This window comes from Bufo gargarizans, unplaced genomic scaffold, assembly GCF_014858855.1.
Source record: "Bufo gargarizans isolate SCDJY-AF-19 unplaced genomic scaffold, ASM1485885v1 fragScaff_scaffold_483_pilon, whole genome shotgun sequence".
In the NCBI taxonomy this organism is placed as follows: domain Eukaryota; kingdom Metazoa; phylum Chordata; class Amphibia; order Anura; family Bufonidae; genus Bufo; species Bufo gargarizans.
The window spans coordinates 478-72,566 of record NW_025334124.1 but is presented as its reverse complement, the minus strand read 5'-3'; the positions used below and the strand labels follow the sequence as shown (position 1 = coordinate 72,566).

At 50.1% G+C, this 72,089-nt stretch overlaps 1 protein-coding gene across 3 annotated transcripts; it reads right to left on the bottom strand.

Annotated features, from left to right (window-relative positions):
* Positions 1-28,996: 28,996 nt before the first annotated feature.
* Positions 28,997-63,475, bottom strand: LOC122922566. 3 transcript variants are annotated; one of them, XR_006387140.1, is made up of 10 exons: positions 63,359-63,475; positions 56,458-56,535; positions 45,982-46,014; positions 39,708-39,791; positions 39,435-39,532; positions 39,206-39,321; positions 32,872-32,940; positions 32,620-32,772; positions 29,319-29,701; positions 28,997-29,232 (listed from the first exon to the last, which is right to left on the bottom strand). XR_006387140.1 is itself a non-coding variant. In XM_044273221.1 (10 exons), exons 1-10 carry the CDS (start codon positions 63,461-63,463, stop codon positions 29,201-29,203), a joined length of 849 nt encoding a protein of 282 aa, XP_044129156.1. In that variant the 5' UTR covers positions 63,464-63,475; the 3' UTR covers positions 29,011-29,200. The 3 variants fall into 3 exon arrangements, 1 of the variants encoding a protein (XP_044129156.1); XM_044273221.1 differs by having other exon boundaries at positions 29,011-29,232; positions 29,319-29,399; XR_006387141.1 differs by lacking the exon at positions 56,458-56,535.
* Positions 63,476-72,089: the final 8,614 nt, after the last annotated feature.

Genomic DNA, 72,089 nt, shown 5'->3' with positions numbered 1-72,089 from the left:
GTAGCGGAGCTGTGTGTGTACAGGGTGCATGCAGCAGTGTAGCATGTAGCAGAGCTGTGTGTACAGGGTGCATGCAGCAGTGTAGCATGTAGCAGAGCTGTGTGTGTACTGTACAGGGTGCATGCAGCAGTGTAGCATGTAGCGGAGCTGTGTGTGTACAGGGTGCATGCAGCAGTGTAGCATGTAGCAGAGCTGTGTGTGTACAGGGTGCATGCAGCATGTAGCAGAGCTGTGTGTGTAACAGGGTGCAGGCAGCAGTGTAGCATGTAGCAGAGCTGTGTGTGTACAGGGTGCATGCAGCAGTGTAGCATGTAGCGGAGCTGTGTGTGTACAGGGTGCATGCAGCAGTGTAGCATGTAGCAGAGCTGTGTGTACAGGGTGCATGCAGCAGTGTAGCATGTAGCAGAGCTGTGTGTGTACAGGGTTCATGCAGCAGTGTAGCATGTAGCAGAGCTGTGTGTACAGGCTGCATGCAGCAGTGTAGCATGTAGCAGAGCTGTGTGTACAGGGTGCATGCAGCAGTGTAGCATGTAGCGGAGCTGTGTGTGTACAGGGTGCATGCAGCAGTGTAGCATGTAGCGGAGCTGTGTGTGTACAAGGTGCATGCAGCAGTGTAGCATGTAGCGGAGCTGTGTGTGTACAGGGTGCATGCAGCAGTGTAGCATGTAGCGGAGCTGTGTGTGTACAGGGTGCATGCAGCAGTGTAGCATGTAGCAGAGCTGTGTGTGTACAGGGTAAATGCAGCAGTGTAGCATGTAGCAGAGCTGTGTGTGTACAGGGTGCAGGCAGCAGTGTAGCATGTAGCGGAGCTGTGTGTGTACAGGGTGCAGGCAGCAGTGTAGCATGTAGCGGAGCTATGTGTACAGGGTGCATGCAGCAGTGTAGCATGTAGCGGAGCTGTGTGTACAGGGTGCATGCAGCAGTGTAGCATGTAGCAGAGCTGTGTGTGTACAGGGTGCATGCAGCAGTGTAGCATGTAGCGGAGCTGTGTGTACAGGGTGCATGCAGCAGTGTAAAATGTAGCGGAGCTGTGTGTGTACAGGGTGCATGCAGCAGTGTAGCATGTAGCGGAGCTGTGTGTGTACAGGGTGCATGCAGCAGTGTAAAATGTAGCGGAGCTGTGTGTACAGGGTGCAGGCAGCAGTGTAGCATGTAGCGGAGCTGTGTGTGTACAGGGTGCAGGCAGCAGTGTAGCATGTAGCGGAGCTGTGTGTGTACAGGGTGCAGGCAGCAGTGTAGCATGTAGCAGAGCTGTGTGTACAGGGTGCATGCAGCAGTGTAGCATGTAGCAGAGCTGTGTGTGTACAGGGTGCATGCAGCAGTGTAGCATGTAGCGGAGCTGTGTGTGTACAAGGTGCAGGCAGCAGTGTAGCATGTAGCAGTGCTGTTTGTGTGTACAGGGTGCATGCAGCAGTGTAGCATGTAGTAGAGCTGTGTGTGTACAGGGTGCATGCAGCAGTGTGTATACATGGTGCAGGCAGCAGTATAGCGGAGCTGTGTGTGTACAGGATGCAGGCAGCAGTGTAGCATGTAGCAGATCTGTGTGTGTGTACAGGGTGCATGCAGCAGTGTAGCATGTAGCGGAGCTGTGTGTGTACAAGGTGCAGGCAGCAGTGTAGCATGTAGCGGAGCTGTGTGTGTACAGGGTGCATGCAGCAGTGTAGCATGTAGCGGAGCTGTGTGTGTACAGGGTGCATGCAGCAGTGTAAAATGTAGCGGAGCTGTGTGTACAGGGTGCAGGCAGCAGTGTAGCATGTAGCGGAGCTGTGTGTGTACAGGGTGCAGGCAGCAGTGTAGCATGTAGCGGAGCTGTGTGTGTACAGGGTGCAGGCAGCAGTGTAGCATGTAGCAGAGCTGTGTGTACAGGGTGCATGCAGCAGTGTAGCATGTAGCAGAGCTGTGTGTGTACAGGGTGTAGGCAGCAATGTACCATGTAGCAGAGCTGTATGTGTACAGGGTGCATGCAGCAGTGTAGCATGTAGCAGAGCTGTGTGTGTACAGGGTGCAGGCAGCAGTGTAGCATGTAGCAGAGCTGTGTGTACAGGGTGCAGGCAGCAGTGTGTATACATGGTGCAGGCAGCAGTATAGCGGAGCTATGTGTGTACAGGGTGCAGGCAGCAATGTACCATGTAGCAGAGCTGTGTGTGTACAGGGTGCAGGCAGCAGTGTAGCATGTAGCGGAGCTGTGTGTGTACAGGGTGCAGGCAGCAGTGTAGCATGTAGCGAAGCTGTGTGTGTACAGGGTGCAGGCAGCAGTGTAGCATGTAGCAGAGCTGTGTGTACAGGGTGCATGCAGCAGTGTACCATGTAGCAGAGCTGTGTGTGTACAGGGTGCATGCAGCAGTGTAGCATGTAGCGGAGCTGTGTGTGTACAGGGTGCATGCAGCAGTGTAGCATGTAGCGGAGTTGTGTGTACAGGGTGCATGCAGCAGTGTAGCAGAGCTGTGTGTGTACAGGGTGCAGGCAGCAGTGTAGCATGTAGCAGAACTGTGTGTACAGGGTGCATGCAGCAGTGTAGCATGTAGCGGAGCTGTGTGAGTACAGGGTGCATGCAGCAGTGTAGCATGTAGCAGTGCTGTGTGTGTACAGGATGCATGCAGCAGTGTAGCATGTAGCGGTGCTGTGTGTGTACAGGGTGCATGCAGCAGTGTACCATGTAGCGGAGCTGTATGTGTACAGGGTGCATGCAGCAGTGTTGCATGTAGCGGAGCTGTGTGTACAGGGGCATGCAGCAGTGTAGCATGTAGCATAGCTTTGTGTGTACAGGGTGCATGCAGCAGTGTAGCATGTAGCAGAGCTGTGTGTGTACAGGGTGCATGCAGCATGTAGCAGAGCTGTGTGTGTACAGGGTGCAGGCAGCAGTGTAGCATGTAGCAGAGCTGTGTGTGTACAGGGTGCATGCAGCAGTGTAGCATGTAGCGGAGCTGTGTGTGTACAGGGTGCATGCAGCAGTGTAGCATGTAGCGGAGCTGTGTGTGTACAGGGTGCATGCAGCAGTGTAGCATGTAGCAGAGCTGTGTGTACAGGGTGCATGCAGCAGTGTAGCATGTAGCAGAGCTGTGTGTGTACAGGGTTCATGCAGCAGTGTAGCATGTAGCAGAGCTGTGTGTACAGGGTGCATGCAGCAGTGTAGCATGTAGCGGAGCTGTGTGTGTACAGGGTGCATGCAGCAGTGTAGCATGTAGCGGAGCTGTGTGTGTACAAGGTGCATGCAGCAGTGTAGCATGTAGCGGAGCTGTGTGTGTACAGGGTGCATGCAGCAGTGTAGCATGTAGCGGAGCTGTGTGTGTACAGGGTGCATGCAGCAGTGTAGCATGTAGCAGAGCTGTGTGTGTACAGGGTAAATGCAGCAGTGTAGCATGTAGCAGAGCTGTGTGTGTACAGGGTGCAGGCAGCAGTGTAGCATGTAGCGGAGCTGTGTGTGTACAGGGTGCAGGCAGCAGTGTAGCATGTAGCGGAGCTATGTGTACAGGGTGCATGCAGCAGTGTAGCATGTAGCGGAGCTGTGTGTACAGGGTGCATGCAGCAGTGTAGCATGTAGCAGAGCTGTGTGTGTACAGGGTGCATGCAGCAGTGTAGCATGTAGCGGAGCTGTGTGTACAGGGTGCATGCAGCAGTGTAAAATGTAGCGGAGCTGTGTGTGTACAGGGTGCATGCAGCAGTGTAGCATGTAGCGGAGCTGTGTGTGTACAGGGTGCATGCAGCAGTGTAAAATGTAGCGGAGCTGTGTGTACAGGGTGCAGGCAGCAGTGTAGCATGTAGCGGAGCTGTGTGTGTACAGGGTGCAGGCAGCAGTGTAGCATGTAGCGGAGCTGTGTGTGTACAGGGTGCAGGCAGCAGTGTAGCATGTAGCAGAGCTGTGTGTACAGGGTGCATGCAGCAGTGTAGCATGTAGCAGAGCTGTGTGTGTACAGGGTGTAGGCAGCAATGTACCATGTAGCAGAGCTAGTATGTGTACAGGGTGCATGCAGCAGTGTAGCATGTAGCAGAGCTGTGTGTGTACAGGGTGCAGGCAGCAGTGTAGCATGTAGCAGAGCTGTGTGTACAGGGTGCAGGCAGCAGTGTGTATACATGGTGCAGGCAGCAGTATAGCGGAGCTATGTGTGTACAGGGTGCAGGCAGCAATGTACCATGTAGCAGAGCTGTGTGTGTACAGGGTGCAGGCAGCAGTGTAGCATGTAGCGGAGCTGTGTGTGTACAGGGTGCAGGCAGCAGTGTAGCATGTAGCGAAGCTGTGTGTGTACAGGGTGCAGGCAGCAGTGTAGCATGTAGCAGAGCTGTGTGTACAGGGTGCATGCAGCAGTGTACCATGTAGCAGAGCTGTGTGTGTACAGGGTGCATGCAGCAGTGTAGCATGTAGCGGAGCTGTGTGTGTACAGGGTGCATGCAGCAGTGTAGCATGTAGCGGAGTTGTGTGTGTACAGGGTGCATGCAGCAGTGTAGCAGAGCTGTGTGTGTACAGGGTGCATGCAGCAGTGTAGCATGTAGCGGAGCTGTGTGTGTACAGGGTGCATGCAGCAGTGTAGCATGTAGCAGTGCTGTGTGTGTACAGGATGCATGCAGCAGTGTAGCATGTAGCGGTGCTGTGTGTGTACAGGGTGCATGCAGCAGTGTAGCATGTAGCATAGCTTTGTGTGTACAGGGTGCATGCAGCAGTGTAGCATGTAGCGGAGCTGTGTGTGTACAGGGTGCATGCAGCAGTGTAAAATGTAGCGGAGCTGTGTGTACAGGGTGCAGGCAGCAGTGTAGCATGTAGCGGAGCTGTGTGTGTACAGGGTGCAGGCAGCAGTGTAGCATGTAGCGGAGCTGTGTGTGTACACGGTGCAGGCAGCAGTGTAGCATGTAGCAGAGCTGTGTGTACAGGGTGCATGCAGCAGTGTAGCATGTAGCAGAGCTGTGTGTGTACAGGGTGTAGGCAGCAATGTACCATGTAGCAGAGCTGTATGTGTACAGGGTGCATGCAGCAGTGTAGCATGTAGCAGAGCTGTGTGTGTACAGGGTGCAGGCAGCAGTGTAGCATGTAGCAGAGCTGTGTGTACAGGGTGCAGGCAGCAGTATAGCGGAGCTATGTGTGTACAGGGGTGCAGGCAGCAATGTACCATGTAGCAGAGCTGTGTGTGTACAGGGTGCAGGCAGCAGTGTAGCATGTAGCGGAGCTGTGTGTGTACAGGGTGCAGGCAGCAGTGTAGCATGTAGCGAAGCTGTGTGTGTACAGGGTGCAGGCAGCAGTGTAGCATGTAGCGGAGCTGTGTGTGTACAGGGTGCATGCAGCAGTGTAGCATGTAGCGGAGTTGTGTGTGTACAGGGTGCATGCAGCAGTGTAGCAGAGCTGTGTGTGTACAGGGTGCAGGCAGCAGTGTAGCATGTAGCAGAACTGTGTGTACAGGGTGCATGCAGCAGTGTAGCATGTAGCGGAGCTGTGTGTGTACAGGGTGCATGCAGCAGTGTAGCATGTAGCATAGCTGTGTGTGTACAGGGTGCATGCAGCAGTGTAGCATGTAGCGGAGCTGTGTGTGTACAGGGTGCAGGCAGCAGTGTAGCATGTAGCAGAGCTGTGTGTGTACAGGGTGTAGGCAGCAATGTACCATGTAGCAGAGCTGTATGTGTACAGGGTGCATGCAGCAGTGTAGCATGTAGCAGAGCTGTGTGTGTACAGGGTGCATGCAGCAGTGTAGCATGTAGCAGAGCTGTGTGTACAGGGTGCATGCAGCAGTGTACCATGTAGCAGAGCTGTGTGTGTACAGGGTGCATGCAGCAGTGTAGCATGTAGCGGAGCTGTGTGTGTGTACAGGGTGCATGCAGCAGTGTAGCATGTAGCGGAGTTGTGTGTGTACAGGGTGCATGCAGCAGTGTAGCAGAGCTGTGTGTGTACAGGGTGCATGCAGCAGTGTAGCAGAACTGTGTGTACAGGTTGCATGCAGCAGTGTAGCATGTAGCGGAGCTGTGTGTGTACAGGGTGCATGCAGCAGTGTAGCATGTAGCAGTGCTGTGTGTGTACAGGATGCATGCAGCAGTGTAGCATGTAGCGGAGCTGTGTGTGTACAGGGTGCATGCAGCAGTGTAGCATGTAGCGGAGCTGTGTGTGTACAGGGTGCATGCAGCAGTGTAGCATGTAGCAGAACTGTGTGTACAGGTTGCATGCAGCAGTGTAGCATGTAGCGGAGCTGTGGTGTACAGGGTGCATCACAGTGTAGCTGTACAGGTGCAGCAGAGTGTAGCATGTAGCAGTGCTGTGTGTGTACAGGATGCATGCAGCAGTGTAGCATGTAGCATAGCTGTGTGTGTACAGGGTGCATGCAGCAGTGTAGCATGTAGCGGAGCTGTGTGTGTACAGGGTGCAGGCAGCAGTGTAGCATGTAGCAGAGCTGTGTGTGTACAGGGTGCATGCAGCAGTGTAGCATGTAGCGGAGCTGTGTGTGTACAGGGTGCATGCAGCAGTGTAGCATGTAGCAGAACTGTGTGTACAGGTTGCATGCAGCAGTGTAGCATGTAGCGGAGCTGTGTGTGTACAGGGTGCATGCAGCAGTGTAGCATGTAGCAGTGCTGTGTGTGTACAGGATGCATGCAGCAGTGTAGCATGTAGCATAGCTGTGTGTGTACAGGGTGCATGCAGCAGTGTAGCATGTAGCGGAGCTGTGTGTGTACAGGGTGCAGGCAGCAGTGTAGCATGTAGCGGAGCTGTGTGTGTACAGGGTGTAGGCAGCAGTGTAGCATGTAGCGGAGCTGTGTGTGTACAGGGTGCATGCAGCAGTGTAGCATGTAGCGGAGCTGTGTGTGTACAGGGTGCAGGCAGCAAAGTAGCATGTAGCAGAGCTGTGTGTGTACAGGGTGCATGCAGCAGTGTAGCGGAGCTGTGTGTACAGGGTGCATGCAGCAGTGTAGCATGTAGCAGAACTGTGTGTACAGGGTGCATGCAGCAGTGTAGCATGTAGCGGAGCTGTGTTTGTACAGGGTCCATGCAGCAGTGTAGCATGTAGCGGAGCTGTGTGTGTGTACAGGGTGCAGGCAGCAGTGTAGCATGTAGCAGAGCTGTGTGTGTACAGAGTGCATGCAGCAGTGTAGCATGTAGCGGAGCTGTGTGTGTACAAGGTGCAGGCAGCAGTGTAGCATGTAGCAGTGCTGTTTGTGTGTACAGGGTGCATGCAGCAGTGTAGCGGAACTGTGTGTGTACAGGGTGCATGCAGCAGTGTAGCATGTAGCAGAACTGTGTGTACAGGGTGCAGGCAGCAGTGTAGCATGTAGCAGTGCTGTGTGTGTGTGTACAGGGTGCATGCAGCAGTGTAGCATGTAGCGGAGCTGTGTGTGTACAAGGTGCAGGCAGCAGTGTAGCATGTAGCAGAGCTGTGTGTGTGTACAGGGTGCATGCAGCAGTGTAGCATGTAGCAGAGCTGTGTGTGTACAGGGTGCATGCAGCAGTGTAGCATGTAGCAGAGCTGTGTGTACAGGGTGCATGCAGCAGTGTAGCGGAGCTGTGTGTGTACAGGGTGCATGCAGCAGTGTAGCATGTAGCAGAGCTGTGTGTGTACAGGGTGCATGCAGCAGTGTAGCATGTAGCAGAGCTGTGTGTACAGGGTGCATGCAGCAGTGTAGCGGAGCTGTGTGTGTACAAGGTGCATGCAGCAGTGTACCATGTAGCGGAGCTGTGTGTGTACAGGGTGCATGCAGCAGTGTAGCATGTAGCGGGGCTGTGTGTGTACAGGGTGCATGCAGCAGTGTAGCATGTAGCGGAGCTGTGTGTGTACAGGGTGCATGCAGCAGTGTAGCATGTAGCAGAGCTGTGTGTGTACAGGGTGCATGCAGCAGTGTAGCATGTAGTGGAGCTGTGTGTGTACAGGGTGCAGGCAGCAGTGTAGCATGTAGCGGAGCTGTGTGTGTACAGGGTGCAGGCAGCAGTGTAGCATGTAGCGGAGCTGTGTGTGTACAGGGTGTAGGCAGCAGTGTAGCATGTAGCGGAGCTGTGTGTGTACAGGGTGCATGCAGCAGTGTAGCATGTAGCGGAGCTGTGTGTGTACAGGGTGCAGGCAGCAAAGTAGCATGTAGCAGAGCTGTGTGTGTACAGGGTGCATGCAGCAGTGTAGCATGTAGCGGAGCTGTGTGTGTACAGGGTGCAGGCAGCAGTGTAGCATGTAGCGGAGCTGTGTGTGTACAGGGTGCATGCAGCAGTGTAGCATGTAGCGGAGCTGTGTGTGTACAGGGTGCATGCAGCAGTGTAGCATGTTACGGAGCTGTGTTTGTACAGGGTGCATGCAGCAGTGTAGCATGTAGCGGAGCTGTGTTTGTACAGGGTCCATGCAGCAGTGTAGCATGTAGCGGAGCTGTGTGTGTACAGGGTGCAGGCAGCAGTGTAGCATGTAGCAGAGCTGTGTGTGTACAGAGTGCATGCAGCAGTGTAGCATGTAGCGGAGCTGTGTGTGTACAAGGTGCAGGCAGCAGTGTAGCATGTAGCAGTGCTGTTTGTGTGTACAGGGTGCATGCAGCAGTGTAGCGGAACTGTGTGTGTACAGGGTGCAGGCAGCAGTGTAGCATGTAGCAGAACTGTGTGTACAGGGTGCAGGCAGCAGTGTAGCATGTAGCAGTGCTGTGTGTGTGTACAGGGTGCATGCAGCAGTGTAGCATGTAGCGGAGCTGTGTGTGTACAAGGTGCAGGCAGCAGTGTAGCATGTAGCGGAGCTGTGTGTGTACAGGGTGCATGCAGCAGTGTAGCATGTAGCAGAGCTGTGTGTGTACAGGGTGCATGCAGCAGTGTAGCATGTAGCAGAGCTGTGTGTACAGGGTGCATGCAGCAGTGTAGCGGAGCTGTGTGTGTACAGGGTGCATGCAGCAGTGTACCATGTAGTGGAGCTGTGTGTGTACAAGGTGCATGCAGCAGTGTACCATGTAGCGGAGCTGTGTGTGTACAGGGTGCATGCAGCAGTGTAGCATGTAGCGGGGCTGTGTGTGTACAGGGTGCATGCAGCAGTGTAGCATGTAGCGGAGCTGTGTGTGTACAGGGTGCATGCAGCAGTGTAGCATGTAGCAGAGCTGTGTGTGTACAGGGTGCATGCAGCAGTGTAGCATGTAGCAGAGCTGTGTGTGTACAAGGTGCATGCACCAGTGTACCATGTAGCGGAGCTGTGTGTGTACAGGGTGCATGCAGCAGTGTAGCATGTAGCAGAGCTGTGTGTGTACAGGGTGCATGCAGCAGTGTAGCATGTAGCGGAGCTGTGTGTGTACAGGGTGCATGCAGCAGTGTAGCATGTAGCATAGCTGTGTGTGTACAGGGTGCATGCAGCAGTGTAGCATGTAGTGGAGCTGTGTGTCTACAGGGTGCATGCAGCAGTGTAGCATGTAGCAGAGCTGTGTGTGTACAGGGTGCAGGCAGCAGTGTAGCATGTAGCGGAGCTGTGTGTCTACAGGGTGCATGCAGCAGTGTACCATGTAGCGGAGCTGTGTGTGTACAGGGTGCATGCAGCAGTGTAGCATGTAGCGGAGCTATGTGTGTACAGGGTGCAGGCAGCAATGTACCATGTAGCAGAACTGTGTGTGTACAGGGTGCAGGCAGCAGTGTAGCGGAACTGTGTGTGTACAGGGTGCATGCAGCAGTGTACCATGTAGCGGAGCTGTGTGTGTACAGGGTGCATGCAGCAGTGTAGCATGTAGCGGAGCTATGTGTGTACAGGGTGCAGGCAGCAATGTACCATGTAGCAGAGCTGTGTGTGTACAAGGTGCATGCAGCAGTGTACCATGTAGCAGAGCTGTGTGTGTACAGGGTGCATGCAGCAGTGTAGCATGTAGCGGAGCTGTGTGTGTACAGGGTGCATGCAGCAGTGTAGCATGTAGCGGAGCTATGTGTGTACAGGGTGCAGGCAGCAATGTACCATGTAGCAGAGCTGTGTGTGTACAAGGTGCATGCAGCAGTGTACCATGTAGCAGAGCTGTGTGTACAGGGTGCATGCAGCAGTGTACCATCTAGCGGAGCTGTGTGTGTACAGGGTGCATGCAGCAGTGTAGCATGTAGCGGAGCTATGTGTGTACAGGGTGCAGGCAGCAATGTACCATGTAGCAGAGCTGTGTGTGTACAGGGTGCAGGCAGCAGTGTAGCGGAACTGTGTGTGTACAGGGTGCAGGCAGCAGTGTAGCATGTAGCAGTGCTGTTTGTGTGTACAGGGTGCATGCAGCAGTGTACCATGTAGCAGAGCTGTGTGTGTACAAGGTGCATGCAGCAGTGTACCATCTAGCGGAGCTGTGTGTGTACAGGGTGCATGCAGCAGTGTAGCATGTAGCGGAGCTATGTGTGTACAGGGTGCAGGCAGCAATGTACCATGTAGCAGAGCTGTGTGTGTACAGGGTGCAGGCAGCAGTGTAGCGGAACTGTGTGTGTACAGGGTGCAGGCAGCAGTGTAGCATGTAGCAGTGCTGTTTGTGTGTACAGGGTGAATGCAGCAATGTAGCAGAGCTGTGTGTGTACAGGGTGCAGGCAGCAGTGTAGCATGTAGCAGAACTGTGTGTACAGGGTGCAGGCAGCAATGTACCATGTAGCAGAGCTGTGTGTGTACAGGGTGCATGCAGCAGTGTAGCATGTAGCGGAGCTGTGTTTGTACAGGGTGCATGCAGCAGTGTAGCATGTAGCGGAGCTGTGTTTGTACAGGGTCCATGCAGCAGTGTAGCATGTAGCGGAGCTGTGTGTGTACAGGGTGCAGGCAGCAGTGTAGCATGTAGCAGAGCTGTGTGTGTACAGGGTGCATGCAGCAGTGTATCATGTAGCGGAGCTGTGTGTGTACAAGGTGCAGGCAGCAGTGTAGCATGTAGCAGTGCTGTTTGTGTGTACAGGGTGCATGCAGCAGTGTAGCATGTAGCAGAGCTGTGTGTGTACAGGGTGCATGCAGCAGTGTAGCATGTAGCAGATCTGTGTGTGTGTACAGGGTGCATGCAGCAGTGTAGCATGTAGCAGAGCTGTGTGTGTACAGGGTGCAGGCAGCAGTGTAGCATGTAGCAGAGCTGTGTGTGTACAGGGTGCATGCAGCAGTGTAGCATGTAGCGGAGCTGTGTGTGTACAGGGTGCATGCAGCAGTGTAGCATGTAGCGGAGCTGTGTGTGTACAAGGTGCAGGCAGCAGTGTAGCATGTAGCAGTGCTGTTTGTGTGTACAGGGTGCATGCAGCAGTGTAGCATGTAGTAGAGCTGTGTGTGTACAGGGTGCATGCAGCAGTGTGTATACATGGTGCAGGCAGCAGTATAGCGGAGCTGTGTGTGTACAGGATGCAGGCAGCAGTGTAGCATGTAGCAGATCTGTGTGTGTGTACAGGGTGCATGCAGCAGTGTAGCATGTAGCGGAGCTGTGTGTGTACAAGGTGCAGGCAGCAGTGTAGCATGTAGCGGAGCTGTGTGTGTACAGGGTGCATGCAGCAGTGTAGCATGTAGCAGAGCTGTGTGTGTGTACAGGGTGCATGCAGCAGTGTAGCATGTAGCAGAGCTGTGTGTACAGGGTGCATGCAGCAGTGTAGCGGAGCTGTGTGTGTACAGGGTGCATGCACCAGTGTACCATGTAGCGGAGCTGTGTGTGTACAGGGTGCATGCAGCAGTGTAGCATGTAGCAGAGCTGTGTGTGTACAGGGTGCAGGCAGCAGTGTAGCATGTAGTGGAGCTGTGTGTCTACAGGGTGCATGCAGCAGTGTAGCATGTAGCGGAGCTGTGTGTGTACAGGGTGCATGCAGCAGTGTAGCATGTAGCGGAGCTATGTGTGTACAGGGTGCAGGCAGCAATGTACCATGTAGCAGAGCTGTGTGTGTACAGGGTGCATGCAGCAGTGTACCATGTAGCGGAGCTGTGTGTGTACAGGGTGCATGCAGCAGTGTAGCATGTAGCGGAGCTATGTGTGTACAGGGTGCAGGCAGCAATGTACCATGTAGCAGAGCTGTGTGTGTACAGGGTGCAGGCAGCAGTGTAGCGGAACTGTGTGTGTACAGGGTGCATGCAGCAGTGTAGCATGTAGCGGAACTGTGTGTGTACAGGGTGCATGCAGCAGTGTAGCATGTAGCAGAACTGTGTGTACAGGGTGCATGCAGCAGTGTAGCATGTAGCAGAGCTGTGTGTACAGGGTGCATGCAGCAGTGTAGCATGTAGCAGAGCTGTGTGTGTACAGGGTGCATGCAGCAGTGTAGCATGTAGCGGAGCTGTGTGTGTACAGGGTGCATGCAGCAGTGTAGCATCTAGCAGTGCTGTTTGTGTGTACAGGGTGCATGCAGCAATGTAGCAGAGCTGTGTGTCTACAGGGTGCAGGCAGCAGTGTAGCATGTAGCAGAGCTGTGTGTGTACAGGGTGCATGCAGCATGTAGCAGAACTGTGTGTACAGGGTGCATGCAGCAGTGTAGCATGTAGCAGAACTGTGTGTACAGGGTGCATGCAGCAGTGTAGCATGTAGCAGAGCTGTGTGTACAGGGTGCATGCAGCAGTGTAGCATGTAGCAGAGCTGTGTGTGTACAGGGTGCATGCAGCAGTGTAGCATGTAGCGGAGCTGTGTGTGTACAGGGTGCATGCAGCAGTGTAGCATGTAGCGGAGCTGTGTGTGTACAGGGTGCATGCAGCAGTGTAGCATGTAGCGGAGCTGTGTGTACAGGGTGCATGCAGCAGTGTAGCATGTAGCGGAGCTGTGTGTGTACAAGGTGCATGCAGCAGTGTACCATGTAGCGGAGCTGTGTGTGTACAGGGTGCATGTAGCAGTGTAGCATGTAGCGGAGCTGTGTGTGTACAGGGTGCATGCAGCAGTGTAGCATGTAGCGGAGCTGTGTGTATACAGGGTGCATGTAGCAGTGTAGCATGTAGCGGAGCTGTGTGTGTACAGGGTGCATGTGTAGCATGTAGCGGAGCTGTGTGTGTACAGGGTGCAGGCAGCAGTGTAGCGGAGCTGTGTGTGTACAGGGTGCATGCAGCAGTGTAGCATGTAGCAGAGCTGTGTGTGTACAGGGTGTAGGCAGCAGTGTAGCATGTAGCAGAGCTGTGTGTACAGGGTGCAGGCAGCAGTGTAGCATGTAGCAGAGCTGTGTGTGTACAGGGTGCATGTGTAGCATGTAGCGGAGCTGTGTGTGTACAGGGTGCAGGCAGCAGTGTAGCGGAGCTGTGTGTGTACAGGGTGCAGGCAGCAGTGTAGCGGAGCTGTGTGTGTACAGGGTGCAGGCAACAGTGTAGCAGAGCTGTGTGTGTACTGTACAGGGTGCATGCAGCAGTGTAGCATGTAGCAGAGCTGTGTGTGTACAGGGTGCATGCAGCAGTGTAGCATGTAGCGGAGCTGTGTGTGTACAGGGTGCATGCAGCAGTGTAGCATAGCTGTGTGTGTACAGGGTGCATGCAGCAGTGTAGCATGTAGCAGAGCTGTGTGTGTACAGGATGCATGTGTAGCATGTAGTGGAGCTGTGTGTGTACAGGGTGCATGCAGCAGTGTAGCGGAGCTGTGTGTGTACAGGGTGCATGCAGCAGTGTAGCATGTAGCAGAACTGTGTGTGGACAGGGTGTAGGCAGCAGTGTAGCATGTAGCAGAGCTGTGTGTGTACAGGGTGCATGCAGCAGTGTAGCATGTAGCAGAGCTGTGTGTGTACAGGGTGCATGTGTAGCATGTAGCGGAGCTGTGTGTGTACAGGGTGCATGCAGCAGTGTAGCATGTAGCGGAGCTGTGTGTGTACAGGGTGCATGCAGCAGTGTAGCATGTAGCAGAGCTGTGTGTGTACAAGGTGCATGCAGCAGTGTACCATGTAGCAGAGCTGTGTGTGTACAGGGTGTAGGCAGCAGTGTAGCATGTAGCAGAGCTGTGAGTGTACAGGGTGCATGCAGCAGTGTAGCGGAGCTGTGTGTGTACAGGGTGCATGCAGCAGTGTAGCAGAGCTGTGTGTGTACAGGGTGTAGGCAGCAGTGTAGCATGTAGCAGAGCTGTGTGTGTACAGTGTGTAGGCAGCAGTGTAGCATGTAGCGGAGCTGTGTGTGTACAGGGTGTAGGCAGCAGTGTAGCATGTAGCAGAGCTGTGTGTGTACAGGGTGTAGGCAGCAGTGTAGCATGTAGCAGAGCTGTGTGTGTACAGGGTGTAGGCAGCAGTGTAGCATGTAGCAGAGCTGTGTGTGTACAGGGTGCAGGCAGCAGTGTAGCAGAGCTGTGTGTGTACAGGGTGCAGGCAGCAGTGTAGCATGTAGCAGAGCTGTGTGTGTACAGGGTGTAGGCAGCAGTGTAGCATGTAGCAGAGCTGTGAGTGTACAGAGTGCATGCAGCAGTGTAGCGGAGCTGTGTGTGTACAGGGTGCATGCAGCAGTGTAGCAGAGCTGTGTGTGTACAGGGTGTAGGCAGCAGTGTAGCATGTAGCAGAGCTGTGTGTGTACAGTGTGTAGGCAGCAGTGTAGCATGTAGCGGAGCTGTGTGTGTACAGGGTGTAGGCAGCAGTGTAGCATGTAGCAGAGCTGTGTGTGTACAGGGTGTAGGCAGCAGTGTAGCATGTAGCAGAGCTGTGTGTGTACAGGGTGCAGGCAGCAGTGTAGCGTGTAGCGGAGCAGGAAGTCTGGCAAGGACTCGGTGACACGATTCTATTAACTAATAAACTCTCAGACAATTCTCTGAGTCCCTGCAATAACTATACAGTGTAATTACATCCCAGTCTGCTCCACTACATTCACTGCAGCAGAGCTGTGTTTGCCAGGAGCGAGTCCCTCCTGACCTTCGGTTCACTTGAGAGCCGACTCAGCAAGTGAACCAAAGATTCCGATTCAAGAAAACAAACAGCCTGGTTTTGGGCAGACATCACTGGAGGGGGCCCCACTAAGTTCTGCTCCACCTGCACACCGCTAACCACTGGGGGCCCCACTTAGTTCTGCTCCACCTGCACACCGCTAACCACTGGGGGCCCCACTAAGTTCTGCTCCACCTGCAGACCGCTGACCACTGGGGACCCCACTAAGTTCTGCTCCACCTGCACACCGCTAACCACTGGGGGCCCCATTAAGTTCTGCTCCACCTGCACACCGCTAACCACAAGGGGCCCCACTAAGTTCTGCTCCACCTGCACACCGCTAAACACTGGGGGCCCCACTAAGTTCTGCTCCACCTGCACACCGCTAACCACTGGGGACCCCACTAAGTTCTGCTCCACCTGCAGACCGCTGACCACTGGGGCCCCCACTAAGTACTGCTCCACCTGCACACCGCTGACCACTGGGGACCCCACTAAGTTCTGCTCCACCTGCAGACCGCTGACCACTGGGGACCCCACTAAGTTCTGCTCCACCTGCAGACCGCTGACCACTGGGGACCCCACTAAGTTCTGCTCCACCTGCAGAACTCTGACCACTGGGGACCCCACTAAGTACTGCTCCACCTGCAGACCGCTAACCACTGGGGGCCCCATTAAGTTCTGCTCCACCTGCACACCGCTAACCACAAGGGGCCCCACTAAGTTCTGCTCCACCTGCACACCGCTAACCACTTGGGACCCCACTAAGTTCTGCTCCACCTGCAGACCGCTGACCACTGGGGACCCCACTAAGTTCTGCTCCACCTGCAGACCGCTGACCACTGGGGCCCCCACTAAGTACTGCTCCACCTGCAGACCGCTGACCACTGGGGACCCCACTAAGTTCTGCTCCACCTGCAGAACACTGACCACTGGGGACCCCACTAAGTACTGCTCCACCTGCAGACCGCTGACCACTGGGGACCACACTAAGTTCTGCTCCACCTGCACACCGCTGACCACTGGAGACCCCACTAAGTTCTTCTCCACCTGCAGACCGCTGACCACTGGTGACCCCACTAAGTTCTGCTCCACCTGCAGACCGCTGACCACTGGGGACCCCACTAAGTTCTGCTCCACCTGCACACCGCTGACCACTGGGGAACCCACTAAGTTCTGCTCCACCTGCACACCGCTGACCACTGGGGGCCCCCTAAGGTCTGCTCCACCTGCAGACCGCTGACCACTGGGGGCCCCACTAATTTCTGCTCCACCTGCAGACCGCTGACCACTGGGGACCCCACTAAGTTCTGCTCCACCTGCAGACCGCTGACCACTGGGGACCCTACTGAGTTCTGCTCCACCTGCAGACCGCTGACCACTGGTGACCCCACTAAGTTCTGCTCCACCTGCACACCGCTGACCACTGGGGACCCCACTAAGTTCTGCTCCACCTGCAGACCGCTGACCACTGGGGACCCCACTAAGTTCTGCTCCACCTGCAGACCGCTGACCACTGGGGACCCCACTAAGTTCTGCTCCACCTGCAGAACACTGACCACTGGGGACCCCACTAAGTACTGCTCCACCTGCAGACCGCTGACCACTGGGGACCCCACTAAGTTCTGCTCCACCTGCAGAACACTGACCACTGGGGACCCCACTAAGTACTGCTCCACCTGCAGACCGCTAACCACTGGGGGCCCCATTAAGTTCTGCTCCACCTGCACACCGCTAACCACAAGGGGCCCCACTAAGTTCTGCTCCACCTGCACACCGCTAACCACTTGGGACCCCACTAAGTTCTGCTCCACCTGCAGACCGCTGACCACTGGGGACCCCACTAAGTTCTGCTCCACCTGCAGACCGCTGACCACTGGGGCCCCCACTAAGTACTGCTCCACCTGCAGACCGCTGACCACTGGGGACCCCACTAAGTTCTGCTCCACCTGCAGAACACTGACCACTGGGGACCCCACTAAGTACTGCTCCACCTGCAGACCGCTGACCACTGGGGACCACACTAAGTTCTGCTCCACCTGCACACCGCTGACCACTGGAGACCCCACTAAGTTCTTCTCCACCTGCAGACCGCTGACCACTGGTGACCCCACTAAGTTCTGCTCCACCTGCAGACCGCTGACCACTGGGGACCCCACTAAGTTCTGCTCCACCTGCACACCGCTGACCACTGGGGAACCCACTAAGTTCTGCTCCACCTGCACACCGCTGACCACTGCAGGGGAACCCACTAAGTTCTGCTCCACCTGCACACCGCTGACCACTGGGGGCCCCCTAAGGTCTGCTCCACCTGCAGACCGCTGACCACTGGGGGCCCCACTAATTTCTGCTCCACCTGCAGACCGCTGACCACTGGGGACCCCACTAAGTTCTGCTCCACCTGCAGACCGCTGACCACTGGGGACCCTACTGAGTTCTGCTCCACCTGCAGACCGCTGACCACTGGTGACCCCACTAAGTTCTGCTCCACCTGCACACCGCTGACCACTGGGGGCCCCACTAAGTTCTGCTCCACCTGCAGAACACTGACCACTGGGGACCCCACTAAGTTCTGCTCCACCTGCAGAACACTGACCACTGGGGGCCCCACTAAGTTCTGCTCCACTTGCACACCGCTGACCACTGGGGGCCCCACTAAGTTCTGCTCCACCTGCAGACCGCTGACCACTGGGGACCCCACTAAGTTCTGCTCCACCTGCAGACCGCTGACCACTGGGGGCCCCACTAAGTTCTGCTCCACCTGCAGACCGCTGACCACTGGGGGCCCCACTAAGTTCTGCTCCACCTGCACACCGCTGACCACTGTGTAAATACATGGTGAAGGTACGTGAATTCACCCATCCAAGCTCTGGGGCCTTTTACCCCCTTACATTGTATCTGACCTGCGATCCGTGTCATCTATGTTTTATGGCGCCCGTGCCCCTGTCAGTTATTGTATGTGGGTGAGACCACATGCGATTTTAAATCACGCTTTAATCAGCATCGCTTCTCTATACGTAAAAAACGTAAGGATTTGCCAGTCTCACACCATTTTGCGGATATGGGCCATGGCGAAGGTGACCTCAAGTTCATGATCCTTGACCATGTTTCATTACCGCGAACGGGTGGTAACCGCATAAAAATGCTTAAAAAACGCGAGTCTGAATGGAGCCTTAAATTACAAACTGTTAAACCGGCCTGCTCCGATGATAGAGTATAAGCCAAGGCTATTCATCTGATCTCCCGCTGTTCTGTCCGTCGGCGCATGTGTGGAAAAATCTGTTCCTTTTTAATAAATATATTTGGATAATATATTTTTTTATTTTCACATATCGGACCCATGGACGGAGGGGCCTAGCTCATCAGGAGGTTGGATGCTTTTGTATTGCTTGAGAATGGTCCCCGCATGTGGACCAAAACGTCGCATGGGTGAATAAAGGATCCCACTTTCTTTTCACTATTGGACGTGCTGCGGTGTATTTATTTGTCCTGAATCGCACGCTTTGGTAAAGTGTTAACACCGCTGGCTCCCGACTACTTGTTACAAGGTGTGCTGCCCTGAACTCCTGTTACTACATATATATACTAAAATCTAACACTTCTCTCAACAGCTCCGAGCCATGGAATTTCCTGGGGCTTTTGTCCATCTCTCCTGGCTGACACTCCATTACATCCCTTTCTGACTGTTCTGAGGGAGAGAAAAATACCTGATCGTTGGGGATACCCTTTAGCCCTAGTGGTCTCTAAGAACGGCAGAACCAACACTTTGAGATCGTATGCGGATTTGTCCTCTTTTTCCTCTGCCTTGGACATTCCTCTCCCACCAGTGGAAGATTGGGAGATCCCTGACCCTCCATCTGCTCCTCCGCCGATTTGGAATACAGTACGACACAAAAGGCACCACTCCCCTCTTCAAGATGGATCATCGAGCCCTGAGATACGAGATGCGCCCACCTGAATTATCTACTTTGCGAAGACTCTCAATGGTCGGCTCCTGAAATGATTCGTTACTCTAGATGGCGGTGTTTGCCTTTTGTTGTATTTAGTTCCTCAGCTTCAGAGAGTTTCATTTCTCATCCAGTTTGCAACTGTTTTATTTTCTCTAGATGTCTGTGAAGGTTCTCATTTATCCAGGTCATGGTATATATCTGTAAAGAATAAATCAAGGCAACTGGACGTACTGTAGATTTCTTGAAAACGTTTCACTCGTTCTTCCAACGAGCTTTCTCAATTCTGAGTGATTGTACAAAAAATTCTGGGAATAAATATGTAACTGAATCCACATCTGGTAATTATACCCAGCATTGGGTCAAAGGTGTTGATCCCATTATCCTAATTGGAGTCAGTAGGTGATAAAGACTTCCCAGAAAAAGGTGTCAAGACAGCATTGTATGTGGCAGACAATAGATGTCTAACCCCCCCACCTCTATTCAAGCTTGGCTTCTCCAAATCAACAACTACATCAGCGTATGGCTCAGCATAGAAGAGCCAAAGCCTCTGGTCAAGATTCAGCCGTGTACTTACATCTAAAAGGAACAGGTCACACCTTTGAAGACAGTCAAGTACGTGTTTTGGATAAGGAGGCCGATTGGTACAAACGAGGCGTGAAGGAGGCCATCTACGTCAAAATGGAGAAGCCAAGCTTGAATAGGGGTTAGACATCTATTGTCTGCCACATACAATGCTGTCTTGACACCTTTTTCTGGGAAGTCTTTATCACCTACTGACTCCAATTAGGATAATGGAATCAACGCCTTTGACCCAATGCTGGGTATAATGACCAGATGTGGATTCAGTTACATATTTATTCCCAGAATTCTTGTACAGTCCCTCAGAATTGAGAAAGCTCGTTGGAAGAACGAGTGAAACGTTTTCAAGAAATCTACAGTATGTCCAGTTGCCTTGATTTATTCTTTACAGATATATTTTCTCTAGAGTTTGCAGAGTCTGGTTTATGGTTACTGTGCATATTACCCTTCCATACAAGTATCTGTATCTGCTCTCCCTTGCGGAGAATGTCCAGTCACGCTTCCACAATGGGGGCTCTCTCTCTCACCCTCTTCCTTATTCCCCTTGAGAAGACGGAGTTGACCCAGGGTTCGGTGAATACTGTTACTATTTTTAACCCCCACCTGGACACTGGTGTCCAAGGATTGGATTACTCCAACGCTCATTACTGGGTATTTGTGTCCCTCTTTTTTGCCTATAGATACTACAATGGTAAAAGCCTGTTCCTGCAGACCCTATGTCGGCTCTTCTGGTCCTGGCTTTTCTGGAGAAATATTTCACACACGTCCAACAGCAAGCATGGTGATACCTTCTCACATGTCATTGAATGTTAAAGGCCTAAATTCCAATGCTAAGCGGAGATTGGCCTTGGCAGAATGTCGCTCACAGAGAGCGGAAGTGGTTTTCTTACAGGAGACGCATTTTGATAGTCGTGGTACGTTTAAGTTTGCTGCCAGAACATTCCCTCGAGTATACTCTGCATCCTCTGGTAGGAAGGTGGCGGGGGTGGCTATTCTTTCAGCTGCTAATTGCCCGCTTCAGGTGGAATCCTGCATTTCTGACCACACGATCCGTCTGGTATCTGCACAGACGGATCCGCACCTATAATGCAAACAATGGTATCTGTTCAGTTCAGATCCGTCTGCATAACAGCTTTTTCACTGTCACTTACCAGTAGGAGCAGCGCCGGCCGGCCACAGACAGCGCAGGTAAGTATAAGCTAAGTAACCATGGCAGCCAGGACTGCAGTAGCGTCCTGGCTGCCATGGTAACCGATCGGAGCCCCAGCGATTAAACTGGGACTCCGATCGGAAATGCCACTCCGCTGCCACCAATGATGGGGGGAGGGGGGTTGTTAGCCTGTGGCCACTGCCACCAATGCTTTTAATACTGGGGAGGGAGGGGGGCCACACTGGCCACCAATGCTTTTAATACTGGGGAAGGAGGGGGGTCTGGCCCCTGCTGCCTGGCAGCACCCGATCAGGGGGCTGAGATCCGCACAATTAACCCCTCAGGTGCGGCACCTGAGGGATTAATTGTGCTGATCACGGCCCCCTGTAAGAGATCGGGTGCTGCCAGGCAGCAGTCATGTACACAGTTCTTAGTATATTCTAACTTGAAGCGTCCCCCATCACTATGGGAAAGCCTCTGTGTTAGAATATACTGTCGGATCTGAGTTTTCACAATCTAACTTAAATCCGATGGTATATTCTAACATAGAGGCGTTCCCATGGTGATGGTGACGCTTCAAGTTAAAATATACCATCGGATTGGAGAAAACTCTGATCCGATGGTATATTAATAGGGACTCCTGACTTTACATTGAAAGTGAATGGGCGATGGATCCGTTTACAATTGCACCAATATTGTGTCAATGTAAACGGATCCGTCCCCTTTGACTTCCATTGTAAGTCAGGACGGATCCGTTCGGCTCTGCACCGCCAGGCGGACTGGAGATGAAACGGAGCAAAACTGGTGCATTCTGAATGGATCCGCACCCATTCAGATTGCATTGGGGCTAAACTGATCCGTTTGGGGCCGCTTGTGAGAGCCTTGAAACGGATCTCACAGGCGGACCCTGAAACGCCAGTGTGAAAGTAGCCTTAGACTTAGGGTCCATTCACACGTCCGCAATTTCGTTCCGCATTTTGCGGAACAGAATTGCGGACCCATTCATTCCTATGGGGCAGCACGATGTGTCCGCAATTCCGTTCCCGAAAAAAATAGAACATGTCCTATTCTTGTCCGCAATTGCGGACAAGAATAGGCATATTCTATAGTGCCAGCGATGTGCGTCCGCAAAATGCGGAACGCACATTGCCGCTGTCCGTGTTTTGCGGCTCCGTGGATCCGCAAAACACGTTGCAGACGTGTGAATGGAGCCTTATACTTTTTATTCTCATCCCCATAGCACACATTCTCACATTGATTATTTTTTTGGCAATGTTCCCATCCTTCGGTTATTAGCAGAAGCAGATATAGGACCTATCACATGCACCGATCTCTATTTGTCTTAAAACCAATGGAACACATACTAAAGTCTGCCATTGGCGTATGAACAATACTCTCCTCACTAGACCCGTTCCCAGACAGGAACTCCATGACACTCTCTCCGAATACTTCACCATTAACCAACCCTCGGTTTCTTCTACATCCACATTATGGGAAGCACATAAAGCTGTTTTTGGGGGTAGCTGTATAGCACTCTGTTCCAAACTGAAGAAAAACCGTAACTTACAATGCGCTTCCATTGAGGGTCAGTTGAAGAACCTGGAGAGCCAATTAGAGACGCGCAGCTTGCGGGATTTATTACGGGCGCATTGTCATTCTTCGTGCTAAACTGCGAGATTTGGCATTTGCGAAGACTGATAAACTGCTCTTATATTCCCGCCAACGCTTCTACGCATGGGGCAACAAATCACATAATGTCTTGGCTCGCGACTCTACTGTTACTGGGCCGCTCTAAGGCAACCGGATTGTACTACAACGTACGACCCTAATGTTATCACAGGCCTTTTTCAAAAATACTATGAAGCCCTCTACTCCCTCCCGTAGCAAATACCCACTGATCCAATAGAACGTCAAAAGCTGTTCTCCTTTTTACGTCAGTGTAACCTACCCAAGTTGTCGAAAGATGCCCTAACTTCCCTCAATGCTCAGATCACTGTGGAAGAGATCCAAGAGGTGATAACAAGACTCCCCAATAATAAATCCCCTGGACCAGATGGTCTACCATATCTTTATTATAAGACATTTTCTGCTATCCTCCTCCTGCATATGGGTATGCTATTTAATTCCTTTTTACAGGGCTCACCAATACCTGCTTCGATGTTGCAATCTTACATTACCCTCATCCCAAAGCCTGGCAGAGACCATTGGAATGTTCCAATTATCGCCCTATAGTCCTCCTCAACTTGGATTTAAAAATATTTACAAGAATTCTTGAGAACCGACTTGGTCCACAAGGACCAAGTGGGCTTTGTGCTAAATAGACAGGGTGGGGACAACACGAGGAGGACTATAGATTTGATTGACATTATTAACAAAACAGGACAACAGGTTTTGTCGTTAAGTCTTGATGCAGAGAAGGCCTTTGACCGCTTAAGTTGGCCTTTCATGTTCTCTGCCTTGCAGAGTTTTGGCATCGAGGGTCCTTATGTAACTGCTCTCCATACACTCTATATTCAGCCTATGGCGGTTATTAGAACGACCCATGCTCACTCTGGAAAGATACATATTTATAACGGCACGAGACAGGGGTGTCCACTTCCCCCCCCTCCTTTTTATACTCTGTATTGAACCCCTAGCTGCAGCTATCCGATCGTGCCCGGATATCCAGGGAGTGACAGTTAACCAAGTAGACTTTAAATTGTCACTTTTCACGGATCCTCCTCACACTGACAAATAAGTCACCCTGCCGAACATATTTAAATTGCTGGAGATCTATGGCAAACTATCGGGTTACAAAGTTAATACAACAAAAACAGTCCCACCAGATAAGTTACCTAACCTACGAGATAACTTCTGTTTTAAGTGGAAGGACATGACTTTAAAATATTTGAGAGTGCACTTAAGTAAGTCCTCTGCTTGACTGTATACCCACAACCTCCCGCCCCTCTTTTTAGAGCTTAAAACCCTCATGAATAAATGGATGCCCTTTGCCTCTCTCTTCATTTGGCCGTATAGCAGTAATAAAAATGTCCATACTGCCTAAGCTATTATACATACTGGAAACTCTTACAGTCCCTATACCAGGGAAAGATCTGAGAGCGCTTCAATCCTCAATCCTTAGGTTCATCTGGAATGGCAAGAGACATAGGATATCGTGTAACGACCTCACGGCCCTTAAAACGCAAGGATGTCACCGCCAGACATCTGAGAAGCTCTGACAGACGTTCTTCAGAACCTCCTGCTTGAGGTTCTTTTGTTTTGCTTTCGTTTTGTCATCTTGTTAGCCTCTCTCAGCTGTCATGTAGTTGCACTGATTGCATCTTTCAATCCCTCTGAAAGACCATGGCAAAATTGACTTCGGAGTGCAGCATCATTCCAACCAGTATCAGCTGCCCATCTCCGAAATTCTGAGCAGTATATCTCTGCGGATTGTTTACCCTGGCATAAAAGACGTAGTCTAGACTCAGCCAGAGCAATACGATCTGGATCATCATATATCTGACCCAGGGCTAAAAAAATTCATCCACTGAACGGAGGGGCCGTGCCCCCTCCGGCAGCGAAAAGGCCCAAGACTGAGTGTTATCCCTGAGCAGCGAGATGATGATCCCCACCCTCCGTTCCTCATCACCAGAGGAATGGGGAAGTAGGCGAAAATGGAGTTTGCAAGCCTCTCTAAAACGAACAAAATTCTCACTACCTCCGGAGAACGTATCCGGGAGCGAGATCTTAGGCTCGGAACAAACTCCATGAACGCAAGCTGAACCGGTCACCTGAAACTGAGAAAGAGTCTTACGGAGATCTGCTACCTCCAATGAAAGACCCTGCATGTGTTCAGTCAAAAGTGAAACCGGATCCACGCTTGAGACAGTTTTGGCGGTTTATAATGTCACGGATGGTGTAACAGAAAACAAGGCTTGATCCGAAACTAAGGAACAAAAGGGTGACCCCTCTTTAACCACTTCAACCCCGCTAGCTAAAACCCCCTTAATGACCAGACCACTTTTTACACTTCTGCACTACACTACTTTCACCGTTTATTGCTCGGTCATACAACTTACCACCCAAATGAATTTTACCTCCTTTTCTTCTCACTAATAGAGCTTTCATTTGGTGGTATTTCATTGCTGCTGACATTTTAACTTTTTTTGTTATTAATCGAAATTTAACTTTCAGCTGTAAAATTTTGCAAAAAAAAACGACATCCATATATAAATTTTTCACTAAATTTATTGTTCTACATGTCTTTGATAAAAAAAAAATGTTTGGGCAAAACAAAATGGTTTGGGTAAAAGTTATAGCGTTTACAAACTATGGTACAAAAATGTGAATTTCCGCTTTTTGAAGCAGCTCTGACTTTCTGAGCACCTGTCATGTTTCCTGAGGTTCTACAATGCCCAGACAGTAGAAAAACCCCACAAATGACCCCATTTCGGAAAGTAGACACCCTAAGGTATTCGCTGATGGGCACTTTTTATTTTTTGTCACAAGTTAGCGGAAAATGATAATTTTTATTAAAAAAAATTTTTCTTACAAAGTCTCATATTCCACTAACTTGCGACCCCCCTGTAAGGCTCCATTCAGACGTCCGCATGTGTTTTGCGGATCCGATCCATGTATCCGTAAAAATCATACGGACGTCTGAATGGAGCCTTACAGGGGGGTGATCAATGACAGGGGGTGATCAGGGAGTGTATATGGGTGATCACCCCTCTGTCATTGATCACCCCCCTGTAAGGCTCCATTCAGACGTCCGTATGCGTTTTGCGGATCCAATCCATGTATCCGTGGATCCGTAAAAATCATACGGACGTCTGAATGGAGCCTTACAGGGGGGTGATCAATGACGGGAGTGATCAGGGAGTCTATATGGGGTGATCACCCCTCTGTCATTGATCACCCCCCTGTAAGGCTCCATTCAGACGTCCGCATGCGTTTTGCGGATCCGATCCATGTATCCGTAAAAATCATACGGACGTCTGAATGGAGCCTTACAGGGGGGTGATCAATGACAGGGGGTGATCAGGGAGTGTATATGGGTGATCACCCCTCTGTCATTGATCACCCCCCTGTAAGGCTCCATTCAGACGTCCGTATGCGTTTTGCGGATCCGATCCATGTATCCGTGGATCCGTAAAAATCATACGGACGTCTGAATGGAGCCTTACAGGGGGGTGATCAATGACAGGGGGGTGATCAGGGAGTCTATATGGGGCGATCAGGGGTGATCAGTGGGTCATAAAGGGTTAATAAGTGACAGGGGGGGTGTAGTGTAGTGTAGTGGTGTTTGGTGCTACTTTAGTGAGCTGCCTGAGTCCTCTGGTGGTCGATCCAAACAAAAGGGACCACCAGAGGACCAGGTAGCAGGTATATTAGACGCTGTTATCAAAACAGCGTCTAATATACCTGTTAGGGGTTAAAAAAATCACATCTCCAGCCTGCCAGCGAGCGATCGCCGCTGGCAGGCTGGAGATCCACTCGCTTACCTTCCGTTCCTGTGAGCGCGTGCGCCTGTGTGCGCGCGTTCACAGGAAATCTCTGCTCTCGCGGGAGGACGCGTATATGCATCCACCCAGAAGAGCAGGGCCACCGTCAGGACGCAATCCTGCGTACGGCGGTCCTGAGGCGGTTAAGCCCTGAAACTCTCCCTGTCTTCTCAGCCCATGCAAAGATCTCTATGATAGAAAATTGCATGTCCACGTACCTAGACTGAGTGACACCTGCAAACCCTATAATAGTGAGGGGACACGACCACCGGCTCCCTACACTAAATACGGAGGGAGTCAGGGTCACCCAGGATCAAGCAAACAGGAAAACACAAATCAATGAACAGACTTATCTGTAGAAGACTCAGTTGGAGCATCCAGCATGCACACACTCCAGGAAGTTGTATAAACCGCAAAGTGATGCAGTATGGGGAGGGATTTAAAGGGATGCAATCAGTGCAACTACATGACAGCTGAGAGAGGCTAACGAGATGAGAAAACGAAAGCAAAACAAAAGAACCTCAAGCAGGAGGTTCTGAAGGACGTCTGTCAGAGCTTCTCAGATGTCTGGTGGTGACAAAGGAGGGATTAGGGTACCTGATGTTACTAGATACTATTGGGCGACGCATTTAAGGCGTATTCCTGCCTGGACAAAACTCTTTGCCTATTCCAGATGGATGGAGATAGAAAAACTATGGCTTGCACCAGTACACCCAAATGCGTTACTATGGTATCAACTACCAACTAATCAAATACCGCAATTGCAGACAAATATTCCCCTTAGTCTCTGATAAGTCTTCCATGATGCCCTTTATATTTAATCCATTGTTGCCATCCTTTTTCAAGCTGTGGTTCTCCAATAAGCTGTTCCGGTTTGTAGACATCATAGACTATAGAACTTTTAGGATCATACGTTTTGACACCCTTAAAGCCACATACAATCTGTCAGAGCCCTCCAGATCTGCAAATACAGCACGTATTCACAACACTATTCAATGCCAATCAGGTATCTACGCCGACGATGTTCGAAAGATTATGTAAACTCTCGGACTCAACTAAGGGGCTTTTACATTATTGAGATTGACATTATTCTTTCTTCCCCTCCACAATACCTAGACACCCATACATGTCCTAGTGGGAGACGTGAATAGGGAGAATGGAAGCTAATATGGAAAAGGACAGCGCTGACTTCTACTTGTGCCGCACACAAGGAGAACGCCTATAAAATCCTAATGTTTTGGTACCACACTCCTCAACTGCTAAGACATTTCAACCCTACCAGACAGAAGTTGGAGGTGTAGGTCGGGGTTGGGATCTGTCATGTTTTTTGGGAGTGCTCCCTCATATTGCTGTTTTGGAAAGAAACGCAGGGACTTCTCTTACAGCCGACTGATATTAACCTTACCTCTATTTGTTGAATATGCCTCCTACAACCTTAAAGCATACCCTATTACTGACACTTCATATACTGACAGCGGCCAGACACCTTATAGCTACTTTTTGGAAGCGACAGGACCGACCTACTCGCTCTGACCTTACTGCCAGTATTATGGATGTTAGGCGAATGGAATATCTAACTGCCCTTATGACAAATCAATTTGGACGATTCGATAGTATTTGGCGGCCTTGGGATGTGTATATTGACACACTTACGTAGTATTTAACAGTTGCTTCTTTGGCATCTTTCCCCTTTTGTGTCTTGTCCTGTCTTAGTCCGCCCCCCTCTTTTTGGTATTTTATGCATATCTGCTGGTTGTTTTCACCACATTCGGTGGGTTGATGCTAGCCATAGACTAGACGTTGATTTGGTAAAGCTGTTATTCATCTACAATAGATTTATTGCATGTTCACTTGATCCCGTATCTATACTACTTTGGGGATCATCTGTGTTTGGGTGATTTACTGCTTTCTCTCATAGTACATATGTCTATAATGTTTGGATACTGTACAGAAATGGCATTACTCTTGTATGTTCCGTTTTTTTTTTACAAATACTTTAATAAACAGTCAATTATATTAAAAAAGAAATGCAGCAGAGGCCGCAAATGTATTATCTTGCCCAAAATGGGTATTTTTTTAATACCAGAATATAACAGCAATATTTAACGCTTGTATTGGACTGCCAGAAATGCAGCAAAGGCCGCAAATTTATCTTGCCCAAAATGTTCCCCCCTCTCTACACCTCAGTCCTCTGCAGCCCCCCTCTCTACACCTCAGTCCTCTGCAGCCCCCCCTCTCTACACCTCAGTCCTCTGCAGCCCCCTCTCTACACCTCAGTCCTCTGCAGCCCCCTCTCTACACCTCAGTCCTCTGCAGCCCCCTCTCTACACCTCAGTCCTCTGCAGCCCCCCTCTCTACACCTCAGTCCTCTGCAGCCCCCTCTCTACACCTCAGTCCTCTGCAGCCCCCTCTCTACACCTCAGTCCTCTGCAGCCCCCTCTCTACACCGCAGTCCTCTGCAGCCCCCTCTCTACACCGCAGTCCTCTGCAGCCCCCTCTCTACACCTCAGTCCTCTGCAGCCCCCTCTCTACACCTCAGTCCTCTGCAGCCCCCTCTCTACACCTCAGTCCTCTGCAGCCCCCCTCTCTACACCTCAGTCCTCTGCAGCCCCCTCTCTACACCTCAGTCCTCTGCAGCCCCCTCTCTACACCTCAGTCCTCTGCAGCCCCCTCTCTACACCGCAGTCCTCTGCAGCCCCCTCTCTACACCTCAGTCCTCTGCAGCCCCCTCTCTACACCTCAGTCCTCTGCAGCCCCCTCTCTACACCTCAGTCCTCTGCAGCCCCCTCTCTACACCTCAGTCCTCTGCAGCCCCCTCTCTACACCGCAGTCCTCTGCAGCCCCCTCTCTACACCGCAGTCCTCTGCAGCCCCCTCTCTACACCGCAGTCCTCTGCAGCCCCCTCTCTACACCTCAGTCCTCTGCAGCCCCCTCTCTACACCTCAGTCCTCTGCAGCCCCCTCTCTACACCTCAGTCCTCTGCAGCCCCCTCTCTACACCGCAGTCCTCTGCAGCCCCCCTCTCTACACCGCAGTCCTCTGCAGCCCCCCTCTCTACACCACAGTCCTCTACAGCCCCCTCTCTAAACCGCGCTCTGCACCCCCCTCTACACCGCAGTCCTCTGCAGCCCCCCTCCTCTTCACCGCAGTCCTCTGCACCCACACTTCTCTACACTGCAGTCCTCTGCAGACCCCCCTCCTCTACACCGCAGCCCCCCATATACCACAGTCCTCTGCTGCAGTCCTGCCCCTTCACATCTTCAGAGTTGACACCCCCGCCATGAAATCTGCACCCTATGTGCCTGGTGTGCAGGTGGAGCAGACCTCTGTGTAATTCTCTCCAGTAATCCAGAATTCTAGGCATCTGATGTTCCAGCTGTGTCCAGCCCTGAGGAATGACAAGCACATGTTATGGCAGGAGGCAGAGCCTACACTACATACTCCCCCACCTGCACCGCTCAAGCAGACACCCACCTGCGAGCCTCTGTGAGGTCATGGGGACTGGAGTGTCGTAGACGTTTATATCGGTCATCAACATGCGCTGCGGCTCCACACCTACCACATAACAAGACTGTTACTCTAGTCACATCCAATGCTGCGCTCACTATTCTACATCATGTCCTATCCTCCAGTCACACCCAGATCTGACTTTCTACACAAGGAATCTCTCAGGGGGTGCAATCGTTTTCTGATAGGGACCGCTACAGGATTTGGGGGTGTTTTGCCATCACCATGTGTTGGAGCCTCCATCACAGAGAGCACTGCACAGGATTCTGGGAGCAAGTCTTCTCCCAGCATTGGGGAACCGCAGAGGTTGAGCTGCTCCATCGGCATGTAGTCCCACCCCCTAGCAGCATCTGCCAGACACAGAAAGAGGTGAGGACGCAGGAGCAGCAGGAGGCACAGAATAGCAGGAAAAGGGGGTCACAGGAGCAGCAGATAGCAGCAAGAGGAGCAGTGGGAGGAGGTGCTGCAGGAGAAGGTGCAGGAGGAGCGGCGACAACAAGAGGTGCAGGGGGAGCGGCGGCTGGAGAAGGTGCAGGAGGAGCGGCGACAACAGGAGGGGCAGGAGGAGCGGCGGCGGCAGGAAGAAGTGTAGGAGGAGCGGCGACAACAGGAGGCACAGGAGGAGCGGCAGCAGGAGGAGGCACAGGAGGAGCGGCGGCAGGAGGAGGTGCAGGAGGAGCGGCGGTGCAGGTGACACAGGAGGAGGTGCAGGGGCACCAGGTGGCACAGGAGGAGATTCAAGGGCGGCAGGTGGCACAGGAAGGGGTGCAGGTGTCAGTGCAGGGGTGGCAGGTGGCAAAGGAGGAGGTGCAGCAGATGCACAGGAGGAGGTTCAATGGCGGCAGGTGGCACAGGAGGAGGTGCAGGGGTGCCAGGTGGCACAGGAGGAGGTGTAGGTGTGCCAGGTTGCACAGGAGGAGGTGCAGGGGTGCCAGATGGCACAGGAGGAGGTGCAGGTGCCCCTGGAAGAGGTGCAGGTAGCACAGGAGTTGGTGCAGGTGGCACAGGAAGAGGTGCAGAGTTGGCAAGTGGAACAGGAAGAGGTGCAGGGGAGGCAGGTGGCGGTGCAGAGTTGGCAAGTAGCACAGGAAGAGATGCAGGGGAGGCAGGTGGCGGTGCAGAGTTGGCAAGTAGCACAGGAAGAGATGCAGGGGAGGCAGGTGGCTGTGCAGAGTTGGCAAGTGGTGCAGGGGCGGCAGTAGGAGTGTCGGCAAGAGGTGCGTCGGCAGGAGGAGGTGCAGGAGGAGCGGTGGCAAAAAGGAGGAGGAGCGGCGGCTGGAGAAGGTGCAGGAGGAGCGGCGACAAGAGGAGGTGCAGGAGGAGCAGCTGCAAGAGAAGGTGCGGGAGGAGCGGCTGCAGGAGGAGCGGCTGCAGCAGAAGGTGCAGGAGGAGCGGCTGCAGCAGAAGGTGCAGGAGGAGCGGCTGCAGGAGAAGGTGCAGGAGGAGCGGCTGCAGGAGAAGGTGCAGGAGGAGCGGCTGCAGGAGAAGGTGCAGGAGGAGCGGCTGCAGGAGAAGGTGCAGGAGGAGCGGCTGCAGGAGAAGGTGCAGGAGGAGCGGCTGCAGGAGAAGGTGCAGGAGGAGCGGCTGCAGGAGAAGGTGCAGGAGGAGCGGCTGCAGGAGAAGGGGAGAGCGCTGCAGGAGGAGCGGCTGCAGGAGAAGGTGCCGGAGGAGCGGCTGCAGGAGAAGGTGTAGGAGGAGCGGCTGCAGGAGAAGGTGCAGGAGGAGCGGCTGCAGGAGAAGGTGCAGGAGGAGAGGCGGCAGGAGAAGGTGCAGGAGGAGAGGCGGCAGGAGAAGGTGCAGGAGGAGAGGAGGCAGGAGAAGGTGCAGGAGGAGCAGCGGTGCAGGAGGAACTGCGGCAGGAGGAGAGGCGGCAGGAGAAGGTGCAGGAGGAGAGGCGGCAGGAGAAGGTGCAGGAGGAGAAGGTGCAGGAGGAGAGGCGGCAGGAGAAGGTGCAGGAGGAGAGGTGGCAGGAGAAGGTGCAGGAGGAGAGGTGGCAGGAGAAGGTGCAGGAGGAGCAGCGGTGCAGGAGGAACTGCGGCAGGAGGAGAGGCGGCAGGAGAAGGTGCAGGAGGAGAGGCGGCAGGAGAAGGTGCAGGAGGAGAGGTGGCAGGAGAAGGTGCAGGAGGAGAGGTGGCAGGAGAAGGTGCAGGAGGAGCAGCGGTGCAGGAGGAACTGCGGCAGGAGGAGAGGAGGCAGGAGAAGGTGCAGGAGGAGCGGCTGCAGGAGAAGGTGCAGGAGGAGAGGTGGCAGGAGAAGGTGCAGGAGGAGAGGTGGCAGGAGAAGGTGCAGGAGGAGCAGCGGTGCAGGAGGAGAGGTGGCAGGAGAAGGTGCAGGAGGAGCGGCTGCAGGAGGAGCGGCTGCAGGAGAAGGTGCAGGAGGAGCGGCTGCAGGAGAAGGTGCAGGAGGAGAGGAGGCAGGAGAAGGTGCAGGAGGAGCAGCGGTGCAGGAGGAACTGCGGCAGGAGGAGAGGCTGCAGGAGAAGGTGCAGGAGGAGAGGCGGCAGGAGAAGGTGCAGGAGGAGAGGCGGCAGGAGAAGGTGCAGGAGGAGAGGCGGCAGGAGGAGGTGCAGAAGGAGCGGCAGCAAGAGGAGGTGCAGGAGGGAAGGCAGCAAGAGGAGGTGCAGGAGGGGAGGCAGCAAGAGGAGGTGCAGGAGGGGAGGCAGCAAGAGGAGGTGCAGGAGGGGAGGCAGCACGAGGAGGTGCAGGAGGAGCGGCGGCAGGAGTAGCAGCAAACTGAAAAAGTGTTAGAGGAAGAGCAGTAGATGGTGCAAGAGGAGCGGCAAGTGGTGCAGGAATAGGTGCAGGAGCAGCAGGTGGCACAGGAGCAGCAGGTGGCACAGGAGCAGCAGGTGGCACAGGTGAAGGGGCTGCAGGTGACACAGAAGGAGGTGCAGGGGCTGCAGATGGCAAAGGAGGAGGTGCAGGGGCATCAGGTGGCACAGGAGGAGCTGTAGGGGTGGCAGGTGGCACAGGAGAAGGTACAGGGGCGGCAGGTGACACAGGTGCAGGGGCTGCAGGTGACATAGGAGGAGGTGCAGGGGCAGCAGGTAGAACAGGTGCAGGGGCTGCAGGTGGCACAGGTGCAGGGGCGGAAGGAGGCACAGGTGCAGGGGCGGAAGGAGGCACAGGTGCAGGGGCGGAAGGAGGCACAGGTGCAGGGGAGGCAGGAGGCACAGGTGCAGGGGAGGCAGGAGGCACAGGTGCTTGGAGGCAGGTGGCACAGGTGCAGGGGTGCTAGGTGGCACAGGAGGAGGACCACAGGAGCTTACCAGGAAATAAAGATTTTGTTCCATCTCCCCATGAGGGAACAAGAGACGCAGGTGAAGCAGCATCAGGTGCCGCAGCAGGTTGAGTGGAAGGGTATATGTGAGGTCTGGGAAAATCGTAGATGTTGGAGTCAGGATTGGCACTACCGTCACTTCCTGTGGGAAGCAAACAGTTAACATCACATGAAGAGGTTCGACCATTTGCCCCCACACGTCACCTAAACCACGGCCCCCACCCTCAGACCCCCCACTTACCGCTGTGAACGTCTTGCACCGATCGGGTCGATGTTGGAAAACTCGAGTTATCTAAAGACGAGGAGCTTTCTGCGGAGAAAACAGGGGTCAGTGAGGAAACTACAACTCCCAACAGTCCCAGAACAGAATGTAATTAATATTAAGTTGGGATGGGAGGGTCAGGATGTAATATAATGGGGGGGGGGTTGGTCAGAGGCAAGGATGTAATATTAATGGGGGGAGGTCAGGATGTAATATAACGTGTAATATAACAAGGGAGAAACCAGGATGTAATATAATGGGGGGGGAATCAGAGGCCAGTATGTAATATAACCGGGGGCGAGGTCAGGATGTAATATAACGGGGGGAGGCCAAAATGTAATATAATGGGGGGGGGGGGGGTCATAGGCCAGGATGTAATATAAATGGGGGGGGGGGGGGCAGGATGTAATATAACGTGTAATATAATGAGGGAGCGGCCAGGATGTAATATAATGGGGGGGGGGGGGGAATCAAAGGCCAGGATGTAATATAACCGGGGGGAGGTCAGGATGTAATATAACAGGGGGAGGACAGAATGTAATATAATGGGGGGGGGGGGGGGGGTCAGAGGCCAGGATGTAATATAAATGGGGGGGAGGTCAGGATGTAATATAACATGTAATATAATGAGGGAGAGGCCAGGATGTAATATAATGGGGGGGGGGAATCAAAGGCCAGGATGTAATATAACCGGGGGGAGGTCAGAAAGCAATATAGCGGGGGGGGGGGGGGGGGGAGGCCAGGATGTAATATAACGTGTAATATAATGAGGGAGAGGCCAGGATGTAATATAATGGGGGGGGGGGAATCAAAAGCCAGGATGTAATATAACCGGGGGGAGGTCAGAAAGCAATATAGCGGGGGGGAGGCCAGGATGTAATATAATTGGGGAAGGGGGGTTCAGAGGTCAGGATGTAATATAATTGGGGGGGGGGGGAGGCCAGGATGTAATATAATGGGGGGGGGGGGGGACCAGAGACCACGATGTAATATAACCAGGTGGGAGATTGAGAAACAGCTCTCATTGTTTGAACACTGTGTGTATTAAGTTAAATGATCAGGACTGATATTCTGCTGTTTGGCCACAAGATGCCGCTGTTTCTTAAATACAGCTAATAGACTGCAGATATCTGAATATTCAAAGGAGGTGTGGCTTGAAAACTTGTTAGAAGAAGCAGCAGCCATCTTAGAAGCAAGCTGAGACTGAGGAACTGTGTGTGAGCAGAGAATTGGATGGATCCAAGAGTGAGAGGACCCCTCAGTGATCACAGCTGCAGCTGAGTGAAGTTAATCGTTGTCCAAGACCCAGATCCTGTCCAGGGATTTCCAGGAAGGCAGATAAGAGCTGAGGAACGAGCTGCATACCCTGTGGGACCTCATGTTTGCTGGAGAGACTGGTTGTTCGGTTCAGAGTCATCAGTGGATAAAGAGCAGACCTGGGTCGGTAAGATCATGCACGCACCTCACTGCAGTGTTGGCGCCTAGAGACTTAGACCAGGCATGTAGTTAGTTAGGGTCTCTGCTTTGTGTTAGGCCTAAAGTGTTGCTACTGTTACTACAAAGACTCCATTACTTAAAGGGACATTGCACATTTGAGAACTGATAAACACCCCCACGAACTCCATCCAGTTCTGCGTTTTGCTCAGGGGTAATAATCAGGCACATTCTACCGGACTAGTTATGGGAGGGGAAATACAATAGAGCACGGTAAGATTGTCAACTGCTGTGTTGCACCGCAGTCTAACCCGTACTAAGCACCCAAACAATTGTTCGTGTTTGCTTCAGGATAATAATAGGTACAGCAAGGCAGTTTTAGTTGTGCTCGCCAGTAGGTAAATTACTGCAAAATCTTCTCCGGCATCGATCAGGGGGCGCTTTGCTGTGCAACACAGGGGTCTCAGCCTTTGGGCTGGGTGTATGTAAATCTATTTTATGTTCTTAGCATTTGTGGTTGTGTTTATTATCACATGTTAGTAAAATTCTGTTTTGGAAAAAGCTGGTGGTGGAGTTGCTTTCCTTGTTCGTGACTTTGCTGTATCCTAGGGAGCCCACCCCAGTACAGGGCTTACAGAGGTCAGGATGTAATATAACCGGGGGGAAGGTCAGGATGTAATATAATGGGGAGGCCAGGATATATTATAATGGGGGGTCAGAGGCCAGGATGTAATATAACGGAGGTGAGGCAAGGATTTAATGTAATGGGGGAGATCAGGATGTAATATAATGGGGGGTCAGAGGCCAGCATGTAATATAATGGGGGTCAGAGGCCAGGATGTAATATAACGGGGGGAGGCCAGGATGTAATATAATGGGGGGGTCAGAGGCCAGGATGTAATATAATGGGGGGGTCAGATGTAATATAACGGGGGGAGGCCAGGATGTAATATAATTGGGGAAAGGGGGGTCAGAGGCCCGGGGGGAGGTCAGGATGTAATATAACCGGGGCAGAGGTCAGGATGTAATATAAAGGGGATGCCAGGATGTATTATAGTGGGGGGCGGGAGGATGTATTATAATGGAGGGGGAGGCCAGGATGTAATATAATTGGGGAAAGGGGGTGGTCAGAGGCCCGGGGGGAGGTCAGGATGTAATATAACTGGGGGGAGGCCAGGATGTAATATAACGGGGGGAGGCCAGGATGTAATATAATGGGGGGAGGTCAGGATGTAATATAACGGGGGGGAGGTCAGGATGTAATATAACCGGGGGGAGGTCAGGATGTAATATAACCGGGGGGAGGTCAGGATGTAATATAACGGAGGGGGGGGGGGAGTCAGGATGTAACATAATCAGGGGGAGGTCAGGATGTAATATACCAGGGGGGAGGTCAGGATGTAATATACCAGGGGGAGGTCAGGATGTAATATAACCAGGGGGGGTCAGGATGTAATATAACGGGGGGAAGTCAGGTTGTAATATAACCGAGGGGGGGGGGCAGGATGTTATATAACCAGGGGGGTCAGGATGTAATAGAACAGGGGGAAGGTCAGGATGTAATATAATGGGGGGGGAAGGTCAGGATGTATTATAATGGGGGGAGGTCAGGATGTAATATACCGGGGGGAGGTCAGGATGTAATATAACAGGGTGGGGGAGGTCAGAATGTAATATAACAAAGGGAAGGTCAGGTTGTAATATAACGGGGGGGGGGAGGTCAGGATGTAATTAGTATTGATCGAGCACCAAAGTGCTCGGCCGAACACATCAGGATGCTCAGGTGTTCTACTGAGCACCCGAGTATAATGGAGGTTAATGGGAGAACCTGAGTATTAAACCAGGCACCCCCTGCTCTGAAGAAGAGAGGGTGTCTGGTTTACAGAAAAAGGTTATAAATTAATGGAAACACCACCAAAATGGTTTGGAAACAGCATGGGGAGGACATCTTGGACTCCCATTACCTATGACATACAACCACACAAAGGCTATATGCCAAAAGCCAGGTATGTGCAAGCCAACAACCTATCCATGAGACAGATACAGACAGCATACCTTTCAATGGCAGACTTCTGCACTATGAGACATTCAAAACCAGCTCTCATCTGACAGAGCCAGTAAGCCTCAAAGTTGCTTCAAATCTGTTGGATGGCTTGGGTGGACCTGCGCACCTAGATCATTATCATTAGGGTGACATGAGACTACACGACAATAAATCCACATGAACTCTGAAATGAGACACTGTACACCTCCAGGAATACCTATAATAAAAAGAAAACTTTAAACCACATCACCTGTAGAGAAGGGGGAAGCGAAATGTTTAGGGAAAGGATTATTGCACTGTTTATATGTAATGACATTTCTTTATAGTGGCTCACCCCTCCTGTCTCTATGGTAATGGTGCTCTGCTAAAAAGTGCGTCACCTGGTCACTTCCTTATAATACATTCTTGTATAATTGGTTAGCAGGCACTCACCATCTGTATTTCATACGTATATTGAGTTTATTTATAGAAGATAATCTTAAACTCCATAGAATATAATCTATCATAAAAGATAATTAAAAATGTACAACATTGAATAAAACATCAAACATGGATGTTTGGCATAAAAATGTAAGAGATAAACTATAATAAGTATAAAGAGTAGCGATAAAGGTACATGCAGTGACACTGCGTTTGCAAGTGTCGTGATTCTGGTTATTCCAGTCCTGATATTGTATACATTAGTCACACATGTTTATTAATATGATTATTCAGAACTTGTCCCAAAAAATAGCATAATTATCCGTCCAGGTATGTTGCAATTTTGCTGACAATATTTTGTCAGTCAGTCCACTGCTGTGATGGTATCTTTGTATGCTCTCAAGTAATGAAAGGATACAGTGTTATTAGATGAAGCACTTGAGAAGAGTAACTGTCCAAATTTGGATCGGTCCTTAATGCAGAGAAAGAGTATGTCTCTTATGGATTGTTAGTATCACTTAGATTAGTATACTATTACTGGTCTGTGGGATGTCTCTACTCACAAGAGACTGGGTTTTGCTTACTGCAGGGGCGTCCCGCCTACACTACAGCTACTCACCCGAGTCGGGAGATTCTCCTCCGTTGTGTGGTTTATTCTGCGCTCAGAGTCGGCTTCCCACGTGGTATGGTTTGTAGTCACGTGACTCGGCTTCAATCGTATAAAGGAGGCAGGAAAACTCTTATGTTTTCTTTGCTTCTACTGTCTCGACTTTCAAAGTGCGCTTTTTAGTCCTGCAGTTTGTATTCTTGTCCACGTCAGACGCGTTTTCCTGCCTCCGTTATACGATTGAAGCCGAGTCACGCGACTACAAACCATACCACGTGGGAAGCCGAGTCTGAACGCAGAATAAACCACACAACGGAGGAGAATCTCCCGACTCGGGTGAGTAGCTGTACTGTAGGCGGGACGCCCCTGCAGTAAGCAAAACCCATGACACGTACAAAGCCAGTGTCACTGCATGTACTTTTATCGCTACTCTTTAAACTTATTATAGTTTATCTCTTAAATTTTTATGTCAAATGTTCCTGTTTGATGTTTTAGTCGATGTTGTACGTTTTTAATTATCTTTTATGATAGATTATATTCTATGGATTTTAAGATTATCTTCTATAAATAAACTCACAAAGAAAAGGGGGTCAGTCAGCACATCCCAATGCGCAGGTGCACGCTGCCATGGCTAAAAACATAGAGAAAAAAAGACAATGCAGCAGTGAACTTTATGGCGCATAACAGGTAGTATTTAGTGTTAGGACCCGTCTTACAGAGATCGTCTTGACGTACGGCAGGCGGGCACAGATGGTTTTGTACAAAATGCATTTGCCAAGCATCTCACTTTATAAATAAGCGTAGTATTAGCACTCTAATATTTTTTGTGACTATGGCATTGTACTTTATCTGGTGTGCAGGGCGCTGCTGCATTGTCAATATACGTACGAAATACAGATGGTGAGTGCCTGCTAACCAATTATACTGTTTATACTGTATGTGTTTTATCTTGTTTTTCCTGCACATACCTGTAAAAAAGGAATATGGCCTGTAATTTGATCCAATATGTACCTTTGAATGGAAATGTGCAAATTATATCAAAACCTAATAAAATGTATTTTAAAAAAAGACTATGAAACCAATAGATGGCGCTGTTCCTGAGTAGTGTTGATCGCGAATATTCAAATTGCGAATTTTTATCACAAATTTTCCATGCAAATGGTGTTTGAGCTGGAAAACAAGCAGATTCAGCTAATTTGCATATGCCCACAATTATGCAAATGAGTTTACATGACAAAACTGTATAGAAAGATTATTAAAGTTAGGACAATCATAAAACTTTTTGACACCCTAATGATAATGATCTAGGTGCGCAGGTCCACCCAAGACATCCAACAGATATGAAGCAACTTTTGAGGCTTACTGGTTCTCAGTCAGATGAGAGCTGGTTTGGAATGTCTCATTGTGCACAAGGCTGCCATTGTAGGGTATGCTGACTGTTATCTGTCTCATGGATAGGTTGTTGGCTTGCACATACCTGGCTTTTGGCATAAAGCCTTTGTGTGGTTGTCTATTGTATGTCATAGGTAATGGGAGTCCAAGATGGATCCAGACATCCTTCCCATGCTGTTTTTAAACTATTTTGGTGGTATTTCCAGCAAATTCTAATCTTTTTCTGTGAACCAGACACCCTCTCTTCTTCAGAGCAGGGGGTGCCTGGTTTAATGCTCGGGTTTTCCATTGATTTTCATTGTGTTCAATTGTGCTCGAACACAGAGTATTTTGCCGAACACTGCAATGTGCTGAGCATGCTCGCTCAACACTAGATGTAATATAACGGGGGGGGGGGGGGGGTTAGGACACGTTACCGCTTTGTTGCACCGATCCTGGTGGATTTTCGGAGACGCCGTCGCTCAGAGTCTGATCAGAGCTGAAGGGAAGAGAAGCCGAGTGACCGCGGCGGACGAGCTCCGGGACGTCAAACCTGAGAGCAACCAGAAGCAGCAGAGCTGATACCGACACTACTCCAGCAATGGTAGTGGATGATGTGGCTGACCCCCCCATGGCAGGTGCCTCCTGTGTTAACCCTTTACTTACCAGGTGCAGGAGGAGCTGGAGCGGCTGGGGCCCGGAAGCTGCATGGATTTCCACAGGAGCTGTATCCACACGTCCCGCAGCTCATCTGACTCCGCACTCTGCACGTAACACACAAGTTGTCAGACACCCTGAATGCCTGGTCTGGGGCACCCCCTCCACTATTCTGAGAAGGTGCCGTCTCTCTGGAGGCATGTCACTGCTGGGGTCTGGTATATGATTGGTTGCTGTAGACCACACCTCCTCCTCCTGTTTACCCTCCCCCGAGGATCTCACCAGTAATTTCTTCTTTCCATTCTTCATGACTATTTCAAAGGTGAAGTCTCCATCTGGAGTGTCCACGCGCCTCACTGACTGCGCCTGTTGGGACACGGAAGTTACTGCCAGAGGCCACATGGGAAATGGCGACAATAGCCTGCGGCAGGAGGCTCTTTACTGAGGACAATGGTAGGATTCACTAAGGCTCTTGCCAATAGGTTAACCCCTTTACTTCCACAGGTGATCCATACCAATCAGGTGTCTGTGATAAAACGCTTATTGATCGCCGCTTGAGCGCGGAGGGCGCTGAACTTTACGTTTGGCCTCTAAACAGATTGGCGCAGTTCTCTCTCCACATCCCTGCCTATTACTAGGGGCACCAGACAGGGAACGCCCCATTTTATCCTAATAGATGTCACAGCTATGGAACATCTGGCACTGATATACCAGGGAGTAAATCAGGACAAGACCTCTACAATCCGCCCTTTATGCTTACGACATTCTGCTCTGCTTGTCTGATGCGCTTGTCTGACCCCCACCCCCTCCTTATTCCATTACGGCAGCGCTCCGCCTGACTGCACCAGGCTGCAGCTATTCAGAATCTTGGGGTTCACCCCCCCCCCCCCTAGTCTCCCCTTTATATTGGATTATTTGACGCAACTTTCCTGGCTCAGTCACATTACCACGATTACTGTGCCAAATGCAGTACACATTAGTCTCATCATTAAGGGGGACACTGATACCTTGCTATAGCATCATGCAGCTCCACCACGCCGACACGATAAGACATGTCCTTGAGGACTTCACCCTGGATTCTGCCCCCGAGACACCCATTGTTCTGGGACAGGAATCTCTCACTGAGCGGTAGGTAGAGCTCCTCAGAGGACGTACGACTTATCCTTCTCAGGGGCTTCACACCCAGGGAGAGACTTTCCAGAATACCCAAGACATCCAGGACTGATTTGGGGCCTTTGCACTTCTGCTCCCACACATTGGCTTTGTGATCTCACTCCTGATGCCCCGGCTCCCGAGAATTGGGATCCAGCCTGAGATGGGATGGCAAAAGATTTTTGCTCGGGTTCACAACCTACCTGTGGTTGTCAGATGCAGGAGAAAGACTGTAAGATCTTATCGCAGTGGTGCCGCTGTCCTGACACCCAGTGGACTTGGAGAAGTGGCAGAGAGGTCAGCCTCAGGACACACATAGGGTATGGATGCTCTACAGCCATCTTGGCTGGTGTTCTTTACGATCTATTATCAAGTCTCCTTAAATTAACCCCTGATCCTCAGTTATCACTTCTGTCTATTATTCCTAGGTCTGCTCCGATAGGAGGAAAGGATCTGTGAAGCACCAATGGCTGGGGACCCCCCTGAACCAGATACAGAGATGGCCTTTGATTCAGGAAAGGATCTGTGAAGCACCAATGGCTGAGGACCCCCCTGGACCAGATAAAGAGATGGCCCCTAAATTCAGAAGAGGATCTGTAAAGCACCAATGGCTGAGGACCCCCCTGGACCAGATACAGAGATGGTCCCTCAATTCAGGAAAGGATCTGTGAAGCACCAATGGCTGAGGACCGCCTGAACCAGATACAGAGATGGCCCCTCGATTTAGGAAAAGATCTGTGAAGCACCAATGGCTGGGGACCCTCCTGGACTACATACAGAGATGGCCCTTTGATTTGGGAAAGTATCTGTGAAGCACCAATGGCTGAGGATCCCCCTGAACCAGATACAGAGATGGACCCTCGATTCAGGAAAGGATCTGTGAAGCACCAATGGCTGAGGACCCCCCTGGACCAGATACAGAGATGGCCCCTCGGTCATACTGGGTTGGGCACTGCAGTTTAATCTTGATTCCCATATTTCTGGGATGGAGAGTTGGGCCCCTCCAATGGTATGAGGAATCACTGCCAAGTCTATACCAGAAGGAGACAGCCACCAACAGTGTCCTACACTGGGACAGCTGCCACGCCTATCCCCTCAGGAAGGGAATCCCAAAAGGCCAGTACCTATGTGTATGTAGGAACTGCTCCACCATGTCAGCCTTTCATAGAGCGGTGAGGGATTTAAGAGGAGGTCCCTACGATGGGGGTACGCAACACCATATTCAAGGAGGCCATCGTCAATCCTTGGTAAGAGACCGTGAGTCATTATTAATCCCTCGGCTGAGGGAATACGTGGACAGCAGTACTCATATTATTGCCAATTTCAATGTGGCACACAGTGAGGTCAAAGACATCCTGTCAAAATATTGGGGAATTCTGCAATTGGACCCGGACATGGGGCATCGAGTAGGATCCGCATCGGCGATCACCTTTCATGGGGGACGAAACCTGAGGGATAGCTTAACCCACAGTTTTTTTTTAAAGACCACAACCACGTACTTGGCTTAATTCTGTGGCTAAAGGGACATTTCCATGTGGAAACTGTGGCGTGTGATTCCATCAGAACAATTGGTTCACCAGTCCGGTTAACAGATCGTTTACCATCAGAAGATTCAGAAACTGCAGAACCATTGGAGTTGTTTACTTGGCTACTTGTTTTTGTGGCCTCCAATACGTGGGCAAGACCAAACGGGAGTTTCGTCGCAGGATTGGCAAGCATCTTAATGACATTCGCAATAAAACGGACACGCCAATAGCGAGACACGTGGAAGAATGCCATGCTGCCGATATAAAAGCCATTGAACTCATTAAATACTCCCACGTTGTGGAGATCTTGACAGAAGGAGGCTTCGCCTTAATCTTAGATATCTCATGTCTGAGATGACGTCACCACTATTTCTTCTGCCAACGTTTGGGACCTTATTAACCTCGCAGGTGGGCCCAGTGTCTTAAGATACATGTCATAATTGGGGACTTTGTGTAAACCCAGGGGGGCATTTTTTTCACTACCCCCACCATTGACCTAATTCCCGATTTGGGACATTTATACCGGTGGTACGGCTGACATGTCATAGTGCATGTAGTACTGCCCTCCTGTCAGGCTCGCCCCTTGTTTGGTCTCACATCTAGTGTCCCCGTCATTATTATTTTTTGCACCAATTTTCTCATTATTTTCTCTATTTACCATCTAAGGTCTGATTGCCGATGTCACCTGAAGGTGTCTATGGGTGGGGTGATCAGACCAAGCGAACATGGAGTTACAGCCGATTAGCTCTTGACTACTAGCTTTATACTTACCGCCATTATGTACCCTCACATCGCATCCTCCTGTGAGTGGTCAGTGACCGCACCGGACCCACGGGGTGGAGGGGACGCTGGTTCGATTCGCTCCACCCCTCATGGGGAGAGGTTTGCTCTTTATAGTTCGGCCTCACAAGCGCCAGAGGCTCCGCCACAAGTGGTGAGGTGCAGTCACTACATTCTTAGAGAAGTAATGATGGTTAAAACTCTTAGGGGGAATCCACGTGGGACAGCACGGGGCCTCCGGCCAGCAGCCAGGATCCATCTACCCTATATCACAGACGATTAGGTTAGCGCTTCAGACAGGCTCCAGTTCACACCTGAGATTGTGGACTGGACGGTAGTGGGGGGGTTGATTGGCAGGTGCCTGCCCCCATCTACCTAAGCTCGGACGGCCACCATCCCCTCTGGATGACACCCTCACAAATATGGGGCGAGAAAGTACATAGAGGTGATGAACTCACCTATCCCTTGTGAGAGTGCGGTATAATGCTGCATAGCACTTTACCTCTGCTGCAGTCACACAACTGACGCCATTTCCCGACCCCATAAGATGTTTTAATATAACAAATAATAAAGATTTTTTTGTTTTCTTTCAGCGTTTCCTCTTGGCAGTGATTCCTTTTAATTGGGAACGCCTAATACCCTATCTTTATGGGCGTAAAAGCCCTCCAATGGTACAACAAGAGAACGGTATAATAACGGTATGATAAGACACCACTATGATACATTAAGATGACGGTATAATAACGGTATAAGATAAGGGTATGATAACGATACATTAAGATGACGGTATAATAACGGTATAAGATAAGGGTATGATAACGGTACATTAAGATGACAGTATAATAACGGTATAAGATAAGGGTACGATAACGGTACATTAAGATGACAGTATAATAACGGTATAAGATAAGGGTATGATAATGATACATTACGATGACGGTATAATAACGGTATAAGATAAGGGTACGATAACGTTACATTAAAATCACGGTACAGGTTAAGGGTACGATAACGGTACACTAAGATGACAATATAATAACGGTATAAGATAAGGGTACGATAACGTTACATTAAAATGACGGTATAAGGGTACAATAACGGTACACTAAGATGACAGTATAATAACGGTATAAGATAAGGGTATGATAGCGGTACATTAAGATGACAGTGAAGAAAAATTGGGGGTTAATCAGCACATCCAGTGTGCAGGTGCGCCGCGTTGCCATGGCTGAAAGCACAAAGGCAAAAAAATATATACAACTCCGCAAAGCAAATAAAGTACAATAATGCCAAAATAATAGAAAGTATTCTGGTGCAAATGCTACGCTAATAAATTTGAGATGCTTGTCAAATCATTTTGTACAAAATTATTTGGGCCCGTCTGCCAAACGTCAAGGCGATCTCAGTAAGACGGGAACCTAACACTAAATAACAGATTAACTGGTGCCATACTGGCCTCCATTACCCTAAGGGAATGCAGGTTCCACTAGCATGCTGAGCCCACTCTGCATTCCACCTTACCTGGTGGCAAATGGCCTCCAATACATACAGGGAGAGTGGGCTACAGCTTTGCCGATCTTATCCTTCACTATGCGAGCGGCATGGCTCGCATAGTGAAGGACTTACTTGCTCCTCCTCCCAACCTCCCCGACCCATGCCCTTGCGTACGCCGCGCCCGCGCCACATCCTTCCGCCTCGACTTGCAAAGGTAAGCGAGACTGCGTCACCAGCCACCTCTATGGAAGTCACTAGAGTGCTGGCAGTGGCAGGGTGCACTTTTCTGAAGGAATGGAATGGCTGTAGTGGCATATACTGCGTCTGCTGGTAAACACCTGTCATCTTTCATCTGACTGCCATATGTGTACATACTGGTCCTGTGAGGCTACGAGGCAGGGGTGTCGACTCCTGAGAGCATGTGCATCATACAGTCCCTAAATAATACTGCCAAATAGCAACCATACAATACTTAATGTCCACATATAGCCCCATTACAGACGTGTTCACATAATACTAACATATTTATAACACCAGCATAATACTGCCACATAGTAGGTACATAATGCTGCTATGTAATGCCCACATATGACTTTCTCTATTCACATGTTATACTGGCTGCCACCATCCCTATTGATCTAGACTAGGGAATGGGTTTATGGTGTTTCCCAGCTACAGGCGTTTATCACCGATCCTCAGGACGACCGTCTAAGATATAAGATAAGGGTACGATAACGGTACACTAAGATGACGGTATAATAACGGTATAAAATAAGGGCATGATAACTGTACATTAAGATGACAGTATAAGATAAGGGTACGATAATGGTACATTAACATGACGGTATAATAATGGTATAAGATAAGGGTACGATAACAGTACATTAAGAGAACAGTATGACTATAAGATAAGGGTACGATAACGGTACATTAAGATGACGGTATAGTAACGGTATAAGATAAGGGTATGATAACAGTACATTAAGATGACGTATAAGATAAGGGTACAATAACTGTACATTAAGATGACGGTATAATAACGGTATAAGATAAGGGTACTATAACGGTACGTTAAAATGACGGTATAATAATGAAATGATTCAGCAAATAATGGGACAGATGCCACGGTATGAGTCTCCTCCTCCGCCCACAGCAATGCCAATCAGTGAATGTTCTCTTTGCGATAGAGTTCGGCAGTTCTGACACCCGGTGCCGGCCCCGTGTCCCTGGTTCTGTCCTGCAGTGCACACTCCTCTTATGACCGGCTGCACAGTTCTCGCTCTCTGACTTCCGCAGCTCATACTCAGGGGCAGCTTTTCCCACCTCTGTTCCTGCCACCTGTAAGTCCAGACCACACTACATCCTCTCTGCTCCAACCCAGGGACTATGGTGCACACTCCTAAAACCTACCCAGCTGCACAGCAATCTGCCCGCAAAGGGCGTGTCCCTCCCCTGGTGGTCATCAGATGAGAGACTGTTGATCTCATGGCCTCTCAGCTGCACCACACAGGATGAAGTGGTCTGTGATAACAGGACAGGGGGCCCATATAACATATCTGCACAGATGGAAGCAAACACTGAGGACATGTCACCATCATACTCACAGAATACATGTGATATTGACCACGGAGACAAGCCTGCAAAATAAATCACATATCAAAGGCCGGAACATGGGATGTGCTCTGCTCCCCAATACTGAGACATCAATGCAGATATATAACGCCAACTATACCATGCAGCGCACACTGCATTACATCTGTATTACATGTGTGATATTACATGGAACTGTCTGTATTACATGTGTGATATTACACAGTGCGGCCTCTGTATTGCATGTGTGATATTACACTGTGCGGCGTCTGTATTGCATGTGTGATATTACACTGTGCGGCCTCTGTATTACATGTGTGATATTACACTGTGCGGCGTCTGTATTACATGTGTGATATTACACAGTGCGGTCTCTGTATTACATGTGTGATATTACACGGTGCAGTGTCAGTATTACATGTGTTATATTACACGGTGCAGTGTCAGTATTACATGTGTGATATTACACTGTGCAGTGTCTGTATTACACGTGTGATATTACACTGTGCAGTGTCTGTATTACATGTGTGATATTACACTGTGCGGCCTCTGTATTGTCAGGGATATAAAGCAAATGCTTTATATATAAAAAAAAAACTAATGGATCAAAAAAAAAAATTATTTAAATGATTTTGATCCACGAGGTGGACATATAGACACCTCAAAAGAGTTCGATCGAGAACCTAATTATTTTGTGCAATCAGTAAGAACAGGGTACAAGCGTCTATGCAAAAAATATAAATGATTTATTATACAATAATTTAAAATACAAAAAAAGTATCAATGTAAATTTCAATGATATGCAGAGATATATCAATTGACTATGCACAGAAATTCAATCAAGAAAATGACGGATACGAGCCCTTGCTCTGCGAACTATGACCAATCTCGGATTGTATTAGGAGTAGTGTTGAGCGAGCATGCTCGGCACATCCAAGTGCTCGGCCGAATACTGTGGGTGCTTGAGTACAATTTAATACAATGAAAGTCAATGGGAGACCCGAGCATCAAACCAGGCAGCCCATGCTCTGAAGAAAAAAGGATGTCTGGTTCACAAAAAAAGGTTAGAAATTGATGAAAACACCATCAAAATGTGTTTGGAAACAGCATTAAGAGGATGGCTGGATGTGTCTTGGACTCTTATTATCTACGACATACAATAGACAACCACACAAAGCCTACATGCCAAAAGCCAGGTATATGCAAACCATCAATCTATTGATAAGACAGATGACATGCTTAGTCAGCATACCTTACAATGCCAGCCTTGTGCACTATGAGACTTCCCAAACCAGCTCTCATCTGAATGAGAGCCAGTAAGCCTCAAAGTTACTTCAGATCTGTTGGGTGGCTTGGGTGGACCTGCGCACCTAGATCAATATCATTAGGGAGACAAAAAGTTTTCCGATTGTCCTAACATAATATTCAATAACCTTTCTATACAGTTTTGTCATGTAAAAACTGATTTGCATAAACATGGGCATATAGGAAAGACATGCAAATGAGCAGAATCTGCTTTGTTTTTCCGTTGAAAAACCATTTGCATGGAAAATTTGCAATCTACACTACTCATGAACAGCGCCATCTCTTGGTTTCATAGTATTATGACAAGAGTAATGGTCTTGTCATAAGACTATAAAACCAATAGATGGCGCTGTTCATGAGTCATGACCAGAGTCATCTATTGGTTTTTATAGTCTTATGACAAGACTATTAGTGCAGCCTTTTGCATGGAAAATCTGCAATAAAAATTTGCGATTAGAATATTTGCGATCTACACTACTCATGAACAGCACCATCTATTGGTTTCATAGTCCTATGACAAGATAATTACTCTTGTCATAAGAGTATGAAACCAACAGATGGCACTGTTCATCTTGTTGGGACTCTAGTAAGTGGGGTATACTGCTCAACAGAGTCCACACACCGTGTAGCACTCAGCCTATAACTGTGCTAACACTGAGATGTATATTGGATTGCTGCTATCATTCACACATCTTCTAGCACTTTATCTGCAGTAATATAAGCTTGCTAGGGTGCATCTGAGGACTATTGCCCTGCTTGTAATGACTCATGAACAGCACCATCTATTGGTTTCATAGTCTTATAACAAGACTATGAATCCAATAGATGGCGCTGCTCATTAGTAGTGTAGATCGCAAATATTATAATCATGAATTTTCCATGCAAAAGGCTACACTAATAGCCTTGTCATAAGATTATGAAACCAATAGATGGCGCTGTTCATGAGTAGTGTAGATCACAAATTTTCCATGCAAATGGTTTTTCAGCCTATAAACAACAGGCAGATTCTGCTCATTTGCATGTCTTTCCCATATGCCCATGTTTATGCAAATGAGTTTTTACATGACAAAACTGTATAGAAATGTTCTTGAATATTATGTTAGGACAATCAGAAAGCTTTTTGTCTCCCTAATGATATTGATCTAGGTGCGCAGGTCCACCCAAGCCATCCAACAGATCTGAAGTAACTTTGAGGTTTATTGGCTCTCAGTCAGATGAGAGCTGGTTTGGAATGCACAAGGCTGCCATTGTAAGGTATGCTGACTAAGCCTGTTATCTGTCTCATCAATAGATTGATGGCTTGCACATAGGTGGCTTTTGGCATAAAGCCTTTGTGTGGTTGTCTATTGTATGTCGTAGATAATAGGAGTACAAGACACATCCAGTCATGCTGTTAATGCTGTTTCCAAACCATTTTGATGGGGTTTCCATCAATTTCTAACCTTTTTTTTTTTATAAACCAGACATCCTCTTCTCTTCCGAGCAGGGGGTGCCTGGGGTTCTCCCATTGACTTTCATTGTGCTTGGGTGCTTGGTAGAGCACACAAGCATACCGATGTGTTTGGCCACAGCACTTGAGCAGACGAGCACTTTGGTGCTCGATTAACACTAATTAGGAGTATTGCAATAAAGCTTATACATTTATCGACTTGATATCAAACTAGGGAATATAAAGATTCCCAACAGAGACATTTTTTCCAAATTCAATATTAGATCCTTTATTCAGTTATATGCATCGTAACTGAATAACGCCAATATTGATGTAGCACCTTAACACTATATCCACACAAAAGGGGGATTTTGGCTAGATATCAAGCGAATGAATTTATCAATACTGCACACGCATAAAAATCATACATTACCCGTGAAAGTAGGTGATAGGCAGAGTCTAGGGGAAGTCAGATCTCAAGAGTTTCTCTGATAATCAAGATTTCTCTCCAGGCTCTCTTTTTCTTTGTTTCCCTTCTTTTTTTCTCTCTCTTTCTCCTTCTTTTTGGTATGTATTTTTTTAACCAAAAACTTATCAGATGAACACACCTTCCTAGTTTGGAACTCTCCAATCATTGTCGGATAGGCGTGTACATTGATAAGGAATGTGACGTCATAACACTACGCCGCATGCACTTTTGAAACTGGTGTAGTGTTACCTACTCATACCTAGGTGGCACTGTTGTATAAGCATCATACCATTAAGGGTTAACTCATACATGCCTGACATCTTCAACACTACACATACCTGACATCTGGAGGCCTTATCTCAGAGCTGAGAGACAAACTTTGATACATGAACCAACTATAATATAGACTCGGGGGATACTTCTTACGTTTTGGAATTTATGTTCAGATGAGAAATACAATGAAGCCTCTACTACCACAGGTGGCATGTATAGTACAGACCAAAAGTTTGGACACACCTTCTCATTCAAAGAGTTTTCTTTATTTTCATGACTATGAAAATTGTAGATTCACACTGAAGGCATCAAAACTATGAATTAACACATGTGGAATTATATACATAACAAAAAAGTGTGAAACAACTGAAAATATGTCATATTCTAGGTTCTTCAAAGTAGCCACCTTTTGCTTTGATTACTGCTTAGCACACTCTTGGCATTCTCTTGATGAGCTTCAAGAGGTAGTCACCTGAAATGGTCTTCCAACAGTCTTGAAGGAGTTCCCAGAGATGCTTAGCACTTGTTGGCCCTTTTGCCTTCACTCTGCGGTCCAGCTCACCACAAACCATCTTGATTGGGTTCAGGTCCGGTGACTGTGGAGGCCAGGTCATCTGGCGCAGCACCCCATCACTCTCCTTCATGGTCAAATAGCCCTTACACAGGCTGGAGGTGTGTTTGGGGTCATTGTCCTGTTGAAAAATAAATGATGGTCCAACTAAACGCAAACCGGATGGAATAGCATGCCGCTGCAAGATGCTGTGGTAGCCATGCTGGTTCAGTATGCCTTCAATTTTGAATAAATCCCCAACAGTGTCACCAGCAAAGCACCCCCACACCATCACACCTCCTCCTCCATGCTTCACGGTGGGAACCAGGCATGTAGAGTCCATCCATTCACCTTTTCTGCGTCGCACAAAGACACGGTGGTTGGAACCAAAGATCTCAAATTTGGACTCATCAGACTAAAGCACAGATTTCCACTGGTCTAATGTCCATTCCTTGTGTTCTTTAGCCCAAACAAGTCTCTTCTGCTTGTTGCCTGTCCTTAGCAGTGGTTTCCTAGCAGATATTCTACCATGAAGGCCTGATTCACACAGTCTCCTCTTAACAGTTGTTCTAGAGATGTGTCTGCTGCTAGAACTCTGTGTGGCATTGACATGGTCTCTAATCTGAGCTGCTGTTAACCTGCGATTTCTGAGGCTGGTGACTCGGATGAACTTATCCTCCGCAGCAGAGGTGACTCTTGGTCTTCCTTTCCTGGGGCGGTCCGCATGTGAGCCAGTTTCTTTGTAGCGCTTGATGGTTTTTGTGACTGCACTTGGGGACACTTTCAAAGTTTTCCCAATTTTTCGGACTGACTGACCTTCATTTCTTAAAGTAATGATGGCCACTCGTTTTTCTTTACTTAGCTGCTTTTTTTTTGCCATAATACAAATTCTAACAGTCTATTCAGTAGGACTATCAGCTGTGTATCCACCTGACTTCTCCACAACGCAACTGATGCAAGAAATCCCACTTATTAAACCTGACAGGGCACACCTGTGAAGTGAAAACCATTTCAGGTGACTACCTCTTGAAGCTCATCAAGAGAATGCCAAGAGTGTGCAAAGCAGTAATCAAAGCAAAAGGTGGCTACTTTGAAGAACCTAGAATATGACATATTTTCAGTTGTTTCACACTTTTTTGTTATGTATATAATTCCACATGTGATTAATTCATAGTTTTGATGCCTTCAGTGTGAATCTACAATTTTCATAGTCATGAAAATAAAGAAAACTCTTTGGAATGAGAAGGTGTGTCCAAACTTTTGGTCTGTACTGTATCTTCTAACTGTCTAAATGACAGACCCACTCCCTCCCCTGTATTAAATGTGATATTTAATTGTGACCAGTGCGGCCCCCCTCCCTCTATATTCATTGGTGGCCAGTGTGGATTCCCAGTATAAAATGTGACCAGTGCGGCCCCCCTCCCTCTATATTCATTGGTGGCCAGTGCGGATTCCCAGTATTAAATGTGACCAGTGCGGCCTCCCCTCTTCCCCCCTAATTAAAATCACGCCCCCCCCCCCCATCATTGGTGGCAGCGGAGAGTTCCGATCAGAGTCCCAGTTTAATCGCTGGGGCTCCGATTGGTTACAATGGCAGCCAAGACGCTATTGCAGTCCTGGCTGCCATGGTTACTTAGCAATAAATAGAAGCATTATACTTACCTGCAATGTCTGTGACCGGCCGGGCGCTCCTCCTACTGGTAAGTGACAGGTCTGTGCTATAAGCAATGCGCCGCACAGACCTTTCACTAACCAGTAGGAGGAGCGCCCGGCCGGTCACAGACATCGCAGTAAGTATAATGCTTCTATTTATTGCTAAGTAACCATGGCATCCAAGACTGCAATAGTGTCTTGGCTGCCATGGTAACCAATCGGAGCCCCAGCGATTAAAATGGGACTCCGATCGGAACTCTCCGCTGCCACCAATGATGAGGGGGTGTGATTTTAATTAGGGGGGGAAGAGGGGAGGCCGCACTGGTCACATTTAATACTGGGAATCCGCACTGGCCACCAATGAATATAGAGGGAGGGGGGCCGCACTGGTCACATTTAATACTGGGAATCCACACTGGCCACCAATGGTCACATTTAATACTGGGGAGGGAGGGGGGCCGCACTGGCCACCAATGAATATACAGGGAGGGGGGCCGCACTGGTCCCATTTAATACTGGGGAGGGAGGGGGGCCGCACTGGCCACCAATGAATATAGAGGGAGGGGGCCGCACTGGTCACATTTAATACAGAGGAGGGAGGGGGCCGCACTGGCCACCAATTAATATAGAGGGAGGGGGGTCGCACTGGTCATATTTAATACAGGGGAGGGAGGGGGTCTGCCCCCTTCTGCCTGGCAGCACCTGATCTCTTACAGGGGGCTATGATACACACAATTAACCCCTCAGGTGTGGCATCTGAGGGGTTAATTGTGCCGATCACAGCCCCCTGTAAGAGATCAGGTGGTGCCAGGCAGCAGGGGGCAGTCATGTACACAGTTCTTAGTATATTCTAACTTGAAGCGTCCCCATCACCATGGGAACGCCTCTGTGTTAGAATATACTGTCGGATATGAGTTTCACGATCTAACTCAAATCTGATGGTATATTCTAACATAGAGGCGTTCCCATGGTGATGGGGACGCTTTAAGTTAAAATATACTATCGGATTGGAGAAAACTCTGATCTGATGGTATATTAATAGGGACTCCTGACTTTACATTGAAAGTCAATGGGGGACGGATCCGTTGGAAATTGCACCATATTGTGTCAACGTCAAACAGATCCGTCCCTATTGACTTGCATTGTAACTCAGGACGGATCCGTTTGGCTCCGCACAGCCAGGCGGACACAAAAACGCTGCAAGCTGCGTTCCGGTGTCCGCCTGCTGAGCGGAACGGAGGCCAAACGGAGCCAGACTGATGCATTCTGAGCGGATCCGCATCCACTCAGAATGCATTGGGGCTGTACGGATCCGTTCGGGGACGCTTGTGAGAGCCTTCAAACGGAACTCACAAGCGGAGCCCCGAATGCTAGTGTGAAAGTAGCCTAAGTAGATATAACTGTTTATACTTCTGAAAAGGCACAACAGTATTACATGTGTGATATTACACTGTGCGGCGTCTGTATTACATGTGTGATATTACACTGTGCGGCGTCTGTATTACATGTGTGATATTACACTGTGCGGCGTCTGTATTACATGTGTGATATTACACTGTGCGGCGTCTGTATTACACGTGTGATATTACACTGTGCGGCGTCTGTATTACATGTGTGATATTACACTGTGCGGCGTCTGTATTACATGTGTGATATTACACTGTGCGGCTGATATTACACTGTGCGGCGTCTGTATTACATGTGTGATATTACACTGTGCGGCGTCTGTATTACACGTGTGATATTACACTGTGCGGCGTCTGTATTACATGTGTGATATTACACTGTGCGGCGTCTGTATTACATGTGTGATATTACACTGTGCGGCTGATATTACACTGTGCGGCGTCTGTATTACATGTGTGATATTACACTGTGCTGCGTCTGTATTACATGTGTGATATTACACTGTGCTGCGTCTGTATTACATGTGTGATATTACACTGTGCGGCTTCTGTATTGCATGTGTGATATTACACTGTGCGGCGTCTGTATTGCATGTGTGATATTACACTGTGCGGCGTCTGTATTACATGTGTGATATTACACTGTGCGGCGTCCGCATTGCATGTGTGATATTACACTGTGCGGCGTCTGCATTACATGTGTGATATTACACTGTGCGGCGTCTGCATTACATGTGTGATATTACACTGTGCGGCGTCTGTATTACATGTGTGATATTACACTGTGCGGCGTCTGCATTACATGTGTGATATTACACTGTGCGGCGTCTGTATTACATGTGTGATATTACACTGTGCTGCGTCTGTATTACATGTGTGATATTACACTGTGCGGCGTCTGTATTGCATGTGTGATATTACACTGTGCGGCGTCTGTATTGCATGTGTGATATTACACTGTGCGGCGTCTGTATTGCATGTGTGATATTACACTGTGCGGCGTCCGCATTGCATGTGTGATATTACACTGTGCGGCGTCTGCATTACATGTGTGATATTACACTGTGTGGCGTCTGTATTACATGTGTGATATTACACTGTGCGGCGTCTGTATTGCATGTGTGATTGTCATGGATGGAGTGTGGGGGAACACTCCACACCGAGCACAGGAAGGAAGGGGATAGGAACGAGGCCTGGAAACTAGGGTAATGGAGAAAGTCACCTCCTAGAACAACCCTAATTCAAGTCCTGACTAAGGCCTCTTTTACACTTGCGTTGTCCGGATCCGGCGTGTACTCCACTTGCCGGAATTACACGCCGGATCCGGAAAAACGCAAGTGAACTGAAAGCATTTGAAGACGGATCCGTCTTCAAAATGCGGTCAGTGTTACTATGGCAGCCAGGACGCTATTAAAGTCCTGGTTGCCATAGTAGGAGCGGGGAGCGGGGGAGCGGTATACTTACAGTCCGTGCGGCTCCCGGGGCGCTCCAGAATGACATCAGAGCGCCCCATGCGCATGGATGACGTTATCATGCGATCACGTGATCCATGCGCTTGGGGCGCCCTGACGTCACTCTGGAGCGCCCCGGGAGCCGCACGGACGGTAAGTATGCTGCTCCCCCGCTCCCCACTACACTTTACCATGGCTGCCAGGACTTTAGCGTCCCGGCAGCCATGGTAACCATTCAGAAAAAGCTAAACGTCGGATCCGGCAATGCGCCGAAATGACGTTTAGCTTAAGGCCGGATCCGGATCAATGCCTTTCAATGGGCATTAATTCCGGATCCGGCCTTGCGGCAAGTCTTCAGGATTTTTGGCCGGAGCAAAAAGCGCAGCATGCTGCGGTATTTTCTCCGGCCAAAAAACGTTCCGGTCCGGAACTGAAGACATCCTGATGCATCCTGAACGGATTTCACTCCATTCAGAATGCATTAGGATAAAACTGATCAGGATTCTTCCGGCATAGAGCCCCGCCGACGGAACCCTATGCCGGAAGAAAAGAACGCAGCTGTGAAAGAGCCCTAACTATCAGTATGGACTGACCTTGATGGTAGGAAAGTTCATACACAGTATCCTAGAGCCCTAACACACCCTCTAGGACCCTGGTATAGTGACAGGACTTGAGACAACCTATTCCTCCAACAGAAGTATGAACAGGAGTCTCCCTCAGGCCTGGATACAACAGACAGGGGAATACAATAAACAAAATATAAATAGGAAAGATGACACTTAACTTCACGTGGAGCAAAGGCAGTGCCACCTAACCGAGAACCGAGAACCAGCAACCAGCAACCAGCTAGCCCAGAGTCCAGAAACTGAAGCTATAAACCGCACCCCTAGAAGGGTAGGGGAAGTTAAATGACCAAACCAACAACACCTTCCAGAAGTGTGGTCATTACCAAAACAACACAGACACAAAGGATCCACAAGGAACCATTCAGATTAACCCACGTGTTGCCAGTCTCTCTGATCTCCTGGCCCCTGTCACTGGAGTGTCCATGACAGTGATATTACACTGTGCAGCCTCTATATTACATGTGTGATATTACATGGGACTGTGTATTACATGTGTGATATTACATGGGGCAGCGTCTGTATTACATGTGTGCTATTACATGCGACTGTCTGTATTACATGTGTGATATTACATGGGACTGTCTGTATTACATGTGCGAAATTACATTGGACTATCTGTATTACATGTGTGATATTACATGGGGCAGTGTCTGTATTACATGTGTGATAATACATGGGACTGTCTGTATTACATGTGTGATATTACATGGGGCAGCGTCTGTATTACATGTGTGATAATACATGGGACTGTCTGTATTACATGTGTGATATTACATGGGACTGTCTGTATTACATGTGTGATATTACATGGGGCAGCGTCTGTATTACATGTGTGCTATTACATGCGACTGTCTGTATTACATGTGTGATATTACATGGGACTGTCTGTATTACATGTGCGAAATTACATTGGACTATCTGTATTACATGTGTGATATTACATGGGGCAGTGTCTGTATTACATGTGTGATAATACATGGGACTGTCTGTATTACATGTGTGATATTACATGGGGCAGCGTCTGTATTACATGTGTGATAATACATGGGACTGTCTGTATTACATGTGTGATATTACATGGGACTGTCTGTATTACATGTGTGATATTACATGGGGCAGTGTCTGTATTGCATGTGTGATAATACATGCGACTGTCTGTATTACATGTGCGAAATTACATTGGACTATCTGTATTACATGTGTGATATTACATGGGGCAGTGTCTGTATTACATGTGTGCTATTACATGCGACTGTCTGTATTACATTGGCAAAATTACATTGGACTACCTGTATTACATGTGTGATATTACATGGGGCAGTACTCACGGGTTCGGCGTTTCTCTTGGTGTAGAAATACAATGTCGTGTTCTGAAGCTTGAACCAGTATTTTGCCCAAGTTAATTTCTATTAATTATAAAAAATGTTCAAGAATTAGTGACCCAAGTAATAGAACACAATGTGGCACTGTCCTACCACTATGCCCTCACCTTCTCTGCTGCAGTCCTGTCCCCTTTACTGCCCTGCCACCATGCCCTCACCTCCTCCACTACCCCTGCCACCATGCCCACACCTCCTCCGCTGCAGTCTTGTCCCCTCCACTGCCCTGCCACCATGCCCTCACATCCTCCACTACCCCTGCCACCATGCCCACACCTCCTCCGCTGCAGTCCTGTCCCCTCCACTGCCCTGCCACTCATCCCTCACCTCCTCCTCTGTAGTCCTGTCCCCTCCACTGCCCTGACACTATGTTCTCACCTACTCCGCTGTAGTCCTATCCCCTCCACTACCCCTGCCACTCTGCCCTCACCTCCTCCACTGCAGTCGTGCCCCCTCCACTGCCCTGCCACTATGTTTTCACCTCCTCTGCTGCAGTCTTGCCCCTTCACTGCCCTGCCACTATGCCCTCACTTTCCCCACTGCAATCCTGTCTCCTCCACTGCCCTGCCACTATGCCCTCACCTCCTCTGCTGTAGTTCTGTCCCCTCCACTGCCCTGCCACTATGCCCTCACCTCCTCCGCTGCAGTCCTGTCCCCTCCCCTGCCACCATGCCCTCACCTCCTCCACTACCCCTGCCACTATGCCCTCACCTCCTCCGCTGCAGTCCTGTCCCCTCCACTGCCCTGCCACTCATCCCTCACCTCCTCCACTACCCCTGCCACTATGCCCTCACCTCCTCCGCTGCAGTCCTGCCCCCTCCACTGCCCTGCCACTATGTCCTCACCTCATTCGCTGCAGTCCTGTCCCCTTCACTACCCCTGCCACTCATCCCTCACCTCCTCCTCTGCAGTCCTGTCCCCTCCACTGCCCTGACACTATGTTCTCACCTACTCCGCTGTAGTCCTATCCCCGCCTCTACCCCTGCCACTATGCCCTCACCTGCTCCGCTGCAGTGCTGTCCCCTCCACTGCCCTGCCACTATGTCCTCACCTTCTCTGCTGCAGTCCTGGCCCCTCCACTGCCCCTGCCACTCATCCCTCACCTCCTCCTCTGCAATCCTGTCCCCTCCACTGCCCTGCCACTATGTTCTCACCTACTCCGCTGTTGTCCTATCCCCTTCACTACCCCTGCCACTCATCCCTCACCTCCTCCACTGCAGTCCTGCCCCCTCCACTGCCCTGCCACTATGTTTTCACCTCATCCGCTGCAGTCCTGCCCCTTCGCTACCCCTGCCACTATTCCCTCACTTTCCCCACTGCAGTCCTGCCCCTTCTACTGCCCTGCCACTATGCCCTCACCTCCTCCTCTGTAGTTCTGTCCCCTCCACTGCCCTGCCACCATGCCATCATCTTCTCTGCTGCAGTCCTGTCCCCTCCCCTGCCACCATGCCCTCACCTCCTCCACTGCCCCTGCCACGTCCTGTCCCCTTTACTGCCCTGCCACCATGCCCTCACCTCCTCCGCTGCCCCTGCCACTATTCCCTCACCTCCTCTGCTGCAGCCCTGTTCCCTCCCATGCCACTATGCCCTCACTTCCTCCGCTGTAGTCCTGTCCCCTTCTTTTCCCCTGCCACTATGCCACCTCCTCTGCTGCAGTCCTGTCCACTCCACTTCCAATATGCCCTCACCTCCACTACCCCTGCCACTATGCCCTAACATTCACTGCAGTCCTGCACCCTCTACTGCCCTGTCACTATGCCCTCACCTCCTCCACTGCAGTCCTGCCCTCTCCACTGCCTGCCACTATGCCCTCACCTACTCCGCTGCAGTCCTGCCCCCTCCACTGCCCTGCCACTATGCCCTCTCCTCCTCCGCTGCAGTCCTGTCCCCTCTACTGTCCTGCCATCACCTTCTCCACTGCAGTCCTGTCCCCTTTACTGCCCTGCCACTATGCCCTCTCCTCCTCCACTGCAGTCCTGTCCCCTCCACTGCCCTGCCACTCTTCCCTCACCTCCTCCGCTGCAGTCCTGCCCCTTCACTACCCCTGTCACTATGCCCTCACCTCCTCCGCTGCAGTCCTGCCCCCTCCACTGCCCTGCCACTATGTCCTCACCTCATTCGCTGCAGTCCTGTCCCCTCCACTGCCCTGTTACTATGCCCTCACCTCCTCCACTAAAGTACTGCCTCTCCAATACCCCTGCTACTATATCCTCACCTCCTCTGCCGTTGTCCTGCCTGGTGATACAGGACAGTTGATATAGGGCATGTTTAGAGGTAATAAAGAACAGGCAATATAAGCAAGATGTGCAGGTGACAGAACACAGGTGATAGAGGGCAGGTGTACAGGTGATATAGGACAGATGATGTAGGTTAGGAGGGCAGGTGATACAGGTGATATCGGACAGGTGATGTAGGGCAGGTGTAAGGTGATATAGGGCAGGTGATACAGGACAGGTGATATAGGGCAGGTAAAATAGGCCATGTTTAGAGGTAATACAGGACAGGCAATATAAGCAAGATGTGCAGGTGACAGAACACAGGTGATAGAGGGCAGGTGTACAGGTGATATAGGACAGGTTATATAGGATAGGCCATGTAGAGAAGGTGTACAGGTAATGGCTGATATAGGACAGGTGTACAGGTGATATAGGACAGACGATGTAGGTTAGGTGTATAGGTGATATAAGACAGGTGATATAGGGTAGGTGTAGAGGGGATATAGGGCAGGTGATATAGTACAGGTTATATAGTGTAGGTGATATAGGGCAGGTGTAGAGGTGATATAAGGCAGGTGTACAGGTCATACAGGACAGGTGCTATAGGGCAGGTGTACAGGTGATATAGGGCAGGTGTACAGGTGATATAGGGCAGGTGTACAGGTGATATAGGGCAGGTTACAGGTGATATAGGGCAGGTTACAGGTGATATAGGGCAGGTGTAGAGGACAGGTGATATTGGGCAGGTGTAGAGGACAGGTGATATAGGGCAGGTATACAGGTGATACAGGACAGGTGATATAGGGCAGGTGAACAGGTTATATAGGGCAGGTGATGCAGGACAGAAACCTAGAAACATAGAATGTGTCGGCAGATAAGAACCATTTGGCCCATCTAGTCTGCCCAATATACTGAATACTTTGAATAGCCCCTGGCCCTATCTTATATGAAGGATAGCCTTATGCCTATCCCATGCATGCTTAAACTCCTCCACTGTATTTGCAGCTACCACTTCTGCAGGAAGGCTATTCCATGCATCCACTACTCTCTCAGTAAAGTAATACTTCCTGATATTACTGTTAACCCTTTGCCCCTCTAATTTAATACTATGTCCTCTTGTAGCAGTTTTTCTTCTTTTAAATATTCTCTCCTCTTTAAGGGCTCTTTCACACCTGCGTTCTTGTCTTCCGGCACTGAGTTCCGTCGTCGGGGCTCTATGCCGGTAGAATCCTGATCAGTTTTATCCTAATGCATTCTGAATGGAGAGAAATCCGTTCAGGAAGCATCAGGACGTCTTCAGTTCCGGACCGGAACGTTTTTTGGCCGGATAAAATACTGCAGCATGCTGCGCTTTTTGCTCCGGCCAAAAATCCTGAACACTTGCCGCAAGGCCGGATCCGGAATGAATGCCCATTGAAAGACATTGATCCGGATCTGGCCTTAAGCTAAACGTCGTTTCGGCGCATTGCCGGATCCGCCGTTTAGCTTTTTCTGAATGGTTACCATGGCTGCCGGGACGCTAAAGTCCTGGCAGCCATGGTAAAGTGTAGTGGGGAGCGGGGGAGCAGCATACTTACCGTCCGTGCGGCTCCCGGGGCGCTTCAGAGTGACGTCAGGGCGCCCCACGCACATGGATGACGTGATCGCATGGCACGTCATCCATGCGCATGGGGCGCTCTGACGTCATTCTGGAGCGCTCAGGGAGCCGCACGGACTGTAAGTATACCGCTCCCCCGCTCCTACTATGGCAACCAGGACTTTAATAGCGTCCTGGCTGCCATAGTAACACTGAAAGCATTTTGAAGACGGATCCGTCTTCAAATGCTTTCAGTTCACTTGCGTTTTTCCGGATCCGGCATGTAATTCCGGCAAGTGGAGTACACACCGGATCCGGACAACGCAAGTGTGAAAGAGCCCTTACCTTGTTGATTCCCTTTATGTATTTAGCAGTTTCTCTAATCTCCCCTCGGTCTCGTCTTTCTTCCAAGCTACACATGTTAAGGTCCTTTAATCTTTCCTGGTAAGTTTTATCCTGCAATCCATGTACCAGTTTAGTAGCTCTTCTCTGTACTCTCTCCAAAGTACAGGTGATAAATGGCAGGTGTACAGGTGATATCGAACAGGTGATATAGGGCAGGTGTACAGTCGTGGCCAAAAGTTTTGAGAATGACACAAATATTAGTTTTCATAAAGTTTGCTGCTAAACTGCTTTTAGATCTTTGTTTCAGTTGCTTCTGTGATGTAGTGAAATATAATTACAGGCACTTCATACGTTTCAGAGGCTTTTATCGACAATTACATGACATTTATGCAGAGTCAGTATTTGCAGTGTTGGCCCTTCTTTTTCATGACCTCTGCACTGCGACTGCGCATGCTCTCAATCCACTTCTGGCCAATTCCTGACTGATAGCAACCCATTCTTTCATCATCACTTCTTGGAGTTTGTCAGAATTAGTGGGTTTTTGTTTGTCCACCCGCCTCTTGAGGATTGACCACAAGTTCCCAATGGGATTAAGATCTGGGGAGTTTCCAGGCCATGGACCCAAAATGTCAACGTTTTGGTCCCCGAGCCACTTAGTGATCACTTTTGCCTTATGGCACGGTGCTCCATCGTGCTGGAAAATGCATTGTTCTTCACCAAACTGTTGTTGGATTGTTGGAAGAAGGTGCTGTTGGAGGGTGTTTTGGTTCCAGTCTTTATTCATGGATGTGTGTTTGGGCAAAATTGTGAGTGAGCCCACTCCCTTGGATGAGAAGCAACCCCACACATGAATGGTCTCGGGATGCTTTACTGTTGGCATGACACAGGACTGATGGGAGCGCTCACCTTTTCTTCTCCGGACAAGCCTTTTTCCTGATGCCCTAAACAATCGGAAAGAGGCTTCATCGGAGAATATGACTTTGCCCCAGTCCTCAGCCGTCCATTCACCATATTTACTGCAGAAGATCAATCTGTCCCTGATGTTTTTTTGGGAGAGAAGTGGCTTCTTTGCTGCCCTTCTTGACACCAGGCCATCTTCCAAAAGTCTTGGCCTCACTGTGCGTGCAGATGCGCTCACACCTGCCTGCTGCCCTTCCTGAGCAAGCGCTGCACTGGTGGCGCTCCGATCCCGCAGCTGAATCCTCTTTAGGAGACGATCCTGGCGCTTGCTGGACTTTCTTGGACGCCCTGAAACCTTCTTAACAAGAATTGAACCTCTTTCCTTGAAGTTCTTGATGATCCTATAAATTGGGGATTGAGGTGCAATCTTAGTAGCCACAATATCCTTGCCTGTGAAGCCATTTTTATGCAACGCAATGATGGCTGCACGCGTTTCTTTGCAGGTCACCATGGTTAGCAATGGAAGAACAATGATTTCAAGCATCACCCTCCTTTTAACAGGTCAAGTCTGCCATTTTACCCCAATCAGCCTGACATAATGATCTCCAGCCTTGTGCTCGTCAACATTCTCACCCGAGTTACCAAGACGATTACTGAAATTATCTCAGCAGGTCCTTTAATGACAGCAATGAAATGCAGTGGAAAGGTTTTTTGGGATTAAGTTAATTTTCATGGCAAAGAAGGACTATGCAATTCATCTGATCCCTCTTCATAACATTCTGGAGTATATGCAAATTGCTATTATAAAAACTTAAGCAGCAACTTTTCCAATTTCCAATATTTATGTAATTCTCAAAACTTTTGGCCACGACTGTAAAGATGATATCGGGCAGGTGATATAGGGCAGGCGTACAGGCGATATAGGGCAGGTGTACAGGTGATATAGGGCAGGTGTACAGGTGATGTCAGACAGGTGATATAGGGCAGGTGAACAAGTGATATCGAACAGGTGAAATAGGGCAGGTGTACAGGTGATATCGGACAGGTGAAATCGGACAGGTGATATAGGGCAGGTGTACAGGTGATATCGGACAGGTGATATAGGGCAGGTGTACAGGTGATATAGGGCAGGTGTACAGGTGATATAGGGCAGGTATACAGGTGATATAGGACAGGTGATATAGGGCAGGTGTACAGGTAATATAAGACAGGTAATATAGGGCAGGTGAACAAGTGATATCGGACAGGTGAAATAGGGCAGGTGTACAGGTGATATCGGACAGGTTATATAGGGCAGGTGTACAGGTGATATCGGGCAGGTGTACAGGTGATATCAGACAGGAGATATAAGACAGGTGTACAGGTGATATAGGGCAGGTGTACAGGTGATATCAGACAGGTGATATAAGGCAGGTGTACAGGTGATATAGGGCAGGTGTACAGGTGATATCAGGCAGGTGTACAGGTGATATCAGACAGGTGATATAAGACAGGTCTACAGGTGATATAGGGCAGGTGTACAGATGATATAGGGCAGGTGTACAGGTGATATTGGACAGGTGATATAGGGCAGGTGTACAGGTGGTGTAGGGCAGGTGTACAAGTGATGTCGGACAGGCAATGTCGGACAGGCAATGTCGGGCAGATGTACAGGTGATATCGGACAGGTGATATAGGGCAGGTGTACAGGTGATATAGGGCAGGTGATACAGGACAGGTGATATTGGGCAGGTGTACAGGTGATATAGGGCAGGTATACAGGTGATATAGGGCAGGTGTACATGTGATACAGGACAGGTGTGGGGCCACTCACCATGGTGTCTTTCCTTTTCCTCAGAAATCCCTCAAAAAACAGATTTTGCTGCAAGGGATCCATGATCTGCTCCTTGTCTGCTGAGTGCGGGGGATGGAAAGCCATTGCTAACGATACCCACACTTCCTCCTGAGCCTGCACTTCCCTATCACTGCAACTTACCTGATTAACTCCCTACTACCCACAGCCAGGAACTCCCGATCCCTTACCTGATTAACCCCATACTACCCACAGTCAGGAACTCTCGATCACTTACCTGATTAACTCCCTACTACCCACACCCAGAAACTTCCGATCACTTACCTGATTAACCCCCTACTACCCACAGCCAGGATCTCCCGATCACTTACCTGATTAACCCCCTACTACCCACAGCCAGGACCTCTAGATCACTTACCTTATTAACCCCCTACTACCCACAGCCAGGACCTCCAGATCACTTACCTTATTAACCCCCTACTACCTACAGCCAGGAACTCTTGATCATTTCCCTTATTAACCCCTCACCTCCCACAGCCCCCAAATGTTATTTATCAGAAAAGATTAATCCTTCACCCACCACACCATTTCCAGCCTTGACTTGTGTGACAATCAGTTAACCCTTCCCTGTCCTCAGCCCAACGGCCACTTGATTAACCCTTCACTATCATAGCCCAGAGGATGCCCAATTACCCCTTAAACATCCTCACAGTCCAGTGGACTCCTGATTAACCCTTCAGCGCCCTCAGCCTAGTGGACTTCTGATTAACCCTTTACTATCAGAGCCCATTGGATGCCCGATTAACCCTTCAGCATCCTCACAGTCCTGTGGACTCCTGATTAACAAAGACCATAGTGAAATTCCAGCTCACCTTTAGTAGATTTTTCAGCCCCTTGTGCACGGGACAGGTAAGTCCTTTGGTAATGAAACAATAAATCCGGTTCCAGCACTCCAATGTAGTTGTTGTGGTGCTTATTTCTTTATTCGTGGTAACAAAATTACAGCGTGTAGACAAATCCTGACTCTCCAACACCAGTTTATGCGTTTCGGCAATTGCAGCATCGATGTTGCCTTCCACAGGGAATGCCAATCAATTAATAACACCCGTTTACTTGAAAGAGGATACCCACATTGGATGTTATCCAGAGCTTCAAACATTGTCAATAATAAATCCAGACAAGATCTCAATATAACAAAAGAAATAACAAAACAGACTCCCTGGAACAACCAACTGTAGTACTTACGTACAGTAGACAATTCACACTAATTCAACAGGTTATTACAAAATGTGGACGCCATCCCTGTAAAACATGCGGCTTTGCTATACAAGGGAAGTGTCACGGTTTGGTGGTAGTTTGCCGTGACAATTTCTCCGCACTTGCTGGTTGCTGGCAGCGTGTTGTATGCATGCGTGTGTGCTTTCCCTTTAAGGCAGTCTTCCTTCCTTTCTGGTGTGCACGGGGTTAAGGTGTGAGCAAGGTGTAGCTGGGTGTGGTCTCAGGTCTCTTCTTATTCTGCTGCTCTGAGACTGAAATCATTGGTATGTCTGCCATTGAATTAGGCCTCATGCACACAACAGTATTTTTTCACTGTCCACAAAACGGGGTTCCGTTGGTCCGTGATCCGTGACCGTTTTTTCGTCCATGGGTCTTCCTTGATTTTTGGAGGCTCCGCCTGGCCGTGCGGAGCCAAATGGATCCGTCCTGAATTACAATGCAAGTCAATGGGGACGGATCCGTTTGACGTTGACACAATATGGTGCAATTGCAAACGGATCCGTCCCCATTGACTTTCAATGTAAAGTCTGGAGTCCCTTTTATACCATCGGATCGGAGTTTTCTCTAATCCTATGGTATATTTTAACTTGAAGCGTCCCCATCACCATGGGAATGCCTCTATGTTAGAATATACCATCGGATTTGAGTTACACTGTGAAAACTCATATCCAACAGTATATTCTAACACAGAGGCGTTCCCATGGTGATGGGGACGCTTCTAGTTAGAATATACTACAAACTGTGTACATGACTGCTCCCTGCTGCCTGGCAGCATCCGATCTCTTACAGGGGGCCGTGATCAGCACAATTAACCCCTCAGGTGCCGCACCTGAAGGGGTTAATTGTGCGTATTATAGCCCCCTGTAAGAGATCAGGGGCTGCCAGGCAGCAGGGGGCAAACCCCCCTCCCTCCCCAGTTTGAATATCATTGGTGGCCAGTGCGGGCCCCCCCCCTCCCTCCCTCTATTGTATTAATAACATTGGTGGCACAGTGTGCGTCCCCCCCCCCCCCCGGTGTCACGGCTGAGGATGGGGAAAACCCTCAGCAGTGCGATGCCAGATGATGGTGGTCGCTGCTCGACCAGGACGACAGAATTAGGGAGCAGGTCACCTCCTAATCGCATCCCTAATCTGACCCTGACTCCTAGCGGTATGAGCCGACCCTGATGGTAGGAGGGCTCATACTCCAGAACCTTGAAGTCCCTGCTAGCCCTCAGGGTGGCCCTAGACTAGGAGCAGGGTAAGACGACCTGTTCCTTCTGGACACGGAGGAACAGGAGTCTCACTGGCCAAGCTGCAGGAAAAAGGGAACACAAATACAACATATAGATATGGCAGGAGTACTAAAGCAGTTCCAAGCCTACCTGCCACAGCCACGCTGACTGGAACCCGTGCATGACAACTGATGTCCACAAAACACTAAGGGACACAGCACACAACACATATCACACAGGTAACCAGGGCATCCATAGTTGTAATAAACAGATAGACCATAAAGACATCATCTAACACCAGACATAGAGTTTTTATGACCACAAGGGTGGCCCCCACTGGCAGATGGTATATGGGACCAGGAGAGTGCCTCCAGCTTACTACAAGGCTCGAGTACCCCTCAGACATCAGGTCTAAACTGAAGCTTTATAGCCCATGTAGTCACACCCACAATCAGACACACCCAGTGCACACACACTGAGGGAGTTAACCCTTCCTTAACCAGGGAGTGTAGTGAAACCACATAAAGGGGAACACACAAACAAACTCTCACTGCAGCTGTTACCGTCGACAACGACATGCGTAGCAAACGTGTCCTGGGAGCCGGCCAAAAGGCCAAGACACTGCCACCACATGTACACAACACCACACGTTGCCACGGGCAGCCACAGGCGAAGGGAAAATGTCAGAGTGCACACATAACATAAAACACAGTGCACACCAGACATTCAAAGTGCATACAAACACCCACACATAAACAAAGGCAACCGCACGCATACCTGTTGTCCGCGGCAACTGCACTTGAGGCAATCAATAAAGGGCCCCCAGCTGCGGTTGACACACCAGACCGCGGGCAACATGAACATGGTCGTGACACCCGGCCCCCCTCCCTCCCTCTATTGTATTTAAAATCATTGGTGGCACAGTGTGCGCCCCCCCGGCCTCCCTTTATTGTATTAATACATTGGTGGCCAGTGTGCGCCCCCCCCCCCGGCCCCCCCTCTGATGTATTAATAACATTTGTGGCACAGTGTGGCCCCCCCCTGCCCTCTATTGTATTAATAACATTGGTGGCCAGTGTGCGGCCTCCCCTCTCCCCCCCCCCCCCCCGATCATTGGTGGCAGCGGAGTTCCGATCGGAGTCCCAGTTTAATCGCTGGGGCTCCGATCAGTAACCATGGCAACCAGGACGCTGCTGCAGTCCTGGTTGCCATGGTTACTTAGCAATAGTAGAAGCATCATACTTACCTGCTGGCTGCTGCGATGTCTGTGTCCGGCCGGGAGCTCCTCCTACTGGTAAGTGACAGGTCTGTGCGGCGCATTGCTTAATGATCTGTCACTTACCAGTAGGAGGAGCTCCCGGCCGGTCACAGACAGCGCAGCAGCCAGCAGGTAAGTATGATGCTTCTACTATTGCTAAGTAACTATGGCAACCAGGACTGCAGTAGCGTCCTGGTTGCCATGGTTACCGATCAGAGCCCCAGCGATTAAACTGGGACTCCGATCGGTACTCCACTGCCACCAATGATCGGGGGGGGGGGGGGAGGCTGCACACTGGCCACCAATGTTATTAATACAATAGAGGGAGGGAGGGGGGGGGGGTGCCACACTGGCCACCAATGAAATTAAAACTGGGGAGGGAGGTGCAGCACCTGAGGGGTTAATTGTGCTGATCACGGCCCCCTGTAAGAGATCGGGTGCTGCCAGGCAGCAGTCATGTACACAGTTCGTAGTATATTCTAACTAGAAGCGTCCCCATCACTATGGGAACGCCTCTGTGTTAGAATATGCTGTCGGATCTGAGTTTTCACGAAGTGAAAATTCAGGTCTGAAAAAGCTTTTATGCAGACGGATCTTCGGATCCGTCTGTATGAAAGTAACCTACGGCCACGGATCACGGATGCCAATCTTGTGTGCATCCGTGTTCTTTCACGGACCCATTGACTTGAATGGGTCCGTGAACCGTTGTCCGTCAAAAAAATAGGACAGGTCATATTTTTTTGACGGACAGGATACACGGATCACGGAGGCGGATGACAAACGGTGCATTTTCCGAGTTTTCAACGGACCCATTGAAAGTCAATGGGTCCGCAGAAAATCACGGAAAACGGAACAACGGCCACGGGTGCACACAACGGTCGTGTGCATGAGGCCTTAGAAGGATTTCTTGGATGCAATCTGAGGGCCATCCTAGTTCTACATGGATGTCATCCCTTTGTCTCCTCCTTGTCTTTTCCCTACCCTATCTGTTGTTATGTTTGCCGTGGGTTTGATTTGGAGATTTGTTGTTTATGTCTAGTTGTAGTTACACGTGTGGTCTGCTGTTTGTTGTTGTCCAACATGTATGCTAGATATTCCCTTGTTTGTCTGTACCTCCGGAAGGGGGTCCCTGGGGTTCCCCGGAGGGGGAACAAAATGTCTGTGTGCAGCTCTGCCAGGGGCCACTACTATGCTTCCTTTCCGCATGGGCGTCCAGGCAGGTACTGATGTGCTGGATTCCTGTATTATTTTTTTTGCTGTGTCCTGTTAGGTGTTCAGCTTCCAGTACTGTTTCATGGAGTCTGACAGGTAAGTGCTTTTTGTTTCATGGCTCTTACCTGCCGATCCAGTAGCTGTGCACTGTCTGCCATTCCCAGTTGCTAGGCCTGTGTGAGACTCCGGTTCATCCATGTCCTGGATGAACCGGTCATCTCCTTGCTCAGACCTTACTATCAGGGATCATCAGAGCTAGTAAGCACTCAGGTACCGCTGCATGAGTCCTCCTACCATCTGGGTTCGCTCATTCGGTTAGGAGGTCAGGGATAGGATGAGGGTGGCGATAGGAGGTGACCTGCTCCCTTACCTTGGCTTCCAGGCCTAGTGGCTTTCCCAAATTTCAGACATTGGACAGTGGGGAGTTTCCCCCACTCCCCATCGTGACATGAAGACTTTTCATAACTCAGACAATTCAATAAATTTTTTTCTATTAAATCATATATTATAAAATGCACAGAATGTAATCTACTGTATGTGGGCCGCACGTCAAGGAAGTTTAAAACTAGAATTCTTGAGCACATTAATTATATTATTAATCCTTCAAGTACAGGCATCTCGAATGTAGTAAGACACTTTATTCAAGAACATGACCGATGTGTGAGAGGTTTCCAAACTTTTGCCATAGAAAAAGTCAAAACTCCGCCTAGAGGTGGCGATATTAAAACAAGTTCTATTTTTTTGCGGTGCGGACGCATGGGTCTCAATCTGTCCTCGATGCACGGAATGGCCGCATGAATAAGCCCTCGTTTCTCCGCTTCCATGGCGCTTGCTCTATTTCATACCTGGGAGTACAGATCACCTGGCAGGTTAAATAACGTGAATATTACGCCCTGTGCCCGTACGCCGGAGGACGCCCTGGCAGCATCTTCCTCTGTCATGTATGGGGTGGGCTTACCTTCTCAAGATTGAGTTCGACTTGGCGGGCCTGGCAAAAAACTAGGCTTCTCAAAAACCTGCACCCCCCATAGCTGGTTGCATGTGGCCCTGCTCGCACCCCCGCATTTCCAGGCAGGGTCACCCCATATGGGCCATATACACTGACCCAACCATCACGAGATGTCCCCCGGGGAGCCAGAAATGATCATGTCTGATAGCAGCTGCAGGAGTCAGACCATCCTGGACCTGGATACTCCCCACAGGCTATTTCTCGAGAAAGGCTCCTTCTTCATGAAGATGGACTCTTCCAGACGGAAGCGATGGCCCTCACCTCCTGGTATTAGGCGATACGCCAAGGGACCTGACATCTCACCAGGGTCTCCGCGAGCTTCTAATCTACCACCTGAGAAGGGGGGATGATATCACATTGGGCTTCTGTTGCCCACCCTGCGGTTTGCGGGGTGTGACATCATGGTTGTTAAGTGGGACTGGAATATACAACATGATTTAACAGCAGAGTAATGACTGCAGCTCTGGGTGGGACTAGAGTATACATGATGTAACAGCAGAATAATGACTGCAGCTCTGGGTGGGACTGGAGCATGAGATAATCTGACAGCAGAGTAATGACTGCAGCTCTAGGTGGGACTGGAATATACAACATGATTTAACAGCAGAGTAATGACTGCAGCACTGGGTGGGACTGGAGTATACATGACATAACACAGGATCCATCCAGTCTCAGTCGGCGATCGTCCAGCACCCCTCTTGTATATCGTTCCTAACCGTGAAGTGACCCCATCACGTGCTCACAAGATGGCCGCCGTGGGGTGTGAGGGTTGGTGTGTAACCATATGATCCCAGGATCTGCGGCTTCACCTACTTTACTGAGCAGGTTACAACAAACATAGCCTGTGGTATGGAAACAGGCAGCAGGCTGCTGATGATGGAACCAGAGCCTGTCTCACCAGTTCCATACTGATTTAGGGGGGGGGGGATACATTCAGGCAGTGTCAGTCAGACAATTGGCCCCACTTCCCCACACACTCCAGAACAGAAGCCTCCTAACAGATCTGTCAACAGCAGCTGATCGATGGGTTCCAGGACACAGCAGGTTCCTTGTGAACAGAGACCCTGAAGATCTGGCATCAGCTCATCCCATGCAACCATTTCTGAGTTCTGTCTCTGGGAAAGCTGGATAGCAGAGCGGTGGGCGAGAGCTCTGTGACCATAGTGGCGGCCGCATTGGTTTGAGACTGAGTTCTGGACAACAAACAATGGAGCAGACGGGTGCACAGGGTGGAGTTTAATGAAATCCACGGAGGTCAGTGATGAAAAATGGAAGCTTCACCCTTGTGATAAGTGGGGGCATGGCCTGAGATGAGTGGTGATGGGCAGGGATACGTGCCATACATAAACAGTGCGGGCGTCTTACGGTGGAGGCGTTTATACTATAACTGAAAAGTGTGAGAAGGAACATCATGGCGGCACCAGTGGAGGCAGAGCTCGGGTCAATCAATTCTTGCTGGGATCTCGCAGACTACACACCGTCTTAAAAAAAATACCGCAGATCCCATCTGTTCATATAGAGAAACAAAAATGCTCCTTGGGGGCGGGGCCTAGACAGGAGGAGGGGCTTTATTGGAAGGTAGTGGGACATTCAGTTATATACATTATATACAGAGAAAGCGCAGTACTCGCTGTCCACAGCGCGGGCGGCTCCACGCGGTCAGTCTGCCGCTCTGTCCCACCACATTTGGCACTTTGTGTCCATCCTGAAGCATCCACAGATCAGGCACAGGGGACACGGGAGGTCCCGCCCCCGCAGGACACGCTGCCAGTCCTGGGGAATCTCTGGTATTGAATACTAGGAGCAGGTGATGAAATCCACACGTAGTGTCAATACAGCGAATAAATAATACCGGGTGGGGAATGGGCGGGGATAAAACAATGTCCGTGGGCGGAGCCATGGCCGATCCTGGATCATCGCTGCTTCAGCAGAGCTTTGTACATGGCAAATCCCAGGACCGCAAAGATGGTGGCGCCAAAACTGGCACGGAGCCAAAACGTGGAGCCTTTCAGCTCCGCTTGCGACATGTGCCTGCAACACAGAAAACAATCCGTCAGTGAGCACCCTGCACCAGTTCAGCACTGCTACATACACACTACTACAACTCTCATCATCCACTAGTGCCAGGCTACAAGTATAAGAACTAATTATCTGCACAACTGGTGTGGAAATTACCATAAACCTGAAGAGGATCTCAGGAACCTAAAACACTGCCAAAATCACCTGGGGGGCGCTCTGCTTAGTCATTGCCGCCATTGCAGGGAGCGCTCTCCATTAGTCACTGCCGCCATCGCGGGAGCGCTCTCCATTAGTCACTGCCGCCATCGCGGGGGCGCTCTCCATTAGTCACTGCCGCCCCGGGGGGTTGGTAGCGCTAACTATAAGTCACTGCAGGCATCGCAGGGGCCACTCTCCATTAGTCATTGCCGCCATAGAGGGGCCACTCTCCATTAGTCATTGCCGCCATAGAGGGGCCACTCTCCATTAGTCATTGCCGCCATAGTGGGGGCGCTCTGTATAAGTCACTGCCGCCATCGCAGGGGGCGCTCTGTACAAGTCACTGCCGCCATCGCAGGGGGCGCTCTGTACAAGTCACTGCCGCCATCGCAGGGGGCGCTCTGTATAAGTCACTGCCGCCATCGCAGGGGGCGCTCTGTATAAGTCACTGCCGCCATCGCAGGGGGCGCTCTGTATAAGTCACTGCCGCATCGCAGGGGGCGCTCTGTACAAGTCACTGCCGCCATCGCAGGGGGCGCTCTGTACAAGTCACTGCCGCCATCG

Excerpts from the sequence above, each read along its gene's own strand:
- LOC122922566 (XM_044273221.1), bottom strand. The coding sequence starts at position 63,463 with ATGGCTTTCCATCCCCCGCACTCAGCAGACAAGGAGCAGATCATGGAT. Across the intron at positions 56,536-63,358 it reads GGAAAAGGAAAGACACCATG|AAATTAACTTGGGCAAAATA; the intron begins GTGAGTGGCCCC and ends TATAATTAATAG. Across the intron at positions 39,792-45,981 it reads GTCAATATCACATGTATTCT|GCGCAGTCAGTGAGGCGCGT; the intron begins GTGAGTATGATG and ends GTGTCCCAACAG.